At 40.1% G+C, this 72,089-nt stretch overlaps 1 protein-coding gene across 1 annotated transcript; it reads left to right on the top strand.

The window, feature by feature from the left end:
• Positions 1-23,918: 23,918 nt before the first annotated feature.
• fam184ab (family with sequence similarity 184 member Ab) lies at positions 23,919-71,881 on the top strand. The gene is made up of 20 exons (XM_076168046.1): positions 23,919-24,011; positions 26,026-26,265; positions 26,963-27,046; positions 28,026-28,277; positions 30,362-30,497; positions 31,016-31,197; positions 36,772-36,957; positions 38,686-38,808; positions 40,194-40,355; positions 41,452-41,573; positions 42,865-43,015; positions 47,071-47,283; positions 47,939-48,092; positions 48,806-48,933; positions 53,091-53,275; positions 59,649-59,795; positions 61,254-61,371; positions 64,448-64,552; positions 66,202-66,455; positions 71,068-71,881. Exons 1-20 carry the CDS (start codon positions 23,934-23,936, stop codon positions 71,147-71,149), a joined length of 3,102 nt encoding a protein of 1,033 aa, XP_076024161.1. The 5' UTR covers positions 23,919-23,933; the 3' UTR covers positions 71,150-71,881.
• Positions 71,882-72,089: the final 208 nt, after the last annotated feature.

Below are 72,089 nucleotides of genomic sequence, written 5' to 3'. Positions count from 1 at the left end.
TTTGTTAAGGGTACACATGCAAGTGTGGACAATTTGACCCAGAATGAGATGGACTTAATGGTCGTGAAGAAAGTAGGATGTGTCTTGAACCTTAAATCCAGTAGGCCTCGCAAATATCAATCAATTCTATAAAAAGATTGTGTCTGTGAAAAAATATTACTAAATAAACAAAATATTGTTCTCCTCTCGCTCTGAGCAGAATTAGAAACACTAGACATCACGTATAGCAAATGATTTAATGGTTTACCTGCCACATTATAACTTGTGACCAAGCCTTCCAAATCTTAACAATTCGTTCTGTTTTAAATTTGGAGAAAACAACTAAACTCATCAACTGTTGAGGATTTTACAAGAATTTCTAGAACATGAAATGATAAGTAAAATGTCTCAAACAGTCATTGCTTTTCAACATATGCATTGAAGATAACGTCTGAGCATTTGATACATCAAAGGAAATTACATAACACACGTCATTAAACATGACATAACATTTTCCACAGAGGCCTGAAGTCTCTTGTGGCCACTTGTTGAGTGGGCTGATCTTCTTCCAAGTCTTCACTCAAGGCAGTGGATCCTAAAGAGCTGATGAAGAGATTTGCTGAGTTTGTTGTCAGTTTACTTCTATATTCGACTATGAAATGAGGTATGAAAACCAATTAAATTAAATTCAACTTTATTTATATAGCGCCAAATCACAACAAACATGGATATGCACAGCTAGAGAGGGGAGGAGGAGAGAGGAGCTCAGTGCATCATGGGAAGTAGGGGCTGGGCTTAGGCAAGCCTGGTCGGCCCCAACTATAAGCTTTATGAAAAAAGAAAGTTTGAAGCCTACGCTTTTGGTCAGGACACATGCAGCTGCATACGGGACGGCTGATTGGTCAAAACCACTTTGGGAACCACTGTTGTAGCTGAATGGTCAACACAGCCACACTTTCCCCCCAGAATTAATCCATACAGGTGTCACCGTGACATTTCTTGGATTTGTGCACAAGAAACATTAGTTTAACTTGTAAATTCATGGTAGTAAAAACTTCATGTGTCCTTAGGTGTATCTCACTGATAATTACTTTTTATTAATGATTATTTTTTCCACACTAATTAGTCCAGCAAAGTATTTTGTACAGAGTCTGTGTAAGTATCCATTAATATGGAGCATCAATCATCTGCTCCTGAATTCAATAGCATGTCAACACACAGAGTTCACTAGGTAGGGATCACAGAGTGCTTTTATAGAGGCTTTCAGTGGTATTAAGGGATTTGCCTATTAAAAGGTTATTAATGCAAGTAATTTTGGTAAACATAGCCTTAAAATAGACCTGTATTTTTATTTATATTCAGTAGAGAAACACAATATGTTACCTTTGCATAGAAGTATTATTTTGGTGAATTATTTTAGTGAATGTTGTATCATAATTAAACCTTTAGCCATAGTAGACCAGTATTGTACTGCCCTTGCAGCGGGTGTTCTCTTTGTTGCCGCTAGACAGCCAGCTAACATAACCAAAGGTACTCTTCAATAATCGAAACAAGGCTTACTTTTCTTGAATCTTTTACTGTAGATAGTTTGGTATTGTGAAACTGTAACATAACAAAGAAAACAAAGAAAAAAACAAAGAAAAGCACATAAGTACATAAAACATACATGTATGTATGTTTTATGTATGTTTTATGTACTTATGTACTTATGTGCTTTTCTTTGTTATAGTATGTACTTTAACGTAAAACACTCATCAGTTTACTCACAGACAAATAGTCCCCAGGGTAGAAGCGTGTCAAGATAGTCTTCAGTAGTGATGTGTCCTTTCGTGTTGAGGCTTCGAAGCGTGTGTCGAGTAATCCAGGAAGATTTTGGTGAAGCGCGTATTGAGGCGTGTGTTGGTGACGTATGTGGTGACGTTCGAAGCCTCGCCGTACCACGTGACTGATTCAGGGGCTGGTTCGCCAGTTTGGCCTGTGATTAGAAATATGAGGGGCAGCGAAACGCAATCGATCCCAGCCCCGGCTGGACTTTCACTAATATGTCACTGCACTGTTTTTTCCAAATGTATGACTATTTGTGTTTACTGCTGTTTACTGCTCTATGTGCTCCTCTTGCTCATCCAGCAGTGTGTATGGTAGATTGCACTTAAATGTGAGGAGAGACCTGATTGCCTCAGTGTGTCTGTATGATGAGTTTTCATGGCTGCATTTATTCACTCCAAGTAAAAAAAGCACTGTCATCACTCTGCAGTAGCATTAAGGTGCGTGTGTGTGTGTCTTTCTAGTGATGGCAGTACAGTGCTCTTGGCAGGGTTAGACCTAAGATGGTCAGAAAAATATGAGTCCACATTAAGAACAAAATAGCAGATCAGGATTTCATCTGATAGTGGTCCTGAAAAGCCAAGCCTCAGTTTGCTGATACTTTATTCTTCATCCATTCATCCATTCATCCATTTATCCATTCATGCATTTCCTAATGCTTATCTTGGTCCAGGTAGCAGAGGTTGCATGCTAAGCGGTGTAGCCTAGATGTTCCTACCCGTTCCTACATGTTCCTACATGTTCTTCAGTTCTTCCTGGCCAGTCGGGATATACTGTATAATCCCTGCAGTGTGTTTTGGGGCTCAATGGTGTCCTCCCTGTTGGATGTTCTTGGAACACCTCCTAGGGAGGCATCCAGGAGGCATCCTTGTCTAATGCTTGAACCAACTCAGCTGACACCTTTCAGGTCAAAGGTGACTCAAAAGTAAAGGAAATTAATTTTAAGCTGGTTGTATCCCCAAACTTTCAGCCATTAAAACTGTGTTCTGTCATTCCAGACCTTAATGCTCAATTCTGTGTTTTAGTTGTAGGCAGTCTTTTTGTCTTTTTTTCTGTGGCTTTTCCATTTCTGTGGCTTTTCCATGTATATCCTCAGAATTATTATCTCCTCATCCTCCTCGCAATGGAAAAATAAACTAACACACACAATTTGGGAATATAATATAATTTTGAGATACTGTTTTAATTGTTTATATTCTGATAAAAAAAAGTATTGATATCTGTTAATGATTTATAATTCTTCTACCATACCTAGTCTAAAGAAGTTTATACATGAAGAATGCATATAAATCAATAAATAATTCAAGATGGTTACCATGACTAGCATGAACATTGTAATTGTAAAAGTTTCGTATATTGCATATGATATGGTTGATCTCAATAAATAATTATACATTTTATCATGCAGAAATAAAATCTGCAATGTGTATTAAGTCCAGAATTGACACAATTCAAGATGGCAACCATTTACTTGCAGTTATCACGCAGAAATGTAAGTGGTGCTAGTTAAAATTAGCTAAACGATATTGAGTTTAATTTCAATCTTTTTCCTCAAACTTCACAATTACCCAAGTCTCAAAAATAGTGACATGTTGGTGTCACCTTCAAGTCCTTCAATTCATTGGCAAGATCAGATGTGACTTGACCATTGCAACATGCCTTGAGGTCTTTTTTGTCATATGCTCGCTTCTAGGTAGCCATACAACTAGATAATAAAACTTATGAAACATTCTAATGTGCGCGCGCAGTCTCAGAGTGTTACTGACAGAAGCACCGTGGATGCAGGAAAGCGTAACACCAAACGAAAATATGAAGATGAACACCGGAGGTTTTGCGCTGCTGCGCTGTTGTCTCTGAGGGAGTCTGATTATGGGATGGGCTGGTCTCTTTGTTTACCGTTTGAACATTCTTTATTAGTTGAGAAAAAACAGTATAAAATAAAAATAACAAGACAGAATAACGAAATAAAACTTGCCCAAATTTTAAAACGGCTGAACCCAATATTATTAGGTGTAAAACTACGAAGAAGTCTGAGGAGAGCTGGGTTTCAGTATTCTAAAAAAGTTCAATCAATTATTCCAGAAATGGAAAAATGGTTCTCCCGCTGTTTCACTGTAGGACGCCCTGGGGGTTGTCGTCTAAACTCAATCAGTCTGGTCTCTTGTTATAACAACAATTTTCTAGAGACAGCGATAAGACTGAGTTGTTCACCTTCCTTTCAAAGGCTCTGGTCAAATGGTTTGAGTTAGTGCACGAGGATAAACAACTTGTCATTACTAATGATGTTGAAGTCCTCAGCCAGCCACCGCTTGCTGATCTTTCCTCAATTTCTCCATGCACACATGAGGAAGCTGATACTCTCATGTTATTACATGTGGCCCATGCAGTACGAAATGGTCACCAGAAAATTATGATCCCGTATCCTGTTGATACCTATGTTGTGGTTCTAGCTGTGTGCAGCAGCTCAAGGTCTAAAGGCAGGGGATGAGCTTTGGTTGGTACTGGAAAGAGTTTCGATACCTAGCAGCCCATGAAATCTCAGCTGCACTTGGGCCTGAGAAGGCACGTGCTCTTCCAGTGTTTCATGCTTTGACTGGCTGTAACACAGTATTAAGCTTTGCTGGGCATGGGGAAACAGACTGCATGGGCTGTGTGGGCTGTCTTTCCAGAGCTTACAAATGCCCTATTAGAATTGTCTTCTGCCCCACATGACATTCTACGGGAGGTAATGGCAACAATTGAAAGGTTTGTCATCCTGCTCTATGACCAAACCAGCACATCCACAGACATAGACCAAGCTAGGAGGAAGTTATTTGCAAGGAGGCACAATGTGCAATCAATCCCTCTAACAAAGGCTGCCCTAAAGGAGCATGTTAAGAGGGCAGTCTATCAAGGAGGCCATGTATGGGGTCAGATACTGGTGTCAACACCTGAGCTTCCTTCTCCTTGTAGATGGGGCTGGTCAAAGGCATCTGAGGGTCATTATGAACCATTTTGGACATGTCTGCCTGATGCGAAGGGTTGTGTTTAGCAGTGTAAGTGCAAAAAAGCTGCCTTAGACTGCACAGCTCTCTGTTACTGTGAAGGGGATTGCAGAGAGTCTTCCAAGATTGACTCCCATGCTTGGGCAGTTACTATTGTCAGTTAGGCCTATCTTGCAGTGAGCTTCCAAATAGGCTAAATACTAAAGTTACCACCTGAATTTTTTAATTATAAAAATTTTGACCCCAATATTTTTCATATCACAGGAATCCATGCAACTTTGAAGCAGTAACACTTTTTTCAAACCAATCATGGCGGCCATCTTGACAAATAATTGTGTGACGGCGGGGTTGGGATGGATTTCGGGATGGGATGCCCTCTCTTTGTTTTTTTTGTTTGTCTCTTCTCTCCTTCTCTTTACCACAGCCTATGATGCTATTTGTACTACCCTACATTGCTGTTTGACATCATCCCGTAAACACTGTATTTATCCTATGAGATCATTGCAATTTCAATCTACTTGTATTCTACCTCAGGCTCTACGTATAAAGTTTAACAACAATAGTATTAATAATGCAACCTTCCTTCTTTCTCTCTATCTCTCTCTCTCCTCTTCCCCCTCTTTCTGTATAAAAATGATCAAATGACCAATGACCAAAATATCTTACAATTGTATGCGTCCTGTAAAGTGTTTGCTTTAATAAAAACAAATAGCAAAAAAACTTAACATCGCCAACAACATAACATGAGTAACATCCTCTCTGCCCCCTTATGCTCTTTGGTTGCTATGGTAACGTTTAAACATGCCTTCAAAATAAGATACACCACGAAAACAAATATAAAGTGTATTAATAATACAACTCACCATGATACTGAATCAGTGGGAGCCCTGAGCCTGTTTCTCTGTAACGAGACAGTCCCATCTAGGTCTAATGGGAGACAATGACACCCGAAGTGTGTTGCTTATCTCCAGTCAACTCAGTAATTTTGTTTTGGTTGCTGTCACTGCAGAAAACCCCGCTTCACAAAGATAGGATATCAGAAATGGCAACAGGGTTTTCAGTGCTGTTGTGGCGATCTCAGGGTATTCTGCCATGACTTTAATCCAGAACACTGGCAGAGTGGTTGTCTCGAACATACTTTTTAGGCCGCCTTAGCAATACGGTTAGCCACAAAGTAGGATGCTCTCCGTGCAACTGCATTTGTTGATGTGGTGGCCCTCAGTAATTGCTTCTGTCCATCTTGTTCACACTTTTTTCTTTTAAAATACTCAAAAGGTTTGTCTTTTAATGCAGGGTGGTTGGTCTCCAAGTGGCGAAGCAGTTTTGAAGGCTCCATTGCCTCATTAGAGAGCCAGTTGCCACATATTATGCAGAGTGGGCTTGGTGCATGGAAATCACATGTCGCGATAAATCGATATTTCAAGTAGGACTCCTGGTATTGTCTGTTAAATGCTTTTTCTCTGAAGTCGTAGGCTCTTCTTCTGTCGCCTCACTGGGCCTTTTCTCCTTGGCAAAGAAACTTTCCAGAGACATTTGTTTTTTACACCTTTTTGCTAGCTGGTGGGTTTATTTTTAGCGGTAACGTATCATGTGACCGAGGCAAGCGTCTTGACATGCGTCAAGAGTGAATTATAGACGGATATAACAGAGAGAATCCGGTCATTTTCCAAAATAAAAGATTGTTCAGACTCAGATTATAAATAAAACGGAAATAATGTAAGTTATTTATTCTTTCTGTGTGGCCCGGTACATAATGACCCACGGACCGGTATCGGTCTGCGGCCCGGGGGTTGGGGACCCCTGATTTAAAGGTCAAACTTGCTTGTCTTTTATGAACATATGAAGTAGACAATGTTCTCTTACATGATTATGATATGTGTGTTATTTATGTAAGGTAAGGTTCATATTTTGCAACAGAGAAACAAGGAAAAGAAAAGACGATTGGAGTGAGTGGTTCTCATTACAAGTTGCTGTTTGTCACAGGTATCATGACATTTGAGGAAGGTCACTGTTTTGCCATTGAGACACGAGGAACAATCGTCAGATTTTATACACACACACACAAAGACACAGACACACACGTACGCACACACACTTACACACACACACAGACAAACACAGATGACGAGGTACATTTGGATGATGATGTGATGAGTAATTTTAAGAGTTTGACCTCGAGTGTTTCCCCTGCTTTCAGATAACCAGATACTTCATTTCAAGGTGCTTTGTAGTTGGGCCAACTCACTCAGCAGCACATTATATACATAATATACATTTCTGTTGAGAATCTGATATGGTGGTTGTTTTTTTGTCAGATATGCAGTGGTACACACACAGAGCACAAACATACACAGCTCACTGGACTTTAAAACATAGATGTCTTCTCCTCTTCACCTCTTTCATCTCTCTCTGTATGAACATTACTGTTTGCCCTGCACTGTAAAGTCATTGTTGTGCTACGTAGGTAAAGTTTAGGACATAGGACATACAGTAAGAGTACACTGAACTCATTAAGACAAGTTACATAACTGTTGAATCAAGCAGATGCATTAGATAAAATTAAAGTCTAATTACCTTCAATTTATAAATCAATTCAGAAATATATGTTCAAAATATATTTCACATTTTTTTTCTTCATATTTTTCCTTTTATTCTAAAAGGATTCATATTGTGAAGCATCCAATAAAGTCGCTGGCAAAAAGCAAGCCAAGCTGTCATCAGTCTCACTCCAATTTTTATGATGAATTTGCAAAATTAAGAGAGAGAGAGAGAGCGTTCCTTTTGAGTCATACATGCACACACTCTCGTACTCATCTTGCCCTCTATGTGTAAAGCTCCGTTCAGGCAGAGGAGGATAACTCGTCCTCAGCAGATGAAGTTTTAAAAAAATCAAATTGACTATCACACTGAAACAGGTTTTCATTTCTGAGTGACAGTATGCTTTAAGAGCTTACACAACAGCACAACATGTGGTTGAGGTAATACCAACTCCTCTTTGAATGCAAACACTATCAGAGCCTGGTCACAACAAACAAATGATCACCAGTCGTAATTTACAGTCTGGCACAACATATGGATATGGAATTCTTTCAAATAAATACAATGCACAGGTTTAAGCCTGTACAGACACAAGCTTTTTTTGGAAAAAGAGAACAAAAGGAAATCCCCCTCTCCCTAATTATTCCAATGTACTTTTTCGATCGCTCTGTTAACATTTAATGTGAGAAGTACTTAAAAAGTGACCATGGTGAATTCCTATCAGTTTTATTTTATTTTATTTTATTTTATTTTATTTTATTTTGTCTTAGCTAGGTAACCTGCCTGAATGTACTGTCCATTAAAGATACATTGAAATGGCCACACATTGATATAAATTAATATAAATTGTCCCTTACATATTAATTATATATCATACATTAATTACCATTAACAGGCATAAATCTGCCATACATAAATAAATAAATAAAATTAAACATATTGTGGCTGAAAGCTCCTACAGTGTGTAGACCTCTCAATTGAACACAAGCCCACGCATATAAGAGAAAAATGGCAGCTATTGTCAAGTCACTAGTGTGTTGAGTTTAGAGCAGGGGTCGCCAACACCTCGCTCACGAACTACCGGTGGCTCGCCGAAAGGTTCAAAGAATATTTAAATTTTACAACACAACGTCACTTGGTAAAGCTGTTTAAATTTCTATCCAATCAAATTCAGACGACCCGCCCCTTTTGTCATAAAACGATTATAAACCAATCAGCTGTCAGTCCAACAAATGACGCTGCTGTCATGTTTGGTTACGTGACACCGTAACATTCGGCCAGCAAGCGCATGCCGGATTTGAGGATGATAGCCCACATAAAAGGCAACAAATATACTATTTTCCTGAGGAATTTAAAAAAACATTACGAATGGGAAGGACAAGTGTGTGCGTGTCAATTGTGACAACATAAAGACAGAATGCAGAATTTGCAGAATTAAGCCGTCATGTCGAGCAGGGTCCACAAAAAACCTTCACAGACATGAGAACTGTGCATCCAACAGTCCAGTTGGAAGAAAAAAAGGCAGGCTAACGTGCCTGCTAGTACTGTCAGTGCTTCTACAACTGTTGGGATTTAGAAGCTCCACCCAGGCTCTCAATCCAGTGTATGTTCTTCTTAACAGGAAAACAATCCAAACTGTATGACAGAGAACGTGCTTCACTGCAAGAACATTCCAAAACTATTTTAATTTCCTCATGAAAATAGTACTACACTCTCTGTCATCTCACTAACATCAGAATAGACTGAATGCATGTGAAGTACAGATGATATGGGAACTACAGGGAATTCCCTGAATTACAGGGAATGTGAAAGGAAGTTGTGACAGTGATATGTGGACAGACAGAAAATGTGAAATATGAAAGGTGTAGTATTGGTAAAATAGTAAAATAAGTAATAACATTGTTTTGTTTTTTTATGAGATTAATTTCGATGTGAATTTATTAGTGTGAGCTTGACACTGAAAATGTATAGAGAAAAAAACAAGCATGTTGCTGAATTTAAGTGCATTTTGATACAAAATATGAGTGGTGAGTGTTGGATATCAACATTTTGTAAATGTTTACACAAAAGACGCTTATTCAGCTGGTTTGGGTGGAGAAATGTTACGAATAATGTAAAACATGAGTAGCTCTCGGACACTTTTATTTTGTCAAAGTAGCTCTCAGAGACAAAAAGGTTGGAGGCCACTGGCCTAGGGTCTCCACCAAGCAGAAGGGCCTTTAGAGCTCTTTCTGCTTACTCATTAAAGCAGTGGACCGACAACCTCATTGCAGATGATCAATCTGCTCCCTTTGATCATCCTAACCAGTGACGGCTCTGCTTTGATGTTCCTTCTGTTTGTAATTCAGCTTAGGAAAAAGCAACTCTACAATCTTTATTTGTTCTACCTGTGTTGGGGCTTCTGTCAGCTTTTCGTTCTGTGAGTTCTCTTGGCTGTGGCATTTCATTGAAGTTGGACAGACTAGATCCCATTTGTTACAGTTCATCCTCAATTGCAAGGCGCGCCTGATTTTTGACAAGGTCAATGGCTATGTTACCTCGAGGGCATTTCTGCGCATTGGCCTCTCTGTGGACAAAGTCATCACTGAGCAGGTGCCAGAATCTTTCAAAGACATTCTTGGGCTTTCAAGGTTGCAGTAGTGGAAATTGATAGCAAAGGTTTCTCTGACCTTTTTTGAGGATGCGTAGCTGGAGACCTCATGCGCCCACTGTCCTGGCATAGATGAACCTGGATATCTCGTCCTGGCCTTAATGGTGACAGTGCTGACTCCCTTATGGCCATATGTGTAGCAGTACCCGATGGTATGGAGGAGTCAACAAATTCATCACCCCCATTTCCCCTGCCCTAACTATCCCCTATACTGATCTCCAACATGTTCGCAAAGTAGCCTTTTAACTGTGACATTGTTCATGATGTCATCAACAACTGTGACAACATTTAAAATGCATCCAACTTTAGATCATGATGTTAGACATGAGGACATAAACTGAAGTATTTTGCTGTAAACTAAGTAGTAAACTGCATGAGCTGAAATGATTATGTCAGGCTGACAGTGGATTAGTAAAGAGCGAGAGATTGGAGCTTTGGGCCTGTGCTGCTGGTGAGTCATGTGACCTTATTCTGCAGAGCACCAGGAACTGAGGCAGAAAACTATATATATAACTCCATAATTTTATATATATATAAATATATATATTTATATGAGTTTGGTATTTGGAGTTTTAAACAACTATCAGCCCTTTTCTAACCTCTCCGACCTTATCTTACCAAGGTCCTCGAGTGTTTAGCAATCAACCAGTTGACAGACTTTCTTAATCTAATAATTCATTTGAACCTCATCAGTCTGGTGCCCCCTCTTTTCTCATCCTCTTCAATTTAATCACAGCTTTTGATACTGTTGATCCTACTTAACAAATAGATTCCATTTTGTATCAATAAATGATAACAACTCTGTACCACCACTTACAGTACATTTTGGTGTTGCACACGGTTAAATTCTATTCTATACTATTATATTACATTAATTTATTCATCATTTATTCTATTCTATTTTAGTACATATAGTTATATTGTACATACTCCACTCTCCAAATTTACATTCATCTGTATAATTGTAAATTGATGCTCTTTATTATTATTCTATATAGTACTGTAAAATAACGGATTTATTTTTCTCTTAATGTTTTTTCTCTTAAAACTTAACACCAAAGCAAATTCCTTGTATTTGAAAACCTACTTGGCAATAAAAATTATTCTGATTCTACTTCTGTACTGGCCTAATACCCATTTCAATTCACATTCTTCCACTTGGAAATCTAATTCCTAGTTTTGGCATAGATTTCCATTCTTATGTGGATAGCACTCAGCTCCAACCTAGAGTCCTGACCTTCAGCAACCATATTAACAATATTATGAAGGTCTATTATATAGGTCTCTACAATATAGCCAGGATTATATGGTCCCTCAGTATGGCGATGTGAAATTCTAGTCCATGCATTCTTTCTGGCAATAGAGCTTTCTAGCATCGCCCTCCTTTTCTGCACTTTTTAAGGAGGCAAACTCTCTTGCAATTCTTAATTACCGAATGAAAACACACCTTTTTTTGCGATACTTTGTAAGCCACTAAATTGCCCATAAACACGCAATTTAGTAGATGTAATTAGCAATCGCGTTAGCCACTAATTGCCTATATGGATGGATGTTGATAGACCCAAGGAATCCAGGAGAAAAGATATATTGTAAGACTGCTACAGGACAAATAAACAGACAACAATTACATTTAGCAAACTATTTCAGAGAGAACAGGTGAGTAAACAGTGTTCAAAATGCAAGCCTTACTGAACCAGATGAGGACATCTAGGTATTGTTATTGATAGGGCTCTTCTACCGCTAAGCTAGTACAGTATTAACTGTGGGACACAGTTATCAAACTTGTACTAGTTTAATAGGCTCTCCTTTGCTTCAAGCTACCAAAACAAACTCCAATTAATGGCACGTGTTTCAAACTAATAATAGTATAAGCATATCTTTGGTTCTGCTACTTTTGCTAAAAATAAAACAGCAGAATTAGCTGTTTGGCATTGGCAGAGAAGATTTGGCAAATTTTTCATGAGCGCAACCCACATACTCAGCTGTGCTGCTCATCCCACAAATGCATGTTCCTTACAAATGGGGAACCATTTAAAAGGGGACTCAACAGGCTTTCCAACGGTATAGAATGTATTGCCAAGAAGCATTGTTACAACAGAGAAATAATCTACCAAACTAAACAAAATTTCTGAACTTTTTGTTCGATGTTTATATATATTTATAAATATTATATATATTAGGTAGACTAGGAATGTAACTGCTGCCTTGGTAAGTACAGCTAACATTTAATAATGACCATAGGTAATTATTTTTTGTAAGCTGTGCTCAGTTGGTTTCTGCTCAGTGAAAGGCGGATAATGCCTTCGCATCAGCTTTATCTGGGCTCGATCCGACAGTGGCTAGAAGTGGCTAGAAGAGTGAATCCAGACATAGTTGTATGAATGGACTTTATCTTTCCTGCATATATATGCCTGTGAAATATTGGGCAACTATCAAGTTTATTGTAATCAATTAATCCACTGATTATTTCAAGTATTCATCAAGGAGTCAATATTTTTTATGTATTATATTATATATATATTCAAATCAAATCAAATTTTATATTGATATTACATATGTTATATTGTATTTGCCATTTTTTTATTGGCCAATAATTTTAATGGGATTTGGTGTATGGTTAGCAAAATTTTAGTTAAAGTCAATTGACATCGCTGGTAATTTTACAATGAAACACTATCAGAAAATGATCCCAGACAGCAAATCAATTCTAATTTTACGGTGAAACACTGTTGCTGCTGCAATGTTTGCATCATATTTTTATGGTTAATTCTGCACGGCTGCACAATTTAGTCATATGTGAGGATGATAGGCACAATGTAAATCATTGACTCTATGTGACCATAAGCTGGTTGCTTACATAACACACAAACGAAAGCAGCAGGCAGAATAAATGACTTTGGAGTTCTTGGTTGTTTTTTCACTCTGCTGTTGCTATTGTTGTGAAGAAGACTGCATTACCGTCATTGGACCGAGAGCTGGACCCTCCGGATTTTACAGTAGCTATAGGGCCTGCTATTGTATCGTAAGACAAGGGTCATTAGAGGTTCTTTGACAAGCTACGTGATCTCAAATAAGGCTACGTCAGCAGGTTGAGTACAATGCTGCTGACCACCACTGATCCTAATGACTCATGCTGCTTGACCTATCGGCTGCTATTGATCAGATCCTCCTCTGCTCCTCTCTGAAGAACGTAAATAAAAAGCTAATTTAATTTCCAGTTGAGTTTGCTACAAGAGACTTTCATTAAGCCAGCATCTATAGTGTCTTTGTTTGTTTTGGGGGATTGGCTCTAAATGATGAATACAATTTCACATTATTTTTTTGTGAAATAATGTGATTTGACTTTTAAATGGCATCCCGGGATGGAGAACGGAAGTGTTGATGAAGTTGTTGTTGATGTTAATAAAACTCAAAAAAGATGTTTATTTAAAAATTCCTACATAGAGCTTTTTACTGTAGGTTTGTATGAGCATTTCCACATACAACAGTCTCTCCGAGATTTGCATAATATAATGTATTTATTTGTATCTATGTATTTCTCTCTAATGTCCGGTCACTACTCCAGCTGTTGGTGAGGGAGAACAGAGGCTTTTCTTTATCTTTCATCATTTTATCAGCCTTTGTGCTTCACGGAAACTTGGCTGTGTGGATCAACAACTCTACGCTGCAGCTGGCTGGCTTCCAGCTGTTCAGAACGGCCCGCGACACAGATCTCTCTGGCAAAACGAGGGTGGAAGAATCGGTCAGGTTAATACAGGTTAAGTACAAAGCTACCGACCACTACTAAAGTCTCATGCTGCTTGACCTGTCGGATGCTTTTGATTAAATCCTCCTCTCCTCCTCTCTGCCAATCAGACAAAGAGAGCGCTTTATAGCTTTCGGTTTTGATTGCTGTTATTATTTTTGCAGTTGCAAAATTTCAAGAACTTTAATGTGTAAGTAATGTATTTTCCAATCGAGTTTGCTATCATACAAGAGGCTTTCATTAATGGAACATGATGAACGAAAGGTGGACAAATTGGTTTCCTTTTTTTCTTTTCTTTTGAATTTTATTGAAGAAAGCATTTGACAGGACAATATGCATGGAGGTATGATACAATTTGGAGATTGTTTTAATACATGGAGAGGGGGGAAAAGAAGAAAGAAAGAAACATTGAGAACAAGAATATGTGTGATACATATGTGAATTAGGCACATAAGGAGACAAAGCAAAAGTGACATAGTACAGCCAGTGACCTGCACGGTTGGGTCATATAGGTGGTGAGTAATAACTATACTGCTGATGAATTACTGAATATCTGCACAAAAGGGGCTTATTTGTGTAAAGTCATTGTAATGTTCGAGATCACACTTAAAAATATACACCATATGATCACACAAAATAATTTTTGGTTTTATTTTGTACTTGTGTTGAATAGATCTATACAGAGCAATTGAGAATGCACTGAGACTGTTATCCCCAGACCCATATTGATTCCTGTTGCCATTCCAGTGCTGCAGCAAGTCATGTAACAAAGAAACATATGACCCATCTGGTTTTCTGTGGTGAGTGGAAGCAACAGTAGTGGAGCTGTATCTCATCACCTACAGTTGTGACCGTCACATAATTTATGTGTCTTGAAATATGTCTTGGTCTGTGTTATCTATGGGGATTATAACATGACTTTGTTAAACCCAAAAAAACAAACACAGAATGGGGAGTATAATCAAAATACTATACTATATAAAATATCAGACTGTATACTATAATACAGTCTGGTATTTGATGAATATATAGTCTATATCCAGTGATAACCAGTCCAAGCAGAGTTACCACACCCTGTACAACTTTCATAGATGATATATTTACTAATGTGGGGTGAGTGAACCAACAACAACGGAAACAGCTTGTTGTTTCAGGTTCTTTCAAAGGTTTTTGAAGCAGCATACAGCTGACTGCAGCATGCCAGAAGAACTGTGGGGAAACATAAAAGACAGGCAAGCAGACCTGAGAGATTACAGGCTAACTGTGTGTGGGTGGGTGTTTTGTAGGCTTGTGTAAGAGAAATAAGACTGAGATCGGAAAAATGGAATGATGGTTTGAGGCTCCCTCTTTCCCTTCTCCAGATTGTCTTTGCCCAGTCAGTTTCCCACTCGGAGAGTGTCACATTTTCATCTTCTCTTCGAAGGTTGTGTACTTCCTATGCTACTGGAACATCTGCGGGGAGTGTAGTAGTGTCAGGAAGGAGTGAGGGATGAGTGTCGGGGAGAAAAGAGGAACATTTTATTCTCGTTGGTGTTATGTGGAATACTAAGGGTAATGTCTTTGTACATGTGTTTGGTAATCCTTGGAAGGTCCCGCTCCTGGCCCAATGACCCTGTCTAGATGAAATGGGAGAGGCTTGGTTAGATCTCTTAGGCACTCGGGACTTATCATACACAATAAAATGACTTTGTTTATCTGACTCCATAAAATAAAATTACACCTTGTGACAATTTAACTCCAATTGGTCAGGTTCTGTTTGCCAATTCTATATTTGGATTAAGAAGTTTTAGGTTTCTGATCGTTATTATAATACGGGAATTCGTGATTAATTTAGTATTGACTATACGCTTATTTACTTTAAGGTTATGTTATTCGTTCAAAACGAGAATACTTACATCTCCCAAGAATTCATTACCAGCTGGATAAATAATTATATGATGCGCCCTGGTAGAGTTTGGGTGCAAGGAACCGAACAGTTAAATACTCCCATATACTTGTTGGCGACTTCTTCCCCAGTACGTTGAGTAGAAACATGTTTAATAAGCCATATTCGTCATATTCTTTAACTAAGTTAGAGGTTTCAACAAAGCGTGGTCAATAAGCCATATGTTTTACTTAACTCAGAGGTTAAATTCACATTACCGTGCACGCGTGTTTAACAAGGTTTCCTTTTAACTCAGAGACTTAGGTGCGTAATTGTCCTGAAAATGTGGTTAACATATTTTTACCAACTGTGAGGCTGTTCATGCGTGTTTGGCGAGCTATATTCTTATCGCCTCAAGAGGTTTAGTTCACATTATGTCATAGAAACGTGGGTAATCATATTTTCACCAACTCAGTGGCTTGGTACGCGGTTCTCCAAGTACAGTTTACTGGTTGTATTTTCTATCCAGTATGGAATGTCCGTCTTGATGGATAGGGCAATCCCGAAAATGTTTACGCCAGGGGTCTCCAACCTTTTAGCCTCGGAGAGCTACTCTGACAAAATAAATGGTGTCCGAGAGCTACTCGTGTTTTACATTATTCGTAACATTTATCCACATGGCCGATTCTCCCCCCAAACCAGCTGAATAAGCGTCTTTTGTGTAAACATTTACAAAATGTTGATATCCAACACTCAACACTCACATTTGCATCAAAATGCACTTCAATTCAGCAACATGAGCTTGTTTTTTTCTATATACATTTTCAGTGTCAAGCTCACACCAATAAATTCACATCACTTTAATCTCAATGATTAATATGATGTGTTAATATTAATGAAAGCAATGTTATTACTTATTTTACTTTATTTTACTAATACTATACCTTTCATATTTCTCATCTTATCTCTGTCCACATATCACTGTCACAAAACAGAACGTCAGACTTTAGATAATCAAAGTTATCTAATAAAAGCAATTTAGGGAGAATCAAGTCGAAGCATATGAGTAATATAGATGTCGAAGATCAGATCTAGATAAAAGGATTTTTCTAGAGGCAGTTTAGTTTTATTGATGGAGAAATGGAGAAGAGGCTTTACCCTGCAGGATTATTACAGAGTCAATAAATATATCACTAAACTGGGGAAAAAACTGTATGACATCAATGATGATGATGGTCACATTAGTGTTGGTAATGATAATGAAATCTGAGGATTTTTTTTCATGGCCTTTCCAAATGCATGACTGTTTTTTTTGCATGACTGTGTTTACTGCTCTTCATACTTTATTGTACCTCTGTTTAATCCCACTGGATTTCTATTGCATACCCAGCCATTCGTGGAGAGGGAATCCCTCTTGGAATTGCCTCTCGCAAGGTTTATTCCTTTTTTCATATACATTAAGGCCTTCTCTAGAGTTTTTCCTCCTCTTCCTAGAGAGCTTTGGGCGGGGTTGGGAATTTTCCCGATTTCTTGGGCCTGTAAAGCCCTTTGAGACATTGGATGTGATATTGAGCTATATAAATAAAGTTGGCTTGACTTGACTAACCCAGCAGCAGTGAAAACTAACTGGATAACTTCATGTGTATAAAGTCCTGTTTTGCACTGAAGAATAAACCTGCTAATAAAAAAACTAATCATAGCTAAAATATTTCCTCCTTGCCAAAATAACAAAAAGACAGTTGAGATTAAAAGGGTGTTGATTTTACATTATCACATGCATATATCACATTATATGAAGTTCCTTGCTTCATACTTTAGTCTATGTTTGGATGATGGAACACATGATGCTAGGATGCCTGCTGGTACCTGGTTGGGTTCAGGTGAGTCTTGGTTGGACTAGGTAGAGTTGATTTTGGACAGCACTCAAAGTGACTAATTGGCTAGTAAGACTTTACCACCATTGTGCCCCAGCTGCCTTCATCTCTTCAAGATGTACTTTTCTTTCATTACATTACATTACGGTCATTTAGCAGACGCTTTTATCCAAAGCGACTTCCAATAAGTGCGTTCAACAAAGGTAGATAAAAGAACTTCAGGTCACAAGAAATCGTAAGTGCATTTCCTTCCAAAACCAACAACTAAGAGCATAACTAGAGCTAGAGTAGAAGTGCAATAAGTTAGGTACCAATAGAAGTTGGAGCTTTAGCGAACACACCTATGAGTAGTGTATATTGAGTAACACATAAAGGTCACCCCCCTTTGCAGCACTATTTCACTAATGTTTTGTCTTAGTAGCCATAATCAAGATAAATGCAAGTGCAAGACAATTGCATGTGATTTGATTGTGAATTGCATGTAATATGACGAATAAAGTATCTTATCTGATCTTAAAGGGAGAGGTCCGAGCTCTGCAGCGCTGCACCCCCCCACTTGAAGTTGTAAAACCCGGAGGTCTCGCCCTAAATGCTGTGGGGAAGGCTTGGTTAAATCTCCAATCGGCAGTGTGAAATTATTATGATTGCATCTTAATGTTCTTGTTTATCTGACTCCCTAAGGCAGGGGTGTCAAACTCACATTACAACTCAAATTACACTGCGGGCCAAATCTGGCCCACAGTGTTCTTTCTTAATACATGAGGGAGTCGCAATGTGCTTCACATGAAAACAATTTTATGTGAAGACATTTTCAGACAAAAGAATGCATAAAAACACATATAAAAAATAGAAAGAAATGATCAATACAAATTTGATCAATTAAATTACTGAATAAAATCAAAGCCTCTTAAGCTGGGTTCCTTCACAGGCTGCACACAGACGCCATGAGCAACTGACTAAATGCAGAATTCTGCTTTTCCCTGAATAACAATAGATCTGATATCATGATGTGATAAAGGGAGCCTAAGCAAGACAAAGATACAATGTGCATTCTAACACTGATCTCCTCTTACCTACTCAGGTCAATACGCTCTCGCCCTTGGGTGAGTTTGTTTAAATGACAGTGTTACCATGCTGATCTATGAGGTGAAAATATCATGAATTTGTCACAAATTTCTCTGTCAACTGTGAAAAAAGTGAAAAAGTCACTGAGACCTAGCGAATTAATTGTGACTATGCCAAGCACTTCCCTTCACCATCTAATAAGGGTAACGGAAAGGCAGAAAAGAGCATCAACTTAACTGTATTCCTCAACATACTGCCTTGATTTAATGTTGTTCTCTGTAAACAAAAACATGACCAAGAATATTACTGATCCATCATTACGTTTCTTTCTATTTATACTTAGAACTTGTATTGATGAGGATTAACTGCTATCCTATACAGGCTTGTGGAGCTATCACAGCAGTCACTGCACAAGCACCAGAATATAGACTCGATGCAGGGCCAAAACTAGGAAAAGAGATCATATTTTCCCAACTTAGCTTTGCTGCACTGTCTTCCAGTAAAGTCCAGAATAGAATTTAAAAACCTCCTGCTCGCTTTAAAAGCTTTTAATGGTCAGGCTCCATCATACCTTAACGAGCTCATAGTACACTATTACCCCCCTAGAACTCCTTCTCCCACAATGCAGGCTTACGTGTGGTTCTTGGTTTCTCCTAAAGTACAATGGAAGGCAGAGCCTTCAGTTCATCAGGCTCCTCTCTTGGGGATCTCCCAGATTGGGTCCGGGGGCAGACACCCTCCCTACGTTGAAGTGTAGGCTTAAAATTTCCCTTTTTGACAAAGTTTATAGTTAGGGCAGGCCGGCCCATAGTTATGCAGCTATAGGCCTAGACTGCAGGGGGACTTCCCATGATGCACTGAGCTCCTCTCTCCTCCTCCCCTCTCTATCTGCATATCCATGAACCATAAATACATTTCACTAACTTTTACTTCTTCCCCGGAGTTTTCTGTGCTCTCTCGCCTCACAGTTTGTTATGGGAGCCTGTTCTGTAGAGATGAAGTCCCTGTCCTGCTAGAAACTCATGCATTCTACTCTTATTCAATCATTAGTCATACTTCTATTACTATTATTGTTGTTGTTGCTGTGCCTCTTTGTATGTCTCTCTCGCCTTTCTCCATCTCTCTCTCTCTCTTTCTTGCCTTCCGCCATCTCTCTCTCTCTCTCTCTCTCTCTCTCTCTCTCTCTCTCTCTCTCTCTCTCTCTCTCTTTAAATGCTCTTTGTGAAAAACAGATCAGGAGGTTTTGGAGCACCCGATGCATTTCAACACCTTAATCAGGTAGTGCAGGCCTCTGGTCAGACATTGGGCACAGGAGTGTGTTGAAACTCTGTGTGTTAAATGAGTTGTCAAATTATATCTATGTAATAACACAACACACACATTGTATGCAGTCTGTATGGTTAAGAACATATCAAGAGCACTGGTTAGGCTGTCTAGGCAAATATCCATTCATTGCAAAAGTTAAGTTATGAATATTTTGAAATAATTAATTTAGAATTCTCATGGACCTTGCAATAGGTCAAACCCTATTATTCCCAGCAGAATGTGGAGGCAGTTGTGCATTACATCTCCTATCCCTCTTAAAATGCACATGTACTGTTTTGAGTATAGAGAAGCACTTCACTGTTGAGACAGGAACCATCAAGCACATTTACCATAAAATAGGCTCAGTTTTATTCACACCGGAATATGGCCTTGAGAGTGATTATGATTGACAGTAGCTGGTGACTTCTCTGGGCCCATTTAAATAGGGTGCATTTGAAACAATCAATAGACTCAGCCACAAACGCTACAATGGGAAAGTCAAAGGAGCTCAGCACGGATCTCAAAAAGTGGATCATTGACTTGAATAAGTCAGGAAAGTCACTAAAAGCCATTTCATTTCAGAGCAGCCACAGGTCCCAAAATCAACTGCAAACAATTGTTTGTATATATAAAGTGCAATGCACAGTCACTGCCACAACCAGGAAGCTAATGCAAGCTAACACCTGCTGCTGAGAGAAAATTGTTCTATTTCTCTTTCAAGAGTCAACCGAGAACCACCAAAAAGCAGATCTGCAATGAATTACAATCTGCTGGAACACAGGTGTCAGTGTCCAAGCATAGGCATGGGCTGAGAGGCTGCTGTGCAAGAAGGAAGCCCTTCCTCCAGAAGCGCCACCTTGAGGCTCAACTGATGTTTGCTACTGTCATATGGACAAAGAAAGGGCTTCTGGAGGAAAGTTCTGTGGTCAGACGAAACAAAAATTGAGCGGTTTGGCCACAATGACTAGGAATATGTTTGAAGGAGAGACGGTGAGGCCTTTAACCCCAAGAACACCACACCTACTGTCAAGCATAGCGGTGGTAGTATAATGCTCTGGGCCGGTTTTGCTGCATTTGGAATTGGTGAGTTACAGAAAGTAAATGGAATAATGAAGAAGGAAGATTACCTCCAAATTCTTCAGGAGAACCTAAAAATCATCAGCCTGAAGGTTTGGTCTTGGGTGCAGTTGGGTGTTCCAACAGGACAATGACCCCAAACACACATCAAAAGTGGTACAGGAATGGTTACATCAGGCAAGAATTAAGGTTTTAGAATGGCCCAAAGTCCTGACTCAAACCCCATCGAGGACATGTGGACAGTGCTGAAGAACAAGTCCATGTCACAATGCCAAATTTTTTTGCTGAACTGCACTGATTCCGTCAAGAGGAGTGGTCAAAGAGTCAACCAGAAGGTTGCCAGAAGCTTGTGGATGGCTACCAAAAGCATCTAATTGAGGTGAAAATACCCGAGGGACATGAAACCAAATATTAGCATTGCTGTATGTATGATTTTGGCACAATAGATTTGGTCACATTTTCAGTAGACCCATAATAAATTCATAAAAGAACCACACTTCATGAATGTTATTGGTGACAAAGAAGTATGTGCTCTATCACAGAAAAGAAAAGAGTTGTAGAAATTATTGGAAACTCAAGACTGCCATGACATACATGTTTCATACAAGTGTATGTAAACTTTTGACCACAACTGTAAATTACCTCTTGTCATTCATGTCAACTATTAGTCTGGTCTTGTAACTGAGGCAGGCCTCTCAGCTTTTGGATTGAAGCCTGTCTTGATGTTCATCTCCTCATACTCTCTCTTCCACCACGCCCGGTTGCATTTGGTTAATTTTGTTCATTCCTTTCACACTACAACACTGAATTATCATACAACACTGCACACATAACCACATGTCCACACTACTTTACATTTTGATTATGTTGGTAGTTATTTATCGTGTGGTCTCTAGGGTTGCCAACTGTCCTGTATTAGCCGGGACGTCCTGTATTTGGGCATAATTGGCTTGTCCCGTACAAGACTTCACGTGTATATTCACCTGCTCCTCCACTCTGTGAACAATAGATGGCACTCTTACAGATGCTTACAGATTCTAGCTCTGAGCAGCAGCATATCCACGTCATGTGCATCAATTGCTCGTTATGCGTGCATAAATGCATCGACTCCTGATTAAACTTTGGGTAATGTCTCAGGGTCCCCTTTTTGCAATGTGAAAATATGGAGAAACCTGCAAAAAAGACTGTGCAGTTACAACAAATAATTGGAAACAAACCCCTCAGTGGTGACTGGACTAGTCATAGTTAAGGCCTTAATTGGCCTTCGAGGTGAGCATGACCTAACTCAACACGCTTCAACAGAAATGCAAAAGAAGGCCACACTAGCCTTTGCAATTTAATAACATGATAATCCTTTTGCATCTGTGTTGTGTTTATGTGCATCTGCCTGTTTCATGAATATTCTTTCCATTTATCTACCTCTGATGTATGTCTAAAAGCCTAATAAATTATGAATTTATGAACTCAATTTGTCACAAAACCAGCTCTGACAAACAAATCAACACTACCCACTGCAGGCCATAACACTGACTATAACTGACCATAACAAAACTCAAAAAGAAACCTGCAGCCTGCAGGTTATTTTATTTGCTCAATTTATTCAAAGACAATCCTTTATTTAACTGCATATTAACTGTTTTCTAACTGTTTTCTTTGCAAAGCTGTTTGCCAACTGAGAGAATGCAAGTACCTTTGGTTTCAGTGAATGGTTTCTGGTTTATAATGGAATAAAGGGTGTGTCGTTTCTACCCTAAAAATAATAAAACAAACAAATCAATTGCTGTAAGCCATTTTCCCTAGGACGTATCCCACCACAGTGTGATGGTCTGTGAGGATATTGAAGACCCTTTAGCTCTTTTGACAATGCAAAACTATCAAAAGTGTTTTTTGTAAGTCCATTGTGGATTGTTCTTCCCTCTCTATTGTAGGTTATCTATGCACTGAACACGAAAAATGATGAACACGAAGCAGCCATTTCCACTCTGAAGGAGGCCCATGAAGAGGAGGTTCAGCAGATCCTCTCCGAGACCAGGGAGAAGATCTTACAGGTTCATGGTTACCTTCTTTTGTTTTGTGTTGAGTCGCATGGCTGTTTGTGTTTCCATATCCAGGCCTTAGTGTAAACTGGGTTTTAGAGAATAAAACTGCAGTTGAATTGCATACTTGGCCTGTGGCAAAAAGATCAATAACTTTAAAGGACACAATCCTCCAAATCCATAACTGAAGACAAAATATTAAAATAATAAACATCATGATAGTTGATGTATATGTATAACTTTTTGGTACATCACAAAAAACAGTGCATTGTCCCCTTATCATGGTCAACCTGCCCACAACTTTTATGAAAATCCATTTGTAACTTTGTTTTCTGCAACCATTAGTTAGCAGGTAAACAATGATCATAAGCTCATTGGTGGAGCTAATTAATAGAGACAAAGCTCATATTCTGAAGAGGCCGTTTGGGGCTTTTTATTAGGATTAAAACAGCCAGTCTTTGGTAGACAGGATATTCAGGTCAGTTATCATTCCTCTGCAGACTGCACACTATCAGATGGCAGCTAATCAGCTACAGAGCTACAGAGCTGACATCACTTTCAAAATGAGTTGATTAATATTTCAGATGAAGATTAATTATTTAGTTTTATGTCATCACTCCTTATAGAAATGACTTGCGTCCCTGGTAGTAATGAGGACACTGAAGAACATCTGCATTCAGTTAAGAGCCAGTGTTTCACGTTTCTCCATGCTGCCTGCAGAATGTGTTTGTGTTGAGAATTGAATTGAATATCTTTGAAATATCCGAATCAACAAAATCAAGGGAACAGAAAAATTGTATTCATGTTGCTGATTTGGTATTGTTTCATGTTAGGCCTCATGTCATGGCTGCATCCCCCAACATAACACTACAACAAACGTCTAACTCAGCCATGTTTCCTATTTGATCCAGTACAAGAGTAAGATCAGCGATGAAATGGACCTGAAGAAGAGAATCCAGTCGCTGGAGGACTCCATGGAGCTCCATGACAGTATGAAGAGACAGGCCCTTGCTGAGTTTGAAAGCTACCGGCAAAGGGTGGAGGACATGCAGCTCTGCACTGAGGCTCAGGTAGTGTCACGTTTCACCAGGGAACAAAAAGGTGAGGGCGAAACTGCCCTCTAACGGTGATAAGGGTCAAAGGTAACAAGGAAAAATACACCGACAGCAAAGACAAAACAACCAGGTAAACAGAATTCAGGACCAAAACAGGGATAACTAATACTTCAGACACTAACCAACTGGGCAAGTAGGGAAAACACAAATCCTGGAGCAAACAGCAAACCAGAGAAAACTAAGGAAACACAGATACATCAGAGAAAACACAGAACACAAGGAGCAGACTTGCACAAACTAGAGCTCATGGAATACAATGACAAACCAGACGGGAACCAGAGAAGCATAGACACAGACCAGGACGGGACACAGAGATGGTGGGGGGGACCAGGAACATAACCAGGACACCCCGGGCTGATGACAAAGGGAAACAGGTGTGGACGATGCGACGGGCGAAAACAATCAGGCAAACAAGACTGGACACAAGGAAGGAAGCAATGCAAAATAGACAACAAGAACAGGAAATATAAAACATGTAGGAGATAACATGTAGGGAGAAGGACAGAGTGGTTTGTAGTAAGAAGTGACAATGGCTGGATGTAGGGTCACATTTCAATTACCAGTGTAGAATATATGCGGTGTGGTTTGGTTTGGTTTGGTTTGGTATAAAAGGCAGCAATACAGGAAGACAATAAATATTCAAATTAGACCCAAAACACATCAATAAAAATCAATAGGATAATTGTATTATTTACAAACCCATTGTGTGCACCAAGTTCGATTACAATAGAATTGAATTACAATTTTAGTCCTTTAACCACAAAGTTCATAAATGACATATGAGTGTGACACAAATAAATGACAAGAAAATCCACCAAAACTTGTGTTAAGTGAATTTGGAGACATTATTACAGGTCTGATGACAGGGTCAATTAGAAGAGACAGTTGAAAGACTGCCACACTGTGGACAGCAAGGTGTTGAAAATGAGCCATAGCAGACACATTTCAATAACATCAATAATGATATACAGATACAGAAAGATGTACAACAGTAGCATCCTGATCCAGTAGTTCGGGCAGTGAGGTGAGGAGACAACGGTGATGCAGTCCTGAGGAGTCCTGTGTTACTCAGGTTGAAGGCACTAAATGGAGCAGAATCATCTGCGTATAGGACCAGGTCCTTTCTGCTGGCCTGTCTCATGTCACTCATATAATTTGTAAGTACTGTAAAGACTTAAATAGTGACTCAAAAAATACTCCCCATATTAACCTCAGTTAATTTTCTAATTAGCTGGCACTGAAGAAAAACAAAGAAAAAAATGTATTTATATTTTTTTGTCACTTTAAATGATTTCTTCCCATCAACATCACCTCCTGCTGCATATTGCTGTATAACGTCCAAGAAATCAGGTCTTAAAGCTTCATAGGTGTCATTTGAACTGGCGTAATAATTACTAGAATAATATTATAAAAAGCATGTGTATTGACAAAAATCTATTAGTTGAGAAGTTTGAAACGTACCTAAATACTTAAAGTCAGATCACTTCCTGTGTGTCAGATTCCTCATGTGACTGATCTGGACTCATCTTACAGCGTCTGACTGAGATTTGATGATTGAAGATCATCTCTTCCTCAGCAGGACTACTACGGGTTTGATTGGTTTCCTGTTTAAATGCGTCTCATGTCTGAGATTCCTGTTATTCCTTTAAACTTGTTTATGCTTGGATTTCTTAAAGAAAGACATTTTGGCTCATCAACATTGCTTCAATCTGATTTGTTGGAATATGCAAAGAGTTGACTGGGTCATCATGCATTAGTATCAATAAGTGCCCAATTGGTTGAAGCATTCCTATTTCTTACATAATGTATACATACTTAAATAATGTGTTGTATGTTTGGCTCTTGACTTGCAGCTCAACAAAAAGGCAAAAACACTGCCCAGCTCGCACATGGGTGGAATCCATTGTGTAAGAATCTACAAATCAATCCACCATTTAGCTTAGTTTTACACTCCTGTCTTTCTATGTAGCACACACAGCGTGTGGTATCCATGTCAAGGGAGGTGGAGGAAATGCGAAGGTCCTTTGAAGACAAGCTGCGTACGTTCAGCCAGGCCCAGACCCAGTTTGAGCAAGAGAAGAAAGCTGCTCTGGAGGAGCTGAAGGCTCAGCACAGACAGGAGGTCCAGGAGCTTCTGCGTAGCCATCAGAGCCAGAATGCAAACTACAGTAAAGACCAGGAGAAACTGGGACAGCTCCATAAAGCTGAGGTAAACCACTGACAACAGCAGAGCACATGGGAAACTACAGCAGCTCCTTAAAGCTGAATGACAAAAGGGAAGATCAGAAGGAGCTAGGCAGCAGTGATTCTGTACACACATCTGTCTGGATACACATGTTCTGTCAATGTGGTCTTTCCATGCTCTTGTCACCAGGGAACAGATGTGGTCCCATTGTTGGGTTTGCACAAAACAAATGCAAACTGGCAGTGTTTTCATGAAATTATGTGATACAATAAGGCATTGCGTTTCTCATCCCACCACATTAAGATGAGATGTTAACCCCGTAGAGCTCGTCATACAGATCCTGATGCAGTTGTCTGCACTGTTGTTTCCTTCTAGTAAAGCTATAAATTATATTTCTCTGATTAAATTCAGGTAAATCTCAGTTTCCTCTTTGCTGTGGAGGCATCTGTTAGGTGATGACGATGATGATGATGATGATGATGATGATGATGATGATGTCATGTCCTACATTTACCAGTCTGTGTTTCCGCTGCAGTTTTTAACTGAGTCAGCACAAAGTCCACGTCAGTCAAGATATCCTCTACTTTTTCATTTATTTATTTGAGACTCAATTACACATTTGAATAATTTGCAAATCAAATTGTACAAAGTCCAGGTTAGTGGAAACAAATGTGATGTTGGGAATTTAGTGATCAGGTTAATGTAAGCTGGTGTGTTACAGGTGGATTCTCTGACAGAACGGGTGGAGGAGCTCAAACAGGACAAGAAGAGACTTGTTGAGGAATATGAGGCCAAACTCACCAAGGTACTGAAACCACAACAGGCTACATTAATGACATGTACGTAATGTGAACAACTTGGCAAGGTCTGTTTCGGTTGCACGCCTGTCACAAATGATAGTGGTATGTTTGTGTGTGTATTTAATATCCCCTCCACCTGCTTATTGTTTTCTTTATTTGAGACAGGGTGAGTAGGGTGGCGTTATTTCTAGAATAAAGAACATCAGCGCAGCTACAGACTTGTGTTTGAATTCGACATAGCGTGTCAGACAGAACACCCTACGTTAGCCCTCATAGCTGCTAATCCTTTTGTTTTTGATAGTCGCAACTATCACTAGCTACTATGTCGTGATATTCTATCCATGTTTAGGTTTAGGAATGCGCACGTTCTCCCCATATGTTTCTTTAGCTCCTCAGCTTTCCCCTTGCCATTCAGAATAGGTGTTAGTTGAGTTTTGTCATGGCCTTATCCAAGGCCAAACCTGAACCCGGAGTTCGTCCCTGGGGGTGGTATTGTAGCTGCACACTGATCCTAGTAGCCTATTTGGGCCGGATGCAGAGGATGAATTTCTCAAGAGGGAACGAACTAAATAATTTAAATCTAAAGTAAATGTCAAATGAAATTAAAAGTCTCCTGCATGCTATTTTGATTTACCAGGAGAGGAAAGAAGTGTATTTTCCATAACTGCAAGGGGAGAACTGTATTTTATTTAATGTATATGTTTGTATGTATATGTTTTATGTATATATGTATATATATATATGTATATATTATATATTATATATTATAATTGAAAAATAGCTTCCCTGTTATTTGAAATGATTGGACATATCATTAAAGAGAGGTAACAACATCCTTATCTTGACCTTCTGCTGATTATAAGAGTGGGAAAGTAGAAGTACAGTAGGTGAAATTTAAAGAAAGCCTAGGTGTTAATATGATGTTAATATGTAAATATGTTTATTAATTATGTTAATTTATCTGTTCATTATTTCCATGCTCAGGCTCAGGCATTTTATGAGCGTGAGCTGGAGGCCATGAAGCGGACCCAGCAGCTAACCGCCGATAACTTGTTGGCATGGAAACGCACAGAGGCCGAGTTGCGGCGGGAATTTCAAACCCAGGAGGCAGCACTACAGAAAACGCTTGGAAAACTGAGGGCCGAGTTGGCCAGAGTGACAGAGGAAGCTCGGGAAAACCGTGAAAAGTCCCACAAGCTTCAGTCATCTCTCACCACTGCAGAGAGCACCGTCAAGGTAAGACACACACCTTGTTACACTCTACACTCCTGATGTCAGTGCACATGTCAGTGTTCTACTGTTGAATGTAGGTAAACCTTATCTGCAATCAAATTAATTTAGACGCTTTTAGTGAAATAAAATAGTGTGTATTGTAATGCACTCCTCAGTGCTGTATTTAACATCCAATGATGACAGAAGAGAGAACTGTATTTCCACAGAGCTCTTTCTATAAGCTTGTGTTTGTTTGTGTGTCTGTGTGGCAGAACACAAAGAGTATAGCAATATAGTTCTCAAATCACAATATCTTTCAAAATTATCGCAATATGATTTTTCAACAAAATTTGGCAGCCTTATATTGATTACTGAGATCAAATCAGAATGCAGGCCTGGCAGTCTGCAAGTGTAACAGACAGACGTGCTTGCACCGCAAATGACACACTTGACACATTTGTCAAAAATAGTATATTTTTATTGGCTTGGCTATTTTCTGCGGTTATTGTCAAATCCGGCATGCAATTGCTAGCCTGTTACCATCCTCTAATGTTACAGTGTCACTGACAAAACAAAACTTGACAGCAGAGTCATGGGGTCATGCGGGATGTCTGTGAATTTGATTGGATAGAAATTTAAACAGGTTTACCAAGTTACGTTGTCTTGTCTAATTTATGTCTCCTTTGAACCTACTGGTAGCTCGCGAGTGATGTGTTGGAGACCCCTGTCTTAGGCTCTCCAAACTGAAGTTATGCCTTGTAGCTGTTATAGGTTAGATGACAAAGAACTTGCTAAGGTTGCATATTTTCATCTCTGAAATTTTGTCAGTTTCAGACCATTCCTCAGCATGACAGATGCTGAAACTCTAGTCTTTTAAGTTACTATTACATGGCCTTGCTCTCTTATGTCTAACTAATCTTACCACCTTTTATGTTATTGGCCATGCTGTAAGATCTCATCTAGGTCTTGTTGCTATCCCAAAAACAAAGACGAAATGTGGAAATAGAGTGTTCTCATCTATTCTTATCTTATTTCCTTTTCTTTGGAATACATTTAAAGAACTAGTTAAAGAGGTAATCTTGCAGCTGTTATTGCTGATAAAAAGTGTAAACAACTCAATTGAACTTTATATAGCGCTTAATCACAACAGAGTTTATCCCAGGGCACTTTACATACAGAGCATTTATAGAAACCCAACATTACCCCATGAGCAAGCACTTGGCAACAGCGGCAAGGAAAAACTTCCCTCAATGGAATGGAACCTCAGGCAGAACCGGGCTCTAGGTTGGCTGCCATTGACCAGTTGGGATTTTAGAGAAAGAGAAAGTGCGGGAGAGAGAGAGTGAAAAGAGGCACAGCAACAACAACAACAATAGTAAATATGTTGGAAAATAGCAGGACAGGGGGTTTATCCGTATAGGACAGGGTCTTCATCTATACAGGACAGGCTACCACAACAACCTGTAAGACGAGAATGCACAGACAACTCTGGGGAAGAAGTACGTTTAGTGAAATGCAGTAATGATACAATGACAAGGATATGCAGATAGAGATTGGAGGAGGAGAGCTCAGTTCATCAGGGGAAGTCTCCCAACAGTCTAAACCTCTAGCAGCATAACTAGGCTGTAACGACCCCAACTATAAGCTTGATCCGAAAGGAAAGTTTGCAGCCTGTTGTTCCTCGTCTTCCTAGAGACCTCTGGACTGGCTAAGAAATTCATATGTGAATCATTCGTTCAGAATTACATTTCTGTGCCATGTTCTCACAACGTCCAGCGGCCATGGCTTCCTGCTGTTTCAATTTCAATCTACTTGTACCTCATATTGCCTACCTTACTTCAGGGTCTACGAGAAAAGCTAAACAACACCAATAATAATAGTAATACAACCTTCTTTCTTTATTTCTATCTCTCTCCTTTTCCCTCTAAAATGTCCTATAACTGTATGTGCACTGTCATGTAAAATGTTTGCTTCAATAACAACAAATAGTAAAAAAATTTAAAAAAAGAAATACATTTCTAACCCAGAATATTCTATTAATAATATATCAATAAAACAGTATATTTCACTACATATTAAATGGATTTTCTTTCCTCTCCTCTGTTTAGGACTTAACCAAGCATCTGGATGAGGTGACCCAGAACTCTGAGATTGTGGAGATCCGTCAGAAGGAAGCTGAGTGTGAACTTGAGGCAGCCAGAGACCGTGTTCAGCAGCAAGCTACTGAAATTTTGCTCAAAGCCAGTAAGACTCTTCTGTTTTGTTCTTTTCTGTTCTGTCCTCTTCTCATCCTCTACTCTGAAGGAATTTCCACAGCATCTGTATCTACAATACATTAATAACATAATCCTGAGCACAAGTAATGGAGCCCTGAGTGGCAGAGGGCTCATCAGACCCAGTTTAAAGCAGTGTTTTAGGGTTTGAAAACGAATCCAAACAATACAATAAAACTATTTTCTACTCCAAAAACTTAACGTTTGCGCGACACAACATTGTTTGTGACCATGTGCTTTATACTGTATTTATGATCACATCTCCTGACACTATGTTCCTATACTTTGTTCTTCCCCTCTTTACATCAATTATAGATAAAAGCTTTTGTGTCTGATTGATAATCTGCAACCAATTGAAAATCTTAAATAGGCAAACAGCAATTAATTAAGTCTACATGAAAACTACAGGACTGAAAACATTCTTTCCACATTGTTGTACTGCATGTTTCATTCCTGTTTTGTCTCCCTGTGTTCTTTGTGATTTTGCAGGTCACATAAGCAACCTTCAGGCCACACAGATGACCCAGGAGGCAGCCATCAGGGACCTGGACAACGAGCGAAGTCGTCTGAAGGACAAGGTGCTGAGGATGGAAGAGGAGAGGGAAGCCCTGCAGAGCCAGAGCCACGCGCTAGATGACCGCCAAAAACAACAGATCCAGTCCCTGGAGAAGGTGGGTGTTGTGTGTGAGTGTTGAACACAGGGTCAAGTCAAGTAAATTTTATTTAAATTGCCCAATATCACACACAATGTCTCAAAGGGCTTTACAGCCCCACAACATCAGGAAAATTCCCAACCCCACCCTAAGCTCTCTGGGAAGACGAGGAAAACCCCCAGAGAAAACCTTAATGTATAAGGAAAATAGGAAGAAAGATCGGATAGAGGCAATTCCCTCACGAATGGCTGGGTGTGCAATAGTAAGACCCAGAGGGACTATGCAAATGTAAAAGGTACAAAAAAAAAGGCAATCAAGGAAGTTCACACAAACAGTCATCATGCATTAGTGAATAGCAAGCAAGACAGAGATGAGGGAGAGAGAAAGGGAGAGAGTGAGAAAGAGATAAAGAGAATGATATAGCACAATACAGTGCAGTCTGATTACTGAGAGTCTCTCACCTTGGGCAGCAATTCATGCAGGTAGTTAAGATAAGATAAGATAATCCTTTATTCGTTCCACAATATAATAGGGAAATTCACATTGTTACAGCAGCAAAGTGGATAGTGGAAAACAATAAAGGGCATTAAAAGAAGTACAGAAGTACAACAATACAATTAAGTACAAAAATTGCAAATTGCACATCAGTGATATTGCACTGTGTGATCATTAGCCTGGGTTTACTGGTAGAGGTGCTGATTGAATAGTCTGACTGCTGTAGGAAACTCCTGTAAGGGATGGGATAAGTTGTCCAACAAACATGACAGCTTGGCCATCATCCTCCTGTCCCCCACCAGCTCCTCAGAGTCCAGAGGGCAGCCTGGGACAGAGCTGGTCTTCTTCACCAGCTTGTTCAGTCTCTTCCTGTCAGTGGCTGAGATGCCACTGCTCCAGCACACTGTTCCATAAAAGATGGCTGATGCCACCACAGATTCAAAGAAGGACTTCAGGAGAGCCCCTGTGCTGCAGATGATTGTGTCGGACTGACACTGCTGAGTATTGAGGACGGTCGGTGAGGTAGTCCAGAACACAGGCGGAGTGATGGTGGTCCACCCCTGACCTCTACAACTTGTCCCTCAGAAGCATGGGCTGAATGCTGTTAAAAGCAAACAATTGCAAAAAACATGATTCTCACCGTGCTACCAGCCTTTTCCAGTTCCACCTGCTCTGTTGTGATGGACATGGTGTGGCAGAGGGGTTGAGAGTCCCTACCTGGTGTTGCTGAGGGGGAAGGGTGATTACAATAAACAGGGCGAGGACGATCCCCGGGTCTGGGCCTCTGCTGGAACGTGCGGTGTGCCCGCTTCAGCAGGGGCTCCTGGTCAAGCTCGAAAGCTTCTTTCAGCCAGGCTGCTGCGGTGGCAGTGTTGACGGGGGTTTCTTCTGGTATGCCGATGATTCTTATGTTGTTGCGACGCGTGTAGGCGGCGAATTCTTCGCATTTGTTCTCCAACTTGGTCAGCGCGGCTTGTGCAGCAGCCTTGGAGGCAGTCAGACGGGATTCGATGGAGGCCTGTTGACTTCTTATAGCTTGTTGCTCGGCTTGGACCGGGGCCAGAGTGGCTCCGATCGTCTCCGTTTCATGTCTCAGCGCCGCTTGGGAGTTTGCGAATTCTTGTCTCAGCGCCGCTTGGGAGTTTGCGAATTCTTGTCTCAGCGCCGCTTGGGAGTTTGCGATTTGTTGTCTCAGCGCCGTTTGGGAGTTTGCGATTTGTCGTTTTCCGCTAGGGAAGCGATGGTCGCCACTGAGGTCGCGGTGGCGAATAGCAGCTGGCGCTGTTTACCTCCCGGGGATTTTTTCAGGCTCAAATTGTTTACTTTAACAACCTACTAGTGCAGGATTTGTTGGGGAATCTTCGGTCAAATAATGTATCGGTAAAAACTGTTAAATAAACGTTAAAAAGGAAGCACTTTTGGATGAGATACTGCGGGAGACTCATTGGCAAGCGTCCTACTCCATCCGTTGCTCAATAGCGCCTCCCCCCGTCATTAGCCTTTTGGTCCAGATGCACACTACAACAGCTCATGTTCTTAAGGATCATTCATGGTCCATATTGGTTTACTCCAGAAGGTCTTCTTACGTTCTAAGTATCAATAAAAACATAAAAATAACTGTTTCCATATTGCTTTGCTTGTTAAATGATGTCTCCTAAAAGCTAAATTGCTAGAGATATAAAGTAACTTTGAGTTTTCCATGAAAGTCACTCTTTACTGTGACCATAGTCATAAACCATAACATTTTAAAGAAAACAATGCACTTTACGTCTTGTTATAGAGAGATGTGTCCATCTGGTGCAGATGAAATGGAGCATAACAAAAGTAACATTTTATTGTTGACTCTTCCCTTCCTTGCTCTCTAGGCCACATCTATTATCCATGGATGTATTTGACTCTCTTCCCTCAGTCGTGGGTCTTAGTCCCAGTCCTCATTGATAACAGATCTACTTTCTTTCTACCTCTCCCTTTTGTGATTGGCCGAAGCGGGTATATATGTTTTGCCAATCAAAATCTGGGAGGCACCAACTCCTAATAGAGTGAAGTACTCTGATATCCTTGGACTTAGACTTATAAGAATGCTTTCTTTAATCAAATGAACGGCACCTGTCTTGCACAGCCTAATGGGCCTCATGCAGATAAGATAAGATAGGATAAGAGAGATAAGATGAAATGTTATTATCCCGAGGGAAATTACTGTGCAACAGTTACAGTACAGCATAAAAACAGATCCCTATGTCCCCACCGTCCCACCTCGACCCGAGGTAGCTCATTAAAGAGTCCGTTGGCCACAGGGAGAAAGGATTTCCTGTGGCGCTCAGTAGTACACCTGGGGGGAATGAGTCTGTTACTGAAGGTAATCTTGTATGAGGCCAGCGCCTGGTGGAGAGGGTGAGAGTCTTTGTTTATGATTCTCTGTAGCTTGCTCAGCATTCTCCTCTCTGACACACGCTCCAACGAATCAAGTTCAGCCCCCAGGACTGAGCTAGCCTTCCTGACGATCTGATTGATCCTGTTGGCGTCAGCTGACCTCGTCCTACTGCCCCAGCACACGACCGCGAAGAAGATGGCACTGGCAACCACAGACTGGTAGATCATCCTCAGCATGGTGTTACAGACATTGAAGGATCGAAGCCTCCTCAGGAAGTAGAGTCGACTCTGTCCCTTCTTGTAAACAGCCTCAGCGTTCTTAGACCAGTCCAGTTTGTTGTCCAAATGGACTCCCAAGTATTTGTATACCTGCATAGAGTCCACAGTCACCCCATTGATGGTCACAGGTGTGGGGGGTGACTTCTTCCTGCGGAGGTCCACCACCAGCTCCTTAGTTTTGTCAGTGTTGAGCTGCAGGTGATTCAGCTCACACCACTTGACGAAGGAGTCCAGGACGCCTCTGTGCTCCTCATCCTTCCCCTCGGTGATGCAGCCCACTATTACAGAGTCATCTGAGAACTTCTGCAGGTGTCAGGACTCCGAGCAGTATTGGAAGTCGGAGGTGTACAGGGTGAACAGGAATGGTGATAGGACTGTACCCTGAGGGGCCCCAGTGTTGCACACCACAGTGTCAGACACACATCCCTGCAGTCTGACAAACTGCGGCCAACCAGTTAGATAGTCCACTATCCAGGAAACCAGGGGAGAGTCTACCTGCATCGCCGACAGCTTACTCCCGAGCAGGGCAGGCCGAACGGTGTTGAATGCACTGGAAAAGTCAAAGAACATGACAATCAAAGTGCTGCCGGGTCTGTCCAGATGGGCGTAGACACAGTGAAGCAGGAAGATGATGGCGTCCTCTACTCCCAGTTTTGGTTGATAGGCAAACTGGAGAGGGTCCAGTGACGGTTTGAGCAGGGGCCGAAGGAATGACAGTACCAGTCTCTCCAATGACTTCATCAGGTGGGACGTCAGCGCCACTGGTCTGTAGTCGTTGAGGGTGCTGGGACGTGACTTCTTCGGGACCGGAACCAGGCAGGATGTCTTCCACAGCACCAGGACCTTTTCCAAGCTGAGGCTCAGGTTGAAGATATACTGCAGGACTCCACACAGCTGGCCTGCGCATGCTTTTAGGATCCTTGGGCTGACTCCGTCAGGACCTGCAGCCTTACCTGGGCGGAGTCTGCACAGCTCTTTCCAGACCTGCTCTGCTGTGAAGAAAGGTGTGCCGTGTGTGGTGGAGGGGACAGAAGTGTTGTGTGGTGTGGGGGGAGGCTGGGTGTGGCTGATACTGATGGGGCGTGGTTGGGTGTCTCCTTCTGCTGACTGGCCTCTGGACGCTCTTCATCTCCTCCCTATCCTCGACCCGGAAGGCTCTCTTCTTCTCATTCAAGAGGGCCATGATGTCTCTGGTCACCCAAGGTTTGTTGTTGGGGAAGCAGCGCACAGTCTCTGTGGGAACAATACTGTCCACACAAAAGTTGATGTACCCTGTTACACAGTCCGTGAGATCATCAATGTCCTCTCCATGCGAGTCACAAGGCACGTCCCAGTCGGTAACCTCTAAGCAGCCCTGCAGAGCCTCTTCAACCTCCTGTGACCATCTCCTCACTGTCCTTGTAGTCACAGGCTGACGCTGGACGAGAGGCTTGTACATGGGCTGCACTTGGACCAGGTTATGGTCGGACCTTCCCAGTGGACGAAGGGCCACGGAGCTGTATGCCTCCTTAACATTGGCATACAGCAGGTCCAGTGTTTTGTTGTCTCTGGTCTGACAGTCCACAAACTGCTTGAACGTGGGAAGTGTCGCTGCCAGAGAGACGTGGTTGAAGTCCCCAGATATTGCAATGAAGGCGCCCAGGTGTTGATTTTGGAATCTTGCAACCGATGAGTGGATGACATCACTTGCGATCGACACGCTCGCCGAAGGAGGAATGTAAACAGACAAGAGGACAACATGTGAGAACTCACGCGGCAAATAATACGGCCTAAGACTCACAGCGAGCAATTCAATGACTGGGCTAAACAAATGTTCTTTCATGCCAATGCTGCCTACAATTGTCTTCACAACATGAAAAATCCAACATCCACATTGGAAAAGTGCAACAGCATGGGTGGCATGTTCTCGTGAACAGGGTGAAGATGACTTGATGAACCAGAGGTGAAACAAAGAATGAGGACTGAGAAGCATCTTCAGACTTCTAGTTTTAAAGTCGTAGAAGTACTAACCTATTCGTTCTCTAATCATGTTACATTTTTACATTTTTCATTCGATCTGTACCCTCAGTTTTTAAACTTTGCGTCCGATTTCAAAAATGCGCAGTTTCCACTGGACATGCTCCACCTGTGGGTGTATAATATTATTCGGTGCATTACCCAAGGCTAAGTAACTTCTACATAGTGTAATAACTTCTAGGTCTGTTGTAGGTCAAGGTGTCTTGTCCTTAAAGTAGTTTGCTAGTTTCCTTTGCTGTCACTTAGTAAACTCTGCTAGCATGAAAGGAGGATGCAGCATCTATGTACTGTATATATGAGCTGGAGCTGTGTTTACGAGGTTTCATCCTATGTGCATCAAATGATCTGTGTGTGTGTGTGTGTGTGTGTGTGTGTGTGTGTGTGCGCGCGCGTGCGTGCGTGCGTGCGTGCGTGCGTGTTCATGCGTGCCAGACCCTCCATGAGGAGAAGGTTTGTCATGAGAAGGACATGAACAGTGTGCGCGCCCATTACGAGGATGAGGCTGGCCAGATGAAGGACAGCCAGGCTCGAGCTCTGGAGGAAGTAGCCAAAAAACACAGACTGACCTTGGAAAATACTCTCAGCAATGCCGAGAAGGACAAGAACCGCCTGCTGGCTGTGAGTACACGAACACACACACGAACACACACCGACACTGTAAAACTCTCTGTAAAAATTTCTATCTGACTCTTATGTGTCAGATTCTCCTACTGACCCCACGAACAGTGATGATAGTGACGAGTCCCTCCAACTTTTAATGATAGCAGAATTCAATGCAAATTCCACAAAAAGCTCCCAATTTACCTCATCATGCGCAAAGATGAAATCATGCGTGATGAAGCAGAGAAATGCATTTGTCACGGAGCAGACTGGTGCATTCAGAGCTGGTCCTGAAGTGCATTCACACACACTGTGTAAAGTCGATGTGACGATATGGATCAATGGTTGATTGATGAATTTAAAGATTGGTAGCTTAAATATGTGTACAAACAATGAATATGAAACATGTTAAAGGCAAATGAGTGAGAAATAAGAGGTTAACGTTCAGTGTGTTTCTTTATTGGCATTTTACATACTGGGGTAAGGCTTAGAGCAGGGCCCATTACTGCAGAGTGTAGTCTCGGGATGAGGGGCTTTCTCCCCAGACAGACTGTCACAGATGAATGAAAGCCAACAGTCAACAACTAGTGTGACTAGGTTGGGAGTCACATCCACTGATGGCCAATTGAGATCAGCTGATTAACGCTCTGTCAAGCTAAAGAATATGGCTGAGTAAGTCATACAGTTAGTAAGTAAATATGGACATAAAAACCCAATCAAAACCTCAATGTGCCATCATCACTCCAATACATGATGCTGCCAGTGTGATTTCTTGGCATATTGAAATGAACAGATTGATAGAGTAGCACCATTAATTCATTTCACACTTATTTACTGCTTCATCAGGGAAACTGCAGCTTCATCCCTCTGTTCCGTCATGACTTGATTCTTTGGTTTTTCTGGCAAGGAGTGAGCACACCACATCAACCCATCCAAATGATGTGTGTGAATCATTACTCCCTGTTCTAACAGTCCTAACAGCTAAATGAACACTGCCACCTCTACATAGCTGCTGAATTTTAATATGTCATGATGATTTTTCTTTTTTGGCTGTTCAATCACTCTTTGTGAAGTCCTATTTTGAATGTTTTTGCTCCTTTGAAAATCCACTTGTGTATACTATATTTCCTTGGCCATTGTAGTCATGTCCCTTAGCTCTGATTGTCCTTGGAAAACATCAGCCACTTTACAGTAATGCAGAAATTATCCCCAGTTCATCATTGGGCATAATAAGCTTTGTTATGGCAACAATGCTACAGCACTCTTCTCTTCAAGAACAGTGGATCAGTCTGATGTATTTTTAGAAAGATGAATGCAGTGAATGTAATGTCAAAGAAATGAGAGGGATACTGAGTCTGAGGAGATATGTCGAGGATTTAAACATCACATTATGCTCAGATTGTGTCTTGAAGCTTTTCGTTGTATCATATTACACAGAGACACACACACACATTTGGATGATCCCATTTGTCTTGCTCTTTAAATGAGCTTAATTCATCTTAAAGATAACTACAGATGTTGGATTCCCTATTTACCACAAGTTGTAAAGGCACTTTGAAATAACTATGAATGTACTGGTGGGATCATATCTTCTAGATGTGTCTGACTCCCTCACATTCCTGACCAATTGCTTTTGTTGGCATATTGTACATCTGAATTTTTACTACTTAGGTTCTGCATATAATAACTGGCTAAAGTCATGGATGGTAAATGACACACTATCACATGATTGGTTGGTTTACACAGGAGTTAGAGCAGCAATTTGAGAAGGAACGACTCTCACTGGAGGAGCAGAAGATGCTCCTGAGCCAGGAAATGGACGAGCTGAAGGAGGAACTAACCTCCAAACTCATTGCAGCCAGTGAGGAGGTAGGACATAAACAACATCACAACCTTTGCCTGACTCATACATTTATATATGATTAGCTTAAGCTTAGCATCACCATAGTTTTTGAACATGCAATTGTAATAATGTGAAGGTCTGCGATATTCCCAAAAAAGACAGCTGGTTCCTTGAGTACATGCTATTAAAACCACTCCACACTGCTGCTGCATGAATGCTACATGGCAATATGATCTAATACCCACGCTAAAGAATGGATCATTCATGATCATTCTGTAATCAATAATTGTGAAATGAAAGACAAATAGAGCAAACAGGGTTAACAGAGACTATCATTTTTAGGACCACTATTTTATAAAATAGCCTGACCAAGTGAACACAAGTACCTTAATGATGAAGAGCATTTCCCTCGGGATAAATAAAGTTTTGTTTTATCTTATCTTAACAAGCATACAACATGAAATCCTGTCTATCATACTTTTATGTCTCACAGTAGAAAAAATTACATGAAAACTCTTTAACAATGAAAGCTGAAATCATCAATCTCTGTAGAAGACAGGAAACTCACAAAGTAAGGAGCGGGGGAAACTGGGCTGAAGACATGTGTCAGACCAGAGGGAAACAGGAACAGCAGATGGAGTTACACACACACACACACATACACACATACACACACACACACACACACACACAAACACACACCCAGTGAAGAGGGAAGGGAGGCAGAGTAATGACATTTACAGTACCTGCTGTATGTTGTAATGGACTTTTGACTAATGGTCAAGTTGGCATAAAATGTACCCATGTGCCTCATTTAAAATTGAGATATTGATTTTACCTATTTAATAATATTTTGATTATGCTGTGCTAAATCAGAATCAGAATCAGAATCAGAATCAGAATCGCTTTATTCACCAATTAAGTTTACACATAGAAGGAATTTGCTCTGGTCCTAGGTGCGAACGTATAACATATAAAAAAGACAACAAGAAACAACATATAAAACAACATATTTAAACCAACATATAGGCGGAGTTTGACAAACAAGCAAACAAACAAATAACAAACCGAAACACCAAGGCTGCCATACGCGGCGCCATCTTAAATGTATAGGTATGTATGTGAGAGTGAGAGGTTCTTTGTGTATATGTGTGCCGTGCGATGGACTGGCGACCTGTCCAGGGCGTAACCCGCCCTCGCCCAGCTGGAATTGGCCCCATTGACCCCGCGACCCACTAAAGGATAAGCGTATCAGATGATGGATGGGTGGATGGATGGATGTGCTGAATGTGAAATGCTGATGACATTTTTCAATGTTGCTGCAATATTGCCTGAAGTATGAGTCTCGGTTGTTGGTCGTGAATATATTACATTCACTCTGTTAATGGCTGACTGTCTTGCCTCCTTTTAGCTGTCTCGGCTGCAAGAGGAGGTGCAGCAGGGAGAGCAGGACATTGGTAATGCTGAGGGACAAATCTCCACGCTGAAGGAGGCGCAGGACAATCTGCTGGAGGAGCTGGACGCTACCAGGGCCAGACTTAGAGAGACCAGCAACCTCCTGACTGCACTGCAGGTCAACACACACACACACACACACACACACACACACACACACACACACCATCTGGGATGTAAATGTGTCTCAGTGCTGTTTATATCTCACTGCAGATGGCCAGCAGTGTTTTTTGAAAGTGACACAGTTCCTGCTGTGTTTGGTCTGATATTCATTTTGTGTTGGCTTATGACAATGCTGCTGTGAATACCTTTTCCATAATACAAAAAACATCAAACACTATTATATTTATAGCTTACAGAAGGGGTTCCCTGTCATCATTTACCACAGCAATGCATATGTTCAGTTTGTCTGTGCTCTACCCACAACTGATACATGAATCAGGTGTTTTCATTCAATCCAGAGTTGGTGTCTGCCAGCTCCTCATTGGCTTAACAAACCTAAATGAGAGAGAAGGGAAAGATCATTTTGGGAAGAATGTTCACTGAATTAATAAATGTGAGCATGGGAGATTAATTACACACTGTAAGTGGAGTCCAAAGAATACTAAAAACGTGGATCTCAGTACGTAGGGTTTTTCAAAATAGAAGTAGAACATGTATAATTGTCTTGACTGCTCTTAGTCTTAAATAGACAAAAAGAAAAGACATCACTTTGTCTCATGTATGGTCTCTTTCCAAAAAGGGAAATTATTTTGGAATCCTGATTATTCTGAATTGGTAAAATGTTTTAAATCCGTAAATGACATTTTAATTTTAGCAAGGAGATAACAGGCCATTATAGCTTTCCGGTATAGCTACCAGAGGCTTCTCGTCCATAGTCACCAGAGGCTTTCTGAGTGATGTACCTGTCATGATTGTTTAAAAACAGGCCACTTCCTTTTGAGGTTTGAAGTTAGTTATGGTCAGCAAATGGAAAGTTTGAACTTAATTATTTCCTTTCCGTTTTTTATATTCCATGATGTAACATTGGGTCTCATACAGCTACAATGAAACATAACAATCAGACTGTTAATAGATATATTCACTACTTTCTCTTCTGTCCAGCTAATTTAGGTTGATAAAATAATGGGTTTCTTTATGGATAAAGTGTTGAATGCAGCTTAAGAATCCCAGGGATTCTCCTCAGGGTGTTCACTCTCAGGTCTCTCTCTCAGGGCGAGTTGGAGACCCAGAAGCGTCTACATGAAGCCAAACTCATCACTACCAAAGAAGAAGAAAAACACAAGATGGACAAGATGGCTCTAGAGCTCGAGCTGAAATGGACAGAAACCCTCAGGTAGATGGTCATGATAAAGATGCGCTGTTTAAGCCAACTCCATCAGTCAGTCAGTCTCAGGCTGTCTAACCGACAACATCTAGACCTCTTGATTGGAAAGTTTACATAACTTTAGCCACCTTACACCTTATGGATAAGCTTAGCTTCTTGCTCAGCTCCTCACTCTACACCTGCACGTTCACATGCATTCTAGTTTCTTCTCTTCGCCCCTCTCCGACACTTCCGTACAGTATCTCCTCCGGAACCTTACATTTACTGTCATCAGTCTCTTACATTTATTAAACGTATGCATATCAATAACTCCTTTTTGTTTCTTTAGCTATGAACACAAAATTATAACACCATCAATATAAATTAAATATGCAACAATCAAACACGTTTAATCTAACCAGACCAATACAATACTTAAATACATCCTTTTAATGGATTTTGTATTATTTCAACATAAATACACCTGTTCTCTGTGTAACAGTGTTACACAGAAAATAAATATTCAATCTATGAGTGTATGAGCCATTTTATTAAATTCATTTTTTGGATAACAAAAACATTGAACAGTAGACAAATGAAAAGACCTTTCCCATGTTATGTGTGTGATTTGCAAAAAGAAAATCAAAGTGAGAAGACCCAACACTCACGTCGTGAGCACACACTTCACTGTTAACTGTCTGAAAAGATGTGAAATAATAAATAAGTGTAAATGTTTTTTCACTTGCATTTTATACTTGAAACAACATAAAATTCCATTTGGGTACCAAAAGTATATAAAATGGTTCACATCTTTCTAATTTTGTCTCAGATTAGGAAATCCATTGGATGGAATTTATAAACTAGGCAGCAATCAAAATATTCAAATCATGATATCACACTCTGTCTATCATAGTACAAATTAGAGTTTAATATTAACACTAAACACACTAAATGCACAATATACCAAAAAATCGGTTCTGAATTGACTTGGTGGTTGATCATATTGGTTTAGTGTGAGCTCAGCATGTATAGAACTGCACCAAATGCACTGAAGCTAGGTCCCATCAGATGAAATACCCTCTATGCTCTGCGGCCTTTAGTAAAAGACAAGCCAGCAAAGTATTGACAGTCAGTTAAGGTGGTATTTGGACCCCAAGAAATTACTTGTTTTGCTCATTCTCCAGTTTTATTTTTTCAAGAAAACCGAAAACCGAAGAATACCTTTTTTTAGCTCTTCTGTAATTTGTATGCAGTTTAATGCGATGTAGTCTAGTAAAATACACAGTATTTGGAAATGTTTGTGTGTCATCTTGTGATGAAGGCAAGAGTGTAAGAAGTTACGTGAGGAGTTGAGGGAGGAGCACGAGGAGGACAAGGCATCAACGTTGGCTCATCTGGCACAAAGCAAGGAGCTGGAGCTGGGCAACGCCAGGGAGAGCTGGCAGAGGAAAGTGGAGGATCTCCTGGAACAGGTAGGAAGCTGTCAAGGGCTGTGTGTTTCTTTGTATGTGTGCTGGGGAATGCTGTCCTCTCCTCATTCTTTTTTTTAGGCTTCGAAGCACAAATTTTTGGATCCCTATTGTTTTTACTCCGATTTTTATTAATATACATTCTTCAAATAATTCCTTTAAAAAAAAATATATTCATCCATCCATTATCTATCGCACACATGTATGTATATATATATATGAATTTAATCTCTTTTTTTATTGCATTTTTTTATTGCATGTTTAATTTTTTTTCGTTGAATATGACCTCATTTAGATTTTTGAATTTGAAGTTGTTATGTTCCTTAATATGTAGAACTTTTCAACTGCTGACTACCCACTAAACTCTCACTAAACTTTCTCGCTCGTCTGTGCAGTTTGCTTCTATATCAATGAATATCAATGTGTGTTACTGTTGGAGCGAAGTCTAGTGAATCTTAGGTGAATGCTGGTGTTAGCCATCACCATTATTATGAAATGGAAACTGTGTGCATTGATACAACTTAATATAGTTAGTCATGCCTACGGTGGCCTAAAGAGATCACCAAATGCAACATTAGAAATTGTACACCACATAGTCATCAATTTGATGACACACACGCAACATTTGGCATGCTGCAAATAAAAGAAACACAACGGAAGTAAGCCACAACACAACTAACCTGTAAGGTGGGACTTTTTAAGCGCAATATTAATTGCGCTATATTAATATTAACTATAATTTAACAGCACAGATGTGGAAAACAAAACACGTAAGTTATTTAATTCATATGTAATCGGGTATATATATATCCTAAACTAATGATCTCATACAGCGACGACTGAATATTTAATAATTAATTATCAGCTACAGACTCCAAATGCAAATGCCAAATAAATTATTCACCTTATATATGATTACTTGCAAATAAAATCATTGTTCAATTACTTTTGACTTTCTAAAATTGAGTGGCCCTGTCTATTCATGCATGTCATTCTTACACTGGTTAGATATGAATAGCCTCATCTGATTAAGTTGTAATTAAAGCTGAAAGTCTGCACTTTGGGTTCACATTCATTATTTCACTCCATTCTGTGCTGGACAGCCAAAATAATACTAACTGTAATTCATAAATATGGCCATGATGCAGTTTACTACATCATACATGTTGTTGATGACCTCTTTCTCATTCCTCTTGAGGCCCAGGAGCAGTACCATATAATCAGCCGATCTTATTCAAACTGGTTTTATTCTTTATTTACATTAAAAAATGTGGCTCTTTCGATTACGACATATACATAGTTATACTGGGATCAGAATCCCCCCGGCAGATTGCAGCACTAAAAGCGAAGCGCCCCCCGTCAACAAATGTTTTGTGTTCAATCGCAGCGCAAATTGTGAAGCGCTGCAATTGAATTGTGAATTTAGTATGACCCCTGAAGGATGATGGCAAAATCAAAATGGCCCGTGATAGGAGAAAGGTTCCCCACAACGCCTGTAAAAGGAAAAAGTGCTTTTAAAGTGCAACATAAAAACCACACACATAGTACATTTACACATGGCATTAATTTACATTGCATGTAGAATCAAGCAGACACAGATAGCAATAAGTCAGTATGCTCTCTATGGAGCCGAAGTAGAAGGCCACAAGCAATTTAGAGGTAAGGTGATTCTTCTTGAGGATCCTCAGGAGGTAGAGTCTCTGCTCTGCCTTTTTTTTACCAGCACTGTGGTGTTAGCGCTCCAGGTCAGGTCCTCCTCTATGTCGACACCCAATAACCTTAAGTCCGAGACCCTCTCCACACAGTTCTCACTGATGAAGAGGGACTGATTGTCAGTATTGCTCCTCCTAAAGTCTATGATCATCTCCTTTGTGTTGATGGTGGTAAGGACCAGGTTGTTATCCATGCACCATACTGAGATCAGCTCCACTTGTTTTATATGTAACACATGTGTGCAAACATGACAATGGTGTTGCTGGAGTGGGCGGATGTGCAGTCGTGTGTGTACAGGTTGTAGAGTACAGGGCTCAGTACACAGCCCTGTGTGGAGCCAGTGCGAGGCTAAGGAGATAAAGGGGAGCTTAAGTCCACAAAGAGCAGCCTAGCGTAGCTTCCCCGCTGCTCTAGGTGGGTTAGAGTAGTGTGGAGAGTTGTGGCTATGGCGTCCTCTATGGATCTGTATGTTCCGTAGGCACACTGGTGTGTGTCGAAAGTGGGTGGAAGGCTTTAGTTGAAGCACTTCATTATCACAGTTTCGTTTTCAATTGTCACTCTCTTATTACATTCAGCAGAGAAGAACTTTTAAATGTCAGACTACCTGGTCTACTACTGGTCAAACATTTTGGCCATTTTTCATTAAACCGGAATGTTTTGCAGGAGAAGAACCTGCACTCGAACTCCTCTGAGTGGAACAACAGAAATAAACAGGGGCAGCGGAGAAGAGTTAAAAACTGCATCTTAGATGGACTGAAGAATATTGCCACTGTGGTGATGGTCGTTCCACGCATGCGCATCTGTGTTTCCACATCATCTGGGATCGCCAGAATTACCACATTTGTGAAAATTAAAGTCATGTCAATGATACAGTATGGCAATCAGCTAATCCAACTGTTGACCACTCTGATACACAAAGTGGGTTTGCTTCTCAGTGAGAACCTGCGAGAAAAGTTTATCTGACCCCATCCTGACATGCCAATATCCCAACATTCTGACAGCCCGACATATCAACATGCCAACATGCCAACATGCCAACATGCCATGGTTTGCTTGGAACCCTTCATACAACTATTCAAGGGTAGTTAAGTCTTAATTCTGATAGAGTAATGAGTAAATTAGTTATTATCTTCAATGAATGTCAGTACAAATCCTCAGGCATTGACCACTATCACACTTGTTGTGACTCACTGGCTCTAGATCGCTCATTCACTATTCTCATTTACAATTCAGGCCCCGGCCCACTAACTGTTTTTATATGTGTTTGATCACAATCATAGCTGATGGTTCTGTTTCCTCTTTAAAGGGCACATCAGAATCAGAATGCCCTTTATTGTCATTGTACCAGTACAATTAAATGATCAAAGCTGCAGCTGTTACGCAGTGCAAGTTAAATCACTCCAAAGCAAACAGCAGGTATCAACAGTCACACCATAGCAGCAGCAGGTTTTCCTTCCTTTGTGTGCCATGTAGTGGATCTGAATGCTTGTGCTGCTCTCTCACATAACACAGCAGTGTTTCCGCAGCTCTGTGCAGCTCTGTGTAGCTCTGTGTAGTTCTGTGTAGCTCTGTGTAGCTCTGCGCAGCGCTGCGCATCTGGGGCTCTCATTTGAGCTCTTAGAGTTTGGAGATGGAGTTACCAATAAAATCAGTCAACCAGAGATTTAAATGTTGATTTCTCTGAGGAGCAGAAACTGTACCAGTTATTAGACTGCACCTCTATCTATGCACCAGCTGTAAAATAGGTACATGTTCACGCCTATATGTGGGAATCCAAATCATATGTCTCCTTTTACAGTAGAATAATTGTTTGCTTGTTAATCATGTTTAACAATGTCAGCTCAGAACTGCCTGCCAGCCATATGCCATCATCGAAAGAGCCATAATTGGCTCATGAGCCATAGGTTCCATGGAAGTCAATCTCAGTTGTCAACGGGTGAGGTCGCCAGTCCATCGCAGGGCACACATTGACAGACTCTCACTGTCACATTCACACCTACGGACAATTTGGAGTCACCAAATTAACCTGCATGTCTTTGGACTGTGGGAAGAAGCCAAAGTACCCGGACAGAACCCACGCAGACACAGGGAAAACATGCAAACGCCACAGTGAAAGGCCCTGGTCTCGTACCCTTCTTGCTGTGAGGCACAAGTGCTAACCACTGCACCACCATGCCGCCCTAGCATATGTTTAAATGTAATGTTATCCTGCAATCGAGATGTACTGCATGTCCCCAAGCAACATGTTCACATCACATCATCACAGACTCTCACAAAGTCTCACAAGTTTCCCTCCTGTTGGTGTAACATTTGGAGTCTGTCCTCCTTCATCTCTTCCACTCTAGATCTCCCTGTTGAAGCAGAGTCTGGAGATGCAGCTGTCCCAGTCTCAGTCATCACTGCAGCAGCTGCAGCACCAGTTCAGCCAGGAGAGGGAGCATCTCAGGATGCAGCTGGATGAGCTGCAGACGGAGCATCAGAGGCGACAGCAGCGACTGCAGGAGGCTCACTGCTGCACCATGCAGGACCTGGAGCATGCCAGGCAACACGACCTGAAGGTAGGTGGTGGGGGACTTTATACTTTATACATTTATAATGACACTAAATACAATTATAGAAATACATTTATACATGACTGGTTTCCAGTGTGCACTCATCCATCACCATATGATCAAAGTCAAATAAGAATAATACAGGTTGCACATATAATACCATAAATTTGATGTGGCACATCTACATCTTTTTTGGAGAACCTGAACTTAATAGCTTCATGAATCTACTGTATATCCGTTTATTACATTTGAGATTTACAATGACATCTTCATAATTTTTATTTTGATTGGGTATACAGACTGTATGCATCATCAGTGCTTCACAGTCTGTGGCCTGGTGCAGCTGGGCTTTCCGGTACAGGTATCAGTATCTGTATCAGCTTGTTTTCACTCACGGTGCACAGAATAGAACAAACCCATAAATGAAAATAAAAACATGGAAATACTTCTAAGGTTTCTGCTTTCTAATCATTTAGAGCTGAAACTTGCATTTCTACCATCAAAGATGTCGTTCTGAATCTTCTTGTGTTACTGTAAAGTAAAAGGGAAGCCCTGACATTCCAATGATCATATTGTCAGTATACTCAGTACATACTGATATTATCCCCTCTCACACCTCTCTGTTCCTTCTTTCTGTCTGCTTTCCTTTCCATTCCATCAGGAATTGGATGAGCGCCTTCGCCATTATCATCACACAGAGCTGCAGTCTCTCAGAGAGGCTCACCGCCAGAGCATTGAGACGCTCAAACAGCAGTCAGAACAGGAGCTGCAAACACTTCGTTTTGAACTGGAAGACGAGGGCAAAGCAATGCTGGGTAAGAGTGTGTGTGTGTGTGTGTGTGTGTGTGTGTGTGTGTGTGTGTGTGTGTGTGAATGCATAGGACATTTAATGTGAATGTAAACAGTGTATCCTGCATTGGCTGTGAGCATTCCTTTTGCACTTCCTCCAAAATTACCTGATGCGTCTGCCAGGTATAATAAACTGAGGCATTAGAACTGTGCAACCAGCGGGCAACAATGGTGGAAAGTTCTGAAGAGGAAGAGCTGCCATCGTTTCCACCTCAATCTCAGCTGCAACCCCTCGGGTTAAACAACTACGCCCTCTCAACCAACTGAGTCTAGGGTCTTTGTTTGTTCTCGCTTCAATATCACCAATGTTGCAGGTACACAGAAATCTGCAGGTGTGAGCTCCAGCAAGCAACACAAACATTCTCCCAAGATGGCAATCTAATGAAGGAATGGTTCATGCAAAGCTTTGTAATATGTGTTCCAGCCTTTTTTATCATAATTTGGGAAAGCATAGAGCTGGATGTCTTGGAGATTGCCTAGTAAACAGGCTAGCATATGAACAATGATTAACAGGTGCACTTCTGTGGATAGCATATTCTGTGGGGTGTAGTCAAAGTTAATTAAATTATTCATCATTGGACTATAAAGGACCTTGCAATCAATAAAAGGATACGCGTGTGTAGATAATGCATGGATGTCAAACATGTTATTTCTCTCTCTTTGTAAATCTTCCTTTCAGCCTCTCTGAGGTCAGAGTTGAACCACATTCATGCATCAGCCATTGAACACCTTCGACAAACCCACCACAAGGAAACAGCCACTGCCAAGCTGGAACTGGATCAAACCCTGGAGAACAACCGGATACAGGTAGGACACACAGACACACCTGAGTATTGATCATGGGGGGTTGCTTTGTCGTGGTGTGTTCTGACATGTTTAAGTAAGGTTGAGTTGTTATCAGCAGTAGTAGTGGTATAATTATTATTATTGTGATTATTATTTGTATTATTATTATAAGTAGTAGTAGAAGAAGTAGTATAAAATAACTGTTGAAAAAATTACAAGACTGTAAAAAGCATCATCTGACCAGGTGATAGTTGCTTGATCTGGACAAATATCTGAACTGGGATAAATTCTGCAATCTACATTCCAACTGTTTCCTACGGTCATGTAATCTTAACATGAGCCTGAGATCCCTCAGAAAGGGCTGGAGCCTGTGCTAAGGCAGAAGGACATGAGGGCTACTTTGGTTAGCTTGCTGCCTCTACCACCCAGAGCCAAGATGGAGAGATTGATGGATGATAGATTGATACACACAAGTCTATAAAGTTTGCAGCTGTAGTCATTTTGGCAATTGTACTTTTTGTACAGTCGTACAATTCTGTACCACTTTTTTATTTTTGTCATCTAAGCACTCTCAAAACTCTCTTTCAGATGTGGCTAAAAATGTTGGTACCATTCCAATTAAAAACACATTCAATTACACATTAAACAAATCTTAGCTGTATCGTTGTGGTTGTGGTTGTTTCACAGAGCTGAGCTGAGGATAGCAGCTAGCTAATACCTGCATATGCAGACACACACATCCACCCAGCAGGCAGCCCATCATCATCTCTTGTAAATCTCACTAATTACCTCTAATGCATTTGGTTCCTCTCTAATCACCTTGTGATGCAGATGTTTCCATAGAGATACACAGCTGGTTGTCTTTGCACCTTACCCTACCCCTCCATCATCCTTCTCTGAACAAGCTTCCTTGATCCTCAAAGCAACAATTGGAAAATCCTTAGTTATGGCAGACCAGAGACATTCCCATGGCTCCAGGTCAATGAGCTAGAAGGATGAGACCAGATGGATGGCCTGACTTACAGTTTATCCAGCGATGGTGACATCAGTAACTAATGTCACTTGAGGAGGATTCGTTTTTCATTTCTCTGGAACTGAAATTACATCCATCATGTTTCTTCTGTAGCTGCTAGCAGGAAAACTCGCTCATAGACAATACACTACACTATACACTTTACAAATGGAGATGGAATAAAGCAGGGATCTCCAACTTTTTTGCGTCTGAGAGCTAATTTGACAAAATAAGTGTCCAAGAGCATTTTCTGTCTGTCCACATATCACTGTCACAATTTCCCTTCACATTCACAGTATTTCTGTGAATTCCCTGTAGTTCCAATATCATTTGTATCATTGGTTCTGATTGTTCTGATGTTAATGAAATGACAGAGAGTGTGTGGTGTCTGCTGGATTGAATCCTCTTAAGTTCACTCTTATGGAGCTTCTTTACCTTCTCTAGTCGTAGCCTGCTTAATAGTGATGGTAATTCTGACTCTTTTTAGTGAGCCAGAGGCAGTGGCTCAGCTCACCAAGAAGAGTCGGTGCTTTCGGCTCCCAAACAGCTCTTTATTTAACCGTTTCTGCCTTTTATAATTCTGCCAAATTTAGTGCTGCTTTGACCTATGATTAGTATGTGTGCACATACAGTATATCACTGCAATTATTGAAATAATTTGTGTGGTTATACTAAACCTTATTACTTCCAGAATACCTTAATTTTATTATTATAATTATTATCATTATTATCATTATTATTATTATCATCATTATTAATATTTATTTTTGATTATGTTAGCTGCATTGTCACTTACACAGCAAACCACTTTGTTTTCAACTTACCACTCTTTTGCCACTCTAAGCAGTTCCACTGCTAAGTCTCTGAAGTGTGTCTGTCACTAAACTCAGAACAGTTCAGAAGACAGGACACCATTTTATAATTTTCAATGAAATGACAAGTAACAGACGTGAAGGAAGTGGTGGTTCGTGATGTCCAGCATTCAGCTGTCATGCAACCTGCAGTAGCCTCTTTAACACTTTCTTGCAGTGAAGCACGTTCTCTGTCGTACAGTTTTGGAATGTTTTTTTCAGTGTTTTCCTGTAAAGAAGAACATACACTGGATTGAGAGCCTGGGTGGAGCTTCTAAATCCCAACAGTTGTAGAAGCACTGACAGTAGCAGCCACGCTAGCCTGCCTTTTTTCTTCCAACTGAACTGTTGGATGTACAGTTCTTAGTCTGTGAAAGTTTTTTGTGGACCCTGCTCAACATGACAGCTTGATTAGATAAATTCTGCATTCTGCATTAATCACAAATGTTAAAATGCATTCAAATGCAGCTTTTCTCCAGCTGTCACTCATCTTTTCGCACACTGCACTCACCGCACTCACCGCACTTCATTCTCTCTCTCTCCCTGCTTCTCTCCGTCCTGCTCTGTACCTGTGGTAGACCGTCAGCACGCCCCGCCCCTCCCTGCTTGATGTTATGATCCTTGTCTGTTTTCATGTATATTGGTCGAACGGCACAACATCAGTTCAAACGTTTTTCTCCGTGTTCATGGCACCGAGAAGACCATCCTATCTTTCTGCCTTGTATGAAGTTGCAGAAACGGCTCTCTGACGGCAGCCGGCTCCCATCGTTCACCTAAAAGAGCTGGCTCTTTGAGCCGGTTCGTTGGCGAACGACACATCATGCCCTGTTAGCAGCTGGAAAGTCCCTTGAAAAGTTGCAGTGCTTTGGTGAAGTGGTGCTCCACAGACCGGCTCGCACTGCAAATGAGACACTCACACACTTCACATTCACATTCGTAAAAAAGTTTAATTCCTCATAAAAAGAGTATATTTTTTGCCTTTCTTTAGGGCTATTTTCCGTGATCATTGTCAAATCCGGCATGAGCTTGCTAGCCTGCTAAAATTGTCTAATGTTGCGGTGTCACGTAACCCAACTTGACAGCAGTGTAATTTCTTTGACTGACAGCTGATTGGCTTATAATCGTTTTGTGACAGAAGGGGGCAGGATGTCTGTGAATTTGATGTTCAAACAGCTTTACCTTTTATCTTGTGTTGTCACATTCATGCAATCTTTGAACCTTTAAATGCACAGATTCCAAAGCCACTTCTTACCTTATCTCAAGTTTCAATCTCAACATCTTGAAAACCAGTGACTGAGGTTGGATATAAATACAATGCATGCTAGAACGACACAAGGGACTTGGGTAGCAAATATAGAATGGAGCGTCTTGAAGGAGGTTTTTTGAAATGTTGTAGTTCTTCCAAAGTTTTGTGTGAATATGGCTTTATTGTTGTAAATTCATCACATCATAACCATAACGCTTCCCCTAAACATGCATGACATGTTTGTCAATGCAGGGGAAATTGTTCTTTGAGATTCTCCCAGGTAGAGACAAATCACAAAGGCAGGTTAGATATAGGGAAGCAGGCCAGTGTGTCAGAGGACAGTATCTCTGGAATTTTGCTCTCTTAACTATGCAACTGACAACAAAATAATATGAAAATATGGATGTAGAAGTAGATGTAGACAGATTTAATTGATTTTGGCATTTATTTGTCTACTTGTGAAAAATTTTATATTTCTGCCAAACAATGCTCGTTTTATTTGTTTTCCTTGCTTGCTTGTTTCTTGCCTTGAATAGAGACAGAAGAAAGGCTTGAAATGAATGAGTTCACAAAGATAATTCTCCCCTGCACACATCATTGTTCCACTAAGTTTATAAAGAGAGATCAACCATGTGTGTGTGTTTACATACTGTATGTGGTGCGTGAGTGCGTGTGTGCGTGCGTGCGTGCGTGCGTGCGTGCGTGCGTGCGTGCGTGCGTGCGTGCGTGCGTGTTGATATTGGAGATGTTTTTGCAGCTCACCCTCCTCAGACTACAGCAGGAGATGCTGATGGTTGGTCAGTGTACAGATCAGCCTAGACATTCAGGTTTATAGCTCAAGGATAAAACGATGTGGTTAATTTTGTGGCTAACAGGTTGAGAGTTTATGATGAGTTCATTCTTTTCTGCTTTGGGGTGACCTTGATTGCATTTCATGTTGTCATCACATCTTATTCACTGAGATCTTATTCACTGAGGTTTATTACTTGCATGACTCACTCTCGAGAGCTTATATTTCTAAAAACCTTAGATGTTTGAATTTTAAAGTGACAAATGACTTTCCCTTCAGGAGCGTGAATTGTTGGGCCGGATCTCTGAGCTGCAGGAGGAGGTGTCTCGAAGGAAGAACCACATCACTCAGCTGGACCATCAGATCCACACACTCAACGAGAACATTAGCATTCTAACCAAGGAGCTAGAACTAAAGGGGAAGGAGGTGCTCAAGATCCGCAGTGAAGCCAATCAGCAGATCAGGTATGACTCAACAACTATGATATAATACTATATGGATTCCTTATACAGGCCTGTCTTAAGGAGCTGGAGCCTATCCTGGTCAGTTGTCTTAAGGGGCCTATCCTATCCCAGCAGGCCACAAGTCCATCACTGAGATGACACAATAAGACAGACAAACTCATTTGCACTTTTCGGGAATTTTGAGTTTCAGATTGTGAAAGGACCCAACTCAAGTCAGACTTGGTTGGATTCTCACACCATTTCGAAGATGCTCATCTGGCTGGGTTCATGTTGCTAGAGAACAGAGGCATTTGATGTTAGTTGTAAGGGAATAGCATTTCAGGTGAACATTTTTTATTTCTCAAAAATAATTCTTCACATTAGTAAGTCAATTTTAAATACTTGCTTTTGTAGAGATATAACTGTCTTCAGTCGAGTAATGATGTTCAAATTGGTATAAATTATAAGCAGCATTACCCAGCTGCACCTTTTCCCCACCAGTGAATTTGAGATGAGAGATGAGAACTGACTATGCCATAAAGCGATTTGATATAATGTAATACTCTAGTTTTAACTAAAAATTTGTAAATAAATCCATTTAGGTAAATGAGAGCAGTGATAATATTGGGGCGGCAGTGGCGCAGTCCATAGGGGACTCTGCTTAAGAACCGGAAGGTGGTCGGTCCGAGTCCCCTGTGGACCAAAAAGTGTGGATTGGCAACTGGCAGCCAAAGAGTTGCCAGTTTGCCTCCAGGCCACTGCCGAGGTGCCCTTGAGCAAGGCACCGAACCCCAACCTGCTCCACTGGCGCCGGCTACTGGCTGCCTGTGTTGCCCCCTCCGGTGCATGTGTGTGTAGGAGTCACTTTTGTATCTTCACGCTAACTTTGGGATTGGGGGTTTTAGGTCAATTCTGGGGGAAGAAAACAAATAAATAATAAAAAAAATTATAATAATTATAATAATAAAATCTGTGCAAAAACAATAGGCTTCCTGCACTTTGTGTTTGGACCCCTGATAAACTGCTCTGTGAGGAGTAGTACACTCACTTTTGAGGCAATCTCTCAAATTAGCTAATTTGATTTATTTATAAATAATAAAATAATCTGGCAGTTTATTTTAGGAATAAATCTTAATTTATTAATAAAATCAATCTCTTTATTGATACAATTAGTATATTACCTGAAATGCTTTTTGCTTCTGAATTGTGAGTGATAGATCACAAGAACCTGCTCAAAAACTTTTTGATGAATTGATGAACAGTGATGATTCAGAAACTGTCTTTGTCTTCACTGAATGGTGGTGATGTTTCAAAATTGTTGGGGCCTGTTGCCAGGGAAACAACAGCATTGATTGTCTCAACAGGTGATGAAATGTTCAGACTCCTGAACTGCTGCGGTGAAGTGGCTCAGTCTCATGTAGTCATGGTGGTTCTTGGTTTACGCAGATGGCAGCTCACGTTGATGGACTAAGGTTACTGTGAATTTGTTTTAAATTGGTTAAAGTCAGGGGTCAACAACCTTTACTAAAGAGACATATTTGACCATTTGGGCGGCAAAACATATTTGAGCCTTATAATGAAGGACACAGCCTATTAAGTCTTAATAAGCCTTTCAACATTAGTAATCATTGTAAATGGGCATTCAATCAAATGTTTGACCACATGTGATGACACTGCAGTGGGATATATGTGATTATTTGGTACTTTAACTTGCATTTCCCTTACAATAATACCACGTTTTACAATTGTGAAATTAAAGAACTACAACAGAGAAAACTTAAATCAGCTTTTTGTTGGTGGATATTATTACCAACAAAATTGTAGTGGAGAAGTTTTGTTCCATTTGGCCGATCAGAGCTCATATACCTGAAGAAGTCCAGAGAAGGATTAAAGGGAGACCAAGTCGTCCTGCTCAATAAGACTTTTCGCAGTTGTACATCCTTAAGGGAAAGAAAGAAAACCTCTGTACTTCACTATGTCCATTATGCTGTTGTAAGAACCAGTGGCCTACTGGTGGAGTTCAGGGCCATCTGGCAGAACTTTGCTATACTTGCTGTATATTGAACAGATTAAGATTAAAAAAATTATGGTATGTGAGTGGAACCTAGACAGCATTGTGGCGTCACAAGTTTGAGTGAGTAAAACTCCACTAAAGTATCCATTTGCAATAGACTCTGCATGGATTTGGATGTATGCTGGGGACCAGATAAGCCGATATACCCTGCACCCCCTCTGTAATGCATGTGTTTGTGTCTGTGATATGTAAGAGGGGGTGCAAGACAAATTTCAAGCTAGGTGTGATAAACGTGAATTGCATGTGACCTGACCAAAATAAAGTACCTTATCTTATCTTATATAGAACTTTATGCAGAGAGGACTGAGTCGGATCAGAGTTGTGAGTAGACTACTAAGCCTAGAGAGCTTTGGACATGATGAAGGCCTGTAAAGGCCTCTGTGATATTGGCTACATGTACAATTAAAGTTGACTTGACTTGACTTGACTTGACTTGACTTGACTGGTGCAGCAAAAACAGGCTATTTGAACTTGTCTCCACATGTAAAGCAGCAATCAGTGGTCAACAACAGCCAAACATATTTTTAGTTAGTAGCAGTTAGGTCCTAATGATACTATGACTATAATGATGTGATTTTGGGAACCGTGGCAGCAGTAGCTCAGTTCATAGGTACCGGAGCGTCGCCGGCTCAAGTCCTGTATGGGCCAAGAAAGTGGACTGGCAGCTGAAGAGTTGCCAGTTTGCCTCCAGGGCACTGCCGAGGTGCACTGCAAGGCACCGAACCCCCAACACTGTTCTATTCTCTATTCTCTATTTTACACATGGTCACATGGTCATAGGTAGGCTCTCTATTTGATTTCTGCACCCTTATGGCCATATAAATGTGTGTACTGCTTGTGTTCCAATATAAAAGCTCTCTCTCACTCCCTCTCTCATTCTCTCTCCCTAACTCTTTCTCTCCCTCTTTCTCTCTCTCACTCACACTCTTCCTCTCACTTACTCTCTCCTTTGTTCGCTCTCTGTCTCTTTCTCTTTCTCTTTCTCTTTCTCTTTCTCTTTCTCTTTCTCTTTCTCACTCCCTCTCTCTCTCTGTGTCTCACTCCCGCTCCCTCTGTCTGCCACAGCACATTCCCCTGCTGTTACATAACTCCAGCTCCGTCCCGGTCACAGGGATAAAAATAGAGGGATAAATAAATAAAGAGGAAGCAGTGAGATATAAGATGTGAATCCCTGAGGGAGAGTGGGAGTCTGAGGCAGACTGACACTCTCTTCTCCATGTCTCCCCTCTCCATCCCCCCGTTCCTCAGCCTCATTGTCTCGATGCCAATGAGATGAGGGTCCTTTTGGGGTTAGCATGTTTTGCATTCATAGTCTATAATGACATCACACCTTTAAAGTGGACATTTACTGTATATGTTTATAGTGCAGTATAGTAGGGGGTGATTGGTACCTGTAGAGATGCACCCACTGAGACAAATCAAGAGTTTATGAACTGCCCTGAACATACTTTTCATTGGTCATTTTCTTCTGTAAAAGGTTCAAATCAACATCTAACATGGACTGCAAGTTGCCTTGAGCTGAATTTAACTGAATTCAGGTTGAGATCAACAATTATGAGATCAACAAGTCTGTGTGCTTTTCCAGCTCAGCCCTGATGAAGCAGGCCAGTCAGGCTTTTCAGCAGAGGGTAGATTAAGGCAATGCAAAGCTTTCACCATTAACTGAAAAGGAAATGGAAAGGTGGATAAGTTGTCCATTTTTAAGGGGGCTTGAGCTTAATCCGATTTGGCTATTCCATATTTAGAATAAATTATTTCTAGAAACTGCCTTGGGGCACATGCAAAACTGAAAAAATGAAAATGTATCCCCAAATTTGCAAATATACAGTAAAGGATTTAATAAAAGAAGGTTTTATGCTCCTTTATGAGTCATAAAACCTGTTTGGAGCCACAAACCCAAACATTCAGTCAAATAGAGTGAAAATAATGACAACTCTGCCCCCTATTGGCTATTGGGAGAAGTTCAGTTTGTTTTGCTTAGGTTTTTTATCATTATTAGCGGTCCAAGAGCCGTTAGTAAATATTGTGAATAAGTGTGGTGAATTACCCCCATTTTTTATATTAAAAAATGTTCTGTGTATTTGTATTTTTATAGGCTTTTGCATTACATTGTATTCTATAGATGGAAAGCATGATGCCAGACTGCAAGGTGAAGGTGTAGTTGACGTTTTGTGTGATTTTGTTTTTATATATACTATTTGCACAGAACAAATAAGAGACCATTGCATCTTTGGCTCTAGTTTGACTCCACGGCCCTTGTAGACAGAGCATGATGCAGGTTCAGCTGGCGGGTGCAGTAATGTCTGAGGTTGTGCCCCAGGCTGGTGCACCATCGATTCCGGGTGGTATTATATATAGTCTACATCAGGGGTCTTCAACGTTTTTCAGGCCAAGGACCCCCAAACTGATGGAGAGATGGAGCAGGGACCCCCTACTACAAAGTATATATATTGAATAAAATTGTGTTTTATATCAAACTGGGCCTAGTGCCATGTATAAACATAGATTTTCTCATCAATGTCAGTTGACCTTGGAGGGATTTGAGACTAGTTTGGAAGTATTCAACAGGTTTGTCTTTTAAGTGGCTGTGGGTTGTCTCCAAGTGACGCTGCAGCTTTGATGGCTTCATAGAGTCGTTTGACATCACAGTAGATCAAATCACACACATTGGTAATAGATGAAAGATAACATATTCTGTCTCCATTCATCTGTTCACTACAATGTGTTGGATGCCTCAGAGCTACTTTGACAAAATTAAAGTGTCCGAGAGCTTCTCATGTTTTACATTAATGGTAACATTTGCCCACATGGCTGATTCTCCACCCAAGCCAGCTGAATAAGCGTCTTCTGTGTGAACATTTACAAAATTTCGATATCCAACACTCAATCAAAATGCACTTCAATGAAGCAACATGAGCTTGTTTTTTTTTCTGTATACATTTTCAGTGTCAAACTCACACTAATGAATTCACATCATATTAATCTCAAAGAAAACAAAACAATGTTATTACTGATTTTACAAATACTATACCTTTCATATTTCACATTTGTCTGTCCAAATATCAGATAAGATAAGATAAGATGAAAGTTTATTATCCCGAGGGAAATTACTGTGCAACAGTTACAGTACAGCATAAAAAACAAGAACCAGAAATCACCTAAATTAGTGCCATAAAGAAACGTGCAAAAATGCAAGTAGATAATAAATACACAATAAGTACACACAATAGGGGTACGAAGTACATACAAGGGGGGGAACAGTACATGACAGTATAAGTACGTAAAGAGGACAAGGTTACAAAGTGCAAATGTGCATCTGACTGTGAGGTATGATTAATTACAATCTATACAACTACAGCATACAGGTGTGTATATATGACATACAGCAACGTTTAGTGCGATATACTATAAAGTGACAGTGAAGCAGGTTGGGGGGTGGGGGCGCTCAGTTCCCTATGTCCCCACAGTCCCACCCCAACCGAGGTAGATTTATTATAAAGGTAGATTTATTGATATACAGCAGCATGTAGTGCGTCATACTATAAAGTGACAGTGGGGGGGGGGGGTCCCTCCCTGACCTGAGGTAGATTTATTATAAAGTCCAATGGCCACAGGACGAAAGGATTTCCTGTGGCACTCAGTAGTACACCTGGGAGGAATGAGTCTGTTACTGAAGGTGCTCTTGTATGAGGCCAGCACCTGGTGGAGAGCAGTGTCATTTGTTGGACTGACAGCTGATTGGCTTATAATCCTTTTGTGACAAAAGGGGGCGGGATGTCTGTGAATTTGTTTGATAGAAATTTTTAACAGCTTTACCAAGTGACGTTGTGTTGTGACGTATTCTTTGAACCTTTTGTGAGCTACTCAGAAACGGCCGGCGAGCTACTGTTGGAGACCACTGATGTAAAGATATTTAAATTTGTGGGGAAAAACATTGGTTTTGAAAAAAAAATTTAATTAAAAAATATAAAAAATTGTCTACTCAACAACAAATTTCACGGACCCCCTGTGAAGACCCCTGGTCTATATGCTTTAACTCATGTGTGTATCTTTTTTTTTGTGCTATTTGTTTTTATTGAAGCAAACATTTTACATGACATTGCGCATACAATTGTAGGATATTTTAGAGATAATTTCTAATACAGAAAGAGGGGGAAGAGGAGAGAGAGAGATAGAGAGAAAAAAGGAAGGTTGTATTATTATTACTATTGTTGTTGTTAAACTTATACGTAGACCCTGAGGTAGAATACAAGTAGATTGAAATTGCAATTATCTCATAGGGTAAATATCAACTTCACTGTCCATTCATGTCATTCTCAGGTCTCATGAGCAAGAGTTGACTAAGAGACATGAGAGGGAGCTCGCCGAACTGACCGCCATGCACAGCAGAGAGACCCAGAACATGCTGTCGGACTTCAATAAAGCCCAAGAAGTTCTCAAAGACAAGATCTCAGCCCTGCAGATCCTGTATGTACATCGCTACTTTGTTCATTTATGTGTGTTAGTCTGTGTTTGTGTGTGTTTGACTAAGTTATCAGGTGATGTGAAAGCATTAAACAACACAGGAGTTTTCTCTCTCGGGGAGGTATGAGAGGCATATGTGGGTTCTCTCTTTCCCTCTACCCTCTACACACAGAGTTGACTCTTCAATTCATTTATATAGAATGTGTCAGCAACTGTTCTGCCGCTCACAAACACAAACACACACACACACACACATGCACACCCCGACGGAAGTCCATGTTGTGTCTGGATGTTTTTTGCAGCATTCAGTGCCTCCCCTAACAATGTGGAGCTCTAAATAATAGAGTTTAAGTTTCCTTTGTCGAGCTAATGTAGCTTTGACACTAGAGGAAGCTTAGCACATAAAGGGTGTCAAGGACACAATCATCATCTGTATTCTACATTTTCCCCCACAAAAATTCAAATAACGGAGCGACGCATTACCCTTTACAACTGTAATATACATTATATATATATAATGCAATAAACACTTATGAACTTATCAACTTTTTAATGAACTACTATGAATGAGTGACTGATGAAATAAAGATAATACGTCAATGCTTCTCATTGTCAACAGTGAAAAAAACATTTTCACATTCAAAAAGTGCAAAAACATTTAACTAGCTTCTAAATTGGCCTCAGATTTGAACATAAGCATATTGATTAACGTGAGGAAAGCTTTATCAATGAGTTTCACTTATTGCATCACTTGCTTACAGATGAGGATGAATTATATTGCTTCATATCGGAGAAATAATGCAAAATCATAGATGTATTGACTGTCTTGTCTATGGCTGTAGTGTCTTAGCAATCAAATGTTATGTAAAGTAGTGAAGTGTAAAGGAAAGGAAATAACAATTGCCATGTAGAGTGTTGTGTTTCTCTCCAAATATTTGCACGACATGTTTTAAAAGACAAAATGAAAAAAAAACCCAAATTAACAGATTTAAAGGTTTCCCTCAATGTGTGTGTTGTTCAGTGCAACCTCACACACACTCTTATCCTTGTAGGAACCCTTTGTATCACTCAACTGTCAGAAAATGGCTCCAGACCAAAGATTCACCTGGAGCGTCTCTAACTGAGCAGCGAGCAAGAAGCTACCCAGTGGTTTCATACACAACACAGATAAAGACAAGACAGACAAGGCCTCATCTGTTCAAGACAGACAAATCACATAGTGCTTAAACTAAATGAATAGCACATGCTTGAGATGGATGTAATCAATATTCTATAGTCGGTTTACTGTGACACAATGCTATGCTGACACCCTTAGATTATAAAAGAACCTGGTGACTGGTCAGTCTTACATGTTTACTAGATACAGCTAGCAAATGGACACAAAACATACAAAATTTGGATTTCAGAACACTAATGGTTTGGTATGTGCTGTTTGTCATCTGTTTGTTTGTCATTGTACAGGCTGGAAGGAACAGAAGAGAAGTTCAGGAACAGGGAGAGTCGTCCTGAGGACCTTCAGGTCATCGCTGAGCTGAAGGACATGGTCACTGAGAGAGAGGCTCTGGTGAAGAAGCTGGTGGTGAGGATCAGGGTTAGGTTCATTCTAGAGGTGATCAGGACTGTAGCAGTCTTTAGTAGTAGTAGTAGTCTCTTCATCAGAGCCCTGATGCTTCATGTGTAGGTTTAGTTCTTCAAAGGCAAGAATGTTGTGTTGTAAAAAAAAAGCTCCTAAGAAGTCTTTTTTCACTTTTTATACATTTGTTACACTGAAAAAAAGTAAATGAAATGAAGTTGTAAATTGTGTAAAAATGCTACTGTTAAAAACATAAACTATAAAATACAGTAGAATCGTGTAATGACAGTAATATCAATTTATATGTTTCAATTCTCTGTTCATGTATTGGGAACACCAGATTCATTCATCATCGAACTACGGCTAGATGACTCACTCAGACCAAGCCTACCTATTCTGTGTGTGTGTGTGTGTGTGTGTGTGTGTGTGTGTGTGTGTGTGTGTGTGTGTGTGTGTGTGTGTGTGTGTGTGTATACGTATATATAAACATCGAACAAAACGTTCGGAAATTTGAGTTTGGTAGATTATTTCTCTGTTGTAACAATGCTTCTTGGCAATATATTTTATACCGTTGGAAAGCCTGTTTAGTCCCCTTTTAAATGGTACATGCATTTGTGGGATGAGCAGCACAGCTGAGTATGTTTCTGAGTATGTTTCTTCCTTGTCCTTGTTCCTTGTTACTGATAGACTTCAATCATCCAATCCACCAAACAACACCAAACAAGAGTCAATAGCAACAGCAGAATAAGCTGTTTGGCATTGGCAGAGAAGATTTGGCAAATTTTTCATGAGCGCAACCCACATACTCAGCTGTGCTGCTCATCCCACAAATGCATGTTCCTTACAAATGGGGTACCATTTAAAAGGGGACTAAACAGGCTTTCCAACGGTATAAAATGTATTGCCAAGAAGCATTGTTACAACAGAGAAATAATCTACCAAACACAAATTTCCGAACTTTTTGTTCGATGTTTATATACTGAATATTCATTTTTTATTATTTATTTTTTTGTACGATAATGTCTTTATTTTGATTGGTCAAAGTTTATTTGGCAGTGTATGAATGCATCCAGTCAAGTATCCTTGCTGAAGGACATGAACACTTGGATGACTTTCTTTAGGGCCATAAATGACTCATGCTAAATGCCTGCCTGGGGTTCAGCCAAGATTTTCCAGAATTACTTGGGCAAATTCCAAATGAAAAATAAACTTTATTGCAGGGGTCTCCAACCCTTTTTTCCTCTGAGAGCTAATTTGACAAAATAAAAGTGTCCGAGAGCTTCCCGTGTTTTACATCATTAGTAGCATTTGTCAACATGGCTGATTCTCCACCCAAACCAACTGAATAAGCGTCTTTTGTGTGAACATTGACAACATTTCTAAAACATCCTAAATTCAGCAACATGAGCATGTTTTTTTCCGTATGTATTTTTATATTTTTCCATGTGTCAAGCTCACACTAATAAATTCACATCATATTAAGCTCATAGAAAACAAAACAATGTTCTTACTTATTTTACTATTTTACTAATACCCCACTTTTTATATTTCACATTTTATGTCCGTCCACATATCACTGTCACAATTTTCATTCACATTTATTGTAATTTTGGTAAATCCATGTAGTTGCCATATCATCTGTAATTCACATGCATTCAGTCTTTCCTGACGTTAGTGAGATGAGAGAGAGTGTCTGCTGGAGTGTATCCTCTTCGGTTTACTCTTATGGAGCTCCTTTACCTTTTCTCTTCGTAGCCTGCTAGCAGCCGGATAGTCCCAAGAGAAGTTGATATGTGCTCGACAGAACAAATGAGACACACACACTCACACTTTAATTCCTCATGAAAATAGTATATTTTGTGCCTTTATTGGGGCTCTGTCAAATCTGGTGTGCGCTGGCTCGCGTGCTAACATTGCCTCATGTTTTGGTGTCACCAACGTAAACAGGTGACCAGATTCCTTTTTGTCCTGAGTGTACCTGAGATGTTTCACCAATCACCCTGATATCACACGTCACTCACAATAGTATACAATTTGCATCTCTATGTCAAAGGGGACCTAGAACATACAGCCCGGCACCAGGTTACATTCCCCCAAGTCTGGTCAGGCTCTCAAATGGTGAAGCGTTAACAGCCCATTGATACTTGGATTGAGAATCAGATAACTCTCCCCCACATCTGGTCATAGACAGGTTTTGCTACACCCCCAACAGTGATTCTATCAGCGCCTTTTATCCATTGAAACAAAACCACTGCCAGAGCTAAAACATTAGTTGTGAATTTCAACCTTATGCTGACCCTATAATTCTAATTGTATTTATTATTGACATATATATTTTCACATTTCAGCCTTAACAATTTAACAGCTTTGATACTTCTCCTCATAAGTTTAAGAACTCAACCACACTGATAAGAACACTGAACGGCACCAGAATCCTTTGAATATCATATGTGTCCTCTCTTTATATCCATGTCCTTAGTGGGCACACTCATGCTACAATTACGCAACACTTCAACTGCTGTTGATTTCCCTGCATTTTGACAGCTTCATGGCATTTTGCCTTTAATGGCAGTAAGGATAGATCTTCAGTAGTATTGAATTGGTCAATATAGGGTCACCTTGTGCTTGCAGTTCCTTTAGTCAATTCAGTGCTTTTCAGCTACTTCACATTCCAGGTCTTGATGATGGATTTTTCATTCAGATCTGATGTTTTGTCAGTTACCTGTAGCAGTGTGAGCATGACGCTAAACTACAAGGCCAGATATGTAAACAACAACTAAACACATCAGACACACATGCTCATGAACTACAAACAGTCCAATAATGAAGATGGAAATTTTGTGTTAAACTGCGGGGGCTATATTGTGTTCCCTCCGATTTAGCTTCTATAGCCCATCTAACAAATGGATTAACTTCCTCTACTCTCTACTGACCCCCATCATGTTGTAGTTGTCCTCCATATTTATTTTAACTGGGATGCAGACAGTGACAGTATGAGTAGGCATACATATATGACTTTAGTCAACATTGTAGCTTTAGACATTTGTGCTTGTGCCCTGTCTAATATAATTTTCTTTTCCAGGATGATAAGAAGTTCTACCAGTTGGAGCTTGTCAACCGGGAGACCAACTTTAATAAGGTGTTCAATGCCAGTCCCAATGTAGGAGTCATCAACCCCCTCATCAAGGTAGGCTGCTGTTCTCTTTATGCAGACAGGAACACACACAGGAGCCTGTCAGGACACAATGATTCATCTCATCCCGTATATCATGTATGCCACTGAATACTGCCAATCAATATCCATTTAGGTTTGAAATGATGCTATAGAATTCTATAAACCATAAGTACAGTCATTTAAATATGAGATGTACAGCCTCTACCAGCCTCTACATCAGGTACTGTCAGGCTGGACATTTTATCTTATAAAGCGAAATGTACATCACAAATGTTTCTGAAAATGCTCAAATTCTGTGGAAAAGGAGTTCAAATGTCTAGTGAAAGGTAGTGAAATGCTGGTGTCAATAAAATGGTCACAAAGGTTACAAAGGAAGGTGACAGCAAACAAACCCCAGCGACAAATGTGTTGTTAAAGGCGGATGCCACCACATTTTTGCATCAAATTCAGTATCATGACAGCAAACAGATGGCGCCCTGATAGACATAACTGCTATCCACCATCTCACGCCTTTGTTCTGTTATGTGTGTTATGTTACGAGGAAGTAACCATTGCAATGTCACGGGGGTCAGAACCCAAAATTCTGGATATCAGCCAAACTGCCTTAATACCATTGGTTTGACAGGCTGCTCCCCATGAACAATGAGATTTGAAAACAGTGGTACTGGGCTGAGATGCTGGATCATATTGACCATGATTATACTATGTTAAATGCAATTGTGACAATGTCATGGCACTAGCAATGGGAGTAACAGCATACATTTAAAGGTTTAATGTAATCAGGATGTGTATCTTGTTACAGTACTTAGTTTTGAACTAAGAGTGTGACTTAGAAAGCACCAATTGCCAAGAATCAGATAGTTTGGCAAAAAAGTTGAGTTGAAAACAAGATGACAAACACATACTCTACATGTCATGTATATACATATAGTAACTTGATGATTTATGTTAAATAGCCTGTAGGCTTATTGAGGAGTTTCCCATCATTAAACAGGACATAGCAGGTGTTTATAATCTTTACTTTAAAAGTTTACAATCCAGGAATATTATTTGAGGATGAATTCAATCTCACAGAGCAGCTGGATAACATAATGTTGCATCAACACCCATTTCACTGTGTGTAATTTGAGTGGTTGCTGTGTTACATAGATTTCTTACATATTTGTGTGCTCGATGTGTATTAAGTACGTTTGTATTTTAATTGTTTATCCTGAGCTTGTGTGTGTGTGTGCGTGTGTGCGCGTGTGCGCGCGCGCGTGTCTGTGTCTGTGTCTGTGTATACGAATTCGTTCACTTTCTTTGTTCCTCCCGACTGTCTTTCTTTCTTCCAGCTTTCCTTTGCTTTCCAAGCCATTTGTTAATGTGAGATGTTTCCTTCCATCCCGTTGAGCAGCTGCTGCTTCACAGGGCCACGCTGAGTGATGATGTCAGACTCATCCTCAGACTCAGTCATTCACTGTGCTCAGACTCATCCTCAGTCAGAAACAAAAAGTCAAAAACTCTTCCTGTCTCTCACCAAATGAACTTCAGTTGATCTCCCTGTATTTCATTCACCCTTTTTCTTTTCTCTCCATTGGTTTTTCTCCTTTAATAAGTTTTATTTCACTTCCTTTTGATAAGTTTTTTTCACGCCGTGCCCCTTCCCTTCTTTTTCTGTGTAGCAAAAGAGAAAGAATGAGAAAACAGCAGCAAGCAGATTGAGCAGCTCTCCCAATGTCAGGGCTCTGGAGGCAGCAGGCGTGGGCACTGGCGTGGTGGTGACAGGAAGTGGGCAGCCCCCACAGCCGCCCCCGCCTCCTCCCCAGCCCGGCCGCCTAGAGCCCATTCCAAACTCCCCCCTCCACCACCTCGAGCTCAACTCGAACAAACCTCTTCCCCCGCCGACCCCTCCCACCGAACCCAAGAAATTCATGAGGTGAGACCTTTTCGGGCAGCAACTGGTTAGTCCACATACAGACCTCTGATTGGGACATCTGACAGTTCAAATGGAGTCACAACTTACATCTGAGGTGTATGTTTACAAACTAATACTCATGCCTCTGCCAAGCTCGACGAAAGTTCTCATAGAATATTTGATTGATGGAGCACTTCTGCAATCAGAGTCAAGAGAGTCACCGTGCTGCCCTAAAGTGACACAACAAATATCACAGAACTTAGCTGCTTTATTTGTCAAAATAGTTTTTAATATATTATTATTGAATATTAGTTTGTCAGTTAGTTAGTCAGTGAGCTAGTATGTTAGTTTATGGTGAGATAAATATGCCTGATTGTCTTTTTTGAGATTGTTTTGAGGACACTGACAGAAACATGGAAAAACGCCTTATCTTCCAATCCCAATCGATAAGAAACATTCCTGCATCCAACTCTGGATTCTGATTAGCACCATATCTTTATAATATATTTGATATAATTATATTATAACAATATTATAATTATTATTATTTAATATATATACTATACTTTACATTTTGTGCTCTATGGAAAAAAAAGGAAAATATCTGGTGACTCTGGCGCCTCCTGCTGCCGGGATATGATCCACCGCAGGATGCTTCCCTGGGCCATGTAACCAATCAACATTATCGAATAATCACAAATCACCACATCAACTGGCAGGCAAAAGCATAACCTCCTGGATCAAGGTCATTAGGCTGAAAGCCTCCATATCCACTACGTGCAGCCCAACACCGCCACAGAAAGAACATACTCAGAGGGATTATAACGTTACATTTCTACCCTGAAATCATTGATACCACAAACTGCAAAAGCGTGAAACAAAAGCCTCCACATGTTCTGTTAGGGTTTCATCAAGTAGATGCTCATTCAGGTTAGGGTTGAAGACTACAGCTCTAGTCACACCACAGGTCTGGCCAATCAGCTCCTTTATGGAATGAAACATCAATGACCAAACCATCAACACAAGAGTCCCATATGAGTTTCAAAGAATGGCTTTGGAATGCAAAAGTTGCATGTTTTTCTGTGACTGTTTGTGTTTCTCTGTGTTTTCATGAATTTTGTATTGAAGTCCTTTCTTTATGATCAGAAAGTTTTACAACTTGCTTATCATATTGGTTGACCTTTTCGTCATGTGGGTCATTTTGTGGGTCATTTTGTGATGAGTTTACATTTCTTCACACTCACCTTCAATCTGTACTTTAGCATGATGCACACACACTTTACTCCTCAAGACCAGATGGGATTGACTCTATCTGTAATGATCATTGTGTCCCCTGAATAAATGCTCCGTATTTCTTGATAATGGCTGTGATTGCGCAGTGTGGGATGTGTTGTCTTGCTTGTGCATGTTTGAGCATGTTTGTCTCCTGTCATCCTTCCACATGCATGTCTGTTGTTAACATACAGACTTTGGAGATGTGTTGGCTGCTTTACAAAAGCACAGTATCCTCAGGACTTAGACATTAATGGGCTTGACCCTTAGATATTGTACATACACACCATGTTTACATGAATGTTTTTTAAAACTTTGATTCTACTCCTATTAAGGCAATGAACAGAATTAAATTGGGATAAATTAATATATGCTTCCTGTGAGATACAGGCCTAAATGATGGGATTTACATGTAAATGGTCTGATTAAGCCGCATCACTATGCATTAACTCAACTGCTGTACTGAGTAAGCATCACTTCATGTGCGTTGGCCGAGCCATATAGTGATCCAAATTACATCCATAATATAATATATTTTCCTTGATTGCAGTACAGACAAAAAAAAATGTATGGTGATAATTAATAGTTTAATTTTAATGAATTTTCCACCGATAATCATCATCTCAACAGAATTAATTGTGTGCTGCAGTCATTCAAAGTCAAATGTCTTGAGTTTCCCAGTTGAAAATTCCAACTTTACCTGGCAGTGTTCCATGACTCACAAATGTAAATAAACATATCTGAGTGCACAGCATATCACAAGGAAACAGTGGAGGGAAAGCAGCTTTGTACATAGTAATAGGATAATATAACTGAAAACATGACACATTTTTAATAAAGGGCTCAGTGAAATGTTCGATTTATAGTATATTTCAATTATCAATTCACATAGGCGGTTGAGATTCCTTCTTTTTTTTATTCAGTCATACAGGAGAGATGCATCACAAGTCTACATAATAATAATAACAAAAATGCTATGGATATAGTACATTTTCTTCCACAGATTCTGATCAATCACAGAACTCAGCTGTCAAATATTTTTCGTTGCACATATGAGGCGTTTAAGTCCTCTTCGGAATGTAGTACATGCCACATAGTAAAGTAATTCATTTGACTTAATTGTGTTGGAGTGCCTCTGTATAAACAGGTGCAGAAGGTCATAATACTGCTTTTGTTCTTTTATGTAACGAAAAACACATAATTGCTCAATTGCTGTTGTGACTCACTGCAACATCATTCATATACAGGACAGAATAGAAGAGAGTCGCAGTTTATAATGTGATCTGTGACAGTTACAGTGGCAGATGTCTGATCTTCCCATCAGCTCATTTCATCTCCTTTCTTTCTTCTGATGGTATATAAGACATGTGCATATCATGTGAAAAAACACATTTTCAAACTTTGTCAACTATATATAACTATATATATATAAATTAATATTGCGTCCATGTCCCCTATCATACTGCATTTCAACACGTTTTATTTTTTCATGCTTTCTAATCAGCTTGTACTTAGTCACTCATCATCATGATATTTCTAGAGAGCACTGCTGTCACAGCCCAAGAGGTGGAGCTGAAGGACAGTGTGTAAACATTAAATATGGAAATTGGCAGTGACATAAATACTAATGTATAGACATGTTTGTATGTCAAAATGTTTGTCTTTGGCACAAGTCATTCTCCAGCGATTTTTTAAAATGAACTTGCTCACTGACATTGTTTATTGGAAAGTTTGAGCATTTTTCCCTTACTGGGTCCATTTGCCTTTATATAGACCCTGTCTGAATCCCATATTAAACAGTGCAAAGATAGAAGTTTACCTGTGAAGTCCAAAATAGGTGTTTGTTATACTAATCCCTTGTAAAATCTATTTTCTGGGGCTACTATTTGTCCAATGTGTGTGCTTGTATGTACTGCCTATGTCCACTGCACTCTCTAGCTACTACACAGACACTGCAGACACACTGAAGGTACTGTAGTTTTGCAATCCATGGAGAAATACAGCTTTGTAAGGATAAAATGTCATAGTAACACATGTTTTGAGGCAACATATTTATTGAATTAAATTCCATGTAACTTCATGTAGACTAGCTTTTATACAGTATACTGTTCCATGTGCACCATGGATCATGTTCTGCGCTCCATTCGACAGACTACGAATCAATGGTAGATCGGGTAAGTGAATGCCAAATGTCACCAAAAAATGCTCCAAAACAATGTCAGTGTTGCATGACATTTCCTGGAAATTCATGAAATTTTATATATCACTTTAAATACTCTATTGTGGCTCACAAGCACCTGACACTGACATTGCTGCCTCATTGTGGGTAAATGGTTCTTTTACCTCCAGTCAGGTTGATGTTTGCTGACTTGTTTTTCCTTCCAGGTTTTACTCAAATAAATAGATTTGTCTTAATAAATTGGAAGGACAAACTCTTAGCTCCTTGCATCTTTCGGTGTCGGGTGTGTGTTTGGAGGGCATGAGGCTACCAGCAGCTTAGACAATCTCTGATATCAAGTGGAACTGATATGAAAGAGAGGTTTTACAATTACCACACGAAGCACACCAAAGTCATCAGTGTCTGAAATGTAGCCAAGCCTATTGACACAATAACAACAGAGACAAGTTTAAAATTCACTCTTAAAGACCCATAAATATTAATATTATGAAGTCAAAAACACCTACTTTCTCTCATAATGGCAGCTGATTTCCACCAGATTTCACTTGTAGTTTCATGTTGGTGAAATTCCCAGTCTGCTTCCACAACATGTTCCTAGTTACAGTAACTTATACTTGCAGAAATATCAGTTGTGAGGCCGTTGCTGACACTGAAAAAAAGCCACTACAAAGATCAGCGTTTTTAGTAGTACATTTATTGATGTGCATTTACAGATATGGGAAATCTAAGTCAACTTCACTAACACAGCATTAATCCTAAAATCAGCCAGGACAGTAATTGAGCCCCACACACAGTGAGGGGGAAAACAAACAGATCACAAAAACATATTCTGCAATCTAATAACGTACAATAAAGCAAATCTTCACATTTTGACTTCATCTAAGTTAATGCTAAGCAATGGTGATAAAGTGATGACAATGACTCTGATTGTGCATATCAATGAATGGAAACCAGTGGCTGTCCTGAAAGGTGGACAAATATATAGAATACATAAAAGGAAACAATGTTGAGCAATAAATTGTTAAGTATGCATGGTTTGTAGCATAGAGTTCAAAACTCAGCGGTACTGACAGAAGACAAGGTAAAAAAAAAAAGTGTCCAGTCCTATTCTGTTAAATGTAGCCTTGTTTGTTCTCTAACTCATTCTTTTCTCATTCTTTTGGTGGTGATTTTGACCTGAAGCCCTCCTGAAACAAAGGACTCCACCATCGACTCCACAGACGCCCAGCGCCAGGAGTGGTTTGCCCAGTACTTTTCATTTTGATCAACCACAAACCTGCAAACACAAGGATTCAGCATGTCAAATAAACTAACAACACAAAAAATGACACCCAATGAAGGTTTAATCTATTTGATATAATTATTGTCATTGGTTTGGGGATCAATCCACTTTAGACAAACTAAAAACTGTAACTGAAGGTTTGAAAGGTAATTCTATCTGTCAGTGAAATGCACCCTAGTAGATTTTGATGTCATTAACTTTGACTTTTGTAAAATGTAAAATGATGAGCCACTTCTCCGAACTCGGTCTAGGCCACCACATATCATCACTCTAACTTGATTTGATTGTTTTATGATTATCTTTGATTGTTTCACTGTGGACAGGTTTCTCTCTTTGTACAGTGACAATGATCATTAGTATGATGGATGTTTACTTGTTTCTTTACTTCATTACTTATGTTGCAGTTTCTTGAAACTAGAAAAAAATGAGTGGTGTATCATCATGCTGCTAATTACCATTGTTTGAATACAATAAGAATTATATAAACATATATAAAGAAATCTATGCTAGGTTATTGTGCTTTCTCTGTATGTGGGCCCACTGCATAAAGCGTCTTAGAATGAGCTCTGATCTAAGACCAGTACGGTAATATTTCTATAGACCTGATCCAAGATCAGTCATGTGTTTCTGATATGCTTCATGAATAGTGGCTCTGGTTTTAGGATGGAACCATCATGGCGAAGTTTGTTATAGCTGCATAAACATTTCTGCAGATTTTAGTAGGATATTAAAACTGTTTGTATGGTTGTCTGTCTCAACACAGATATAATGATGTCTCACCAATTTTAAAAACAAAAATAGCATATTTTATATTTATAATATAATGTGTATGCTTAATAAATAATTATTGTGACATTTACTTGTGTCTAGTTGTCTTTTATTTGAAGAATAAATGTTGACCGATGTTTTGAAGTTGCAACAA

Source organism: Genypterus blacodes, unplaced genomic scaffold (genome assembly GCF_046128005.1).
Source record: "Genypterus blacodes isolate CSIRO-AG114 ecotype Tasmania unplaced genomic scaffold, CSIRO-AGI_Gbla_v1 ptg000185l_1, whole genome shotgun sequence".
Lineage (NCBI taxonomy): Eukaryota > Metazoa > Chordata > Actinopteri > Ophidiiformes > Ophidiidae > Genypterus > Genypterus blacodes.
Note: the sequence above shows the minus strand (reverse complement) of the source record. Positions and strands in the feature narration are given on the sequence as shown.

Coding starts and splice junctions, on each gene's coding strand:
- fam184ab (XM_076168046.1), top strand. CDS start 23,934: ATGAAGAGACAGGCCCTTGCTGAGTTTGAAAGCTACCGGCAAAGGGTG. Junction 38,809..40,193: donor TCATTGCAGCCAGTGAGGAG/GTAGGACATAAA, acceptor GCCTCCTTTTAG/CTGTCTCGGCTGCAAGAGGA. Junction 48,934..53,090: donor TGGAGAACAACCGGATACAG/GTAGGACACACA, acceptor CTTTCCCTTCAG/GAGCGTGAATTGTTGGGCCG.